The following is a 56717-nucleotide window of genomic DNA, read 5'->3' on the forward strand; positions in this document are numbered from 1 at the left end:
AGGTACTCTCTGTGTCCTCTCAACTCCACGGACACCACTTTGATAGTTTTTCCAGTTGTCTCTGGTTTCCATTTGCTTCCTCCCTCTAGCCTCTTGGCCATGTCCAATTTCACCACCAGGTTTCTGATCTTTTCTCATTTTGTTCACCATCTCCAGAACACCCCTGATTCTTTTACTTTTCAAAAAATTCAAACTTGAACTCTGCTCTTTCCCGCCCATCACCAACCTGAGCTCAGAGTTGCTGAGAAGGGAAAGCACCTTCACAAGGAAGCTCCTTCTTTCCTTACATCAATTAGACTTGAGCGGAGACAGCATTCCCATTTCCACACTGCTCTGGCCAGGTTGTGCCTCTGTCAATTACATAACTGTGTCTTAGTAGCCTTGGTAGGGCCCAAATCAGGATATTCTCTGCAAAGATTCACTTTGCACTGAGCCCAGCAAAATCTCACTGCATCTAAGAAAGTTCCAGGTCTGGCCGGGTACGGTGGCTCAAGCCTGTAATCCCAGCCCTTTGGGAGGCCGAGACGGGTGGATCACGAAGTCAGGAGATCGAGACCATCCTGGCTAACATGGTGAAATCCTGTCTCTACTAAAAAAAAAACAAAAAACTAGCCTGTAGTCCCAGCTACTCGGGAGGCTGAGGCAGGAGAATGGCGTAAACCCAGGAGGCGGAGCTTGCAGTGAGCCGAGATCACACCATGGCACTCCAGCTTGGGGGACAAAGCGAGACTCCATCTCAAAAAAAAAAAAAAAAAAAAAAAAAAAAAATAGAAAGTTCCAGGTCCACCCCTCCAAATCTCCATCATTGACCCCAACATGTGCCCCGTTTAACATGTGCTAAAATTTCTACTACTGCTGATTCTCAGATCAAATCGTTACCCAGATTTACATTGGTCCAAACTCAGACATCTGATCAGGGGCATGTCATTCTGGTTCAGTTTGTTAGCCCCAAGCAGGTGGGTCAATTTGCATCACCCTGAGTGCAGGTTGCCAGGGCAACCGTGAGGCTGCATAAAAAGAACCTATGACAGGATGCACATGAGACAGACAAATGTCTTCACATGGAAGAAGGGGAGGAGTGTGCCATTGTTTTCCATCCTACAGATTCACTGAGTAAGCTCCTACCTAAACTGTGCACCCTCCTTCTTTGAAACACTTTCCATCCTTAAGCCTTGGTAGGAAGGAGAACCATCTTCAAGCCCAGAATCCTGTGGAATGCGGAGTCTCCCTTCTCCTTACCACTTAGTGTTGGAATTCTCATTCTGCAGAGTCTTAGATTTGACCTTCCCTAATACTGACTGGAGAGAAGCATCGTCATATTCACAGGAATGAACCTTAGATAAGACTTTGCTCCTCTCATGGAGGCTCCAGAACACTGAAAAGCCAAGTTTGCTACCAATGCTTGCCCTTCCTTAAGTACATCAAATACATCCACAATAGTTGAAAAGATTCCTAAACAGCCAGGCCATTCTCCCTCCTTCTAACCCTCATCCCCTCGGCCTAAGAAAGTCCAGTTGTACGATCAAGGGCTTGGCTTCCCCTGTCTTTCCCATCCCAGCATCCTTCCAGGAAACAGCCAGTCTCCCTCTCTGCTCTCAGAAGGCAAGTTTCCTTATCACCTGTGAATCACAAACTCACAGAGTGGCCAAACATAGCTGAGTTGATGCAAGACCCTGGGAAGGAAAAAGCTGCAGGCTTGTTTGTGCTGAGAGGAGCGGTGACCCTCACCTCACAGAGACCTCCTCTCCCGATCCTCGGGAGGTATAAAGATGGGTCCTCCACCACCAGTCAGGCACAGTCTACCAACATGAATCTACTCCTGATCCTTACCTTTGTGGGAGCTGCTGGTGAGTATCATACCTCGCCTCAGGCCCCACCCACCCCCTTCCTGGCAGACACATGCCCTTCCATTCCTGCAGCATCTCCTCATTTGACTGTGCTATGATATTCTATTTCCTCCAACTGGTATCTCTACTTCCCATCCTCCTTGGGCTCTCTTTAAGCCTCACTTGTTTCAACTTCTGCCTGTTTTCACTCCAACCACTGTCATTCATCCATATCTGAGCTGTGGTTGGAGAAGCTGAGAAGGGAGGCCATGGGGTGCTGGCCCATGAAGTGAAGCAGCAGGCTTTAGGCTTGTCTTTGACAGCACCAAAATAGCACCACTATAGCTGCTCTTAACCTCGAATGCACCTGGGGAGGTGGAAAAATTACTCATGCCAGAGACTCAGCTCTAGAAATTCTCACTTCATTGTCTGGGGTGCAGCCTATGTTCTGGGCTTTTAAGCTTCTCAGGTGATTTTTTACATTTCAAGGCATGCAGCCAAGGTTAAGAATTGCTGTCCTATTGGCCAACAACATCTACCTTTCTTCTGCAAATTGAGCCTGGGGGCTGCCCTCAACTCTGCCCTGATTACACAGTTCTGAGCTGTGGGGGAGGCTGGTCATGGCCAGGTCTCTGCAGCCAAGGGATTTTCCTAGCTTGGCCAAAGTATCCTGACAATCCAGGGCTCAAATAGCCAGGGGACATACAAAGGTGATGAATAAAAGATAGAAGCACTCAGTGGGTGAGACAACCACATCCCAACTCCTATCCCACTGAAAGCATTGTGAGGACATTCCTTGCGAGCTCAGCCTGGTGACCCCAGGAGAGATCTGCACCCCCACAGGGGACCTAGCTACGTGCCCTGGAGACACAGAGACTTGGGAGACACATCCCGTGATGCTCACAGGGGTGGCAGCGCTCCCTCCCTTCCTAGCCTCACTGTGCTTCTTAAGGATTTCTAATGAGCAGGAACAAACCACAGGCTGGGAGCGCCATCCCTAACATGTTACTGACTTGCCTTTTCCCTTCCCATCTCCACTCCAGTTGCTGCACCCTTTGATGATGATGACAAGAGCAATGGCTGCTACACCTGTGAGGAGAATTCCGTCCCCTGCCAGGTGTCCCTGAATTCTGGCTACCATTTCTGTAGTGGCTCCCTCATCAGTGAACAGTGGGTGGTATCAGCAGCTCACTGCTACAAGTCGTAAGTGTGGGACCCCTGACTGCAAAGCTCCCAGCCAGGTTGCCTGGGAGAGCTTGGCTTCAGCCCAGGGAACTACTGAGTTTGGGTAAGATGAATGGGAGAGGTGGTGGAGAAGAAAACTTGTTGGCAGCAGCTGACTCTCCAAAGCAGAGAGTGAGCACAAGAGAGGAACCTCTCATACCCAGGCAAATCCAAGAAACAGCAAGGATTGTGGTCATAAAAGCAAGCAGGGATTATCTTGGAGTGGACTGAGCTAGTGAGAAAAGCAGTCAAGTACTTTTGCTGGTTAGCTACACATTAAAGCCACCTAAGAAAGAGTTTTATAAAATACTGATACCTGTGTCCTATCCCAGGACACTTAACTCAAAATTTTCAGGTAGAGTGTGTGAATATCAGTGAGTATTTCACACTTTACCTCTGGTAACTGTAGAGTGTATAGACACAGCTGAGAACCGCTGCCTACACCAAGAACTCTCAAACCTGAGTATGCATCAGAAAGACCTGTAGGCTTGTTAAGGCACAAATCACTGGGTCCCATACCCAAGGTTCTGATCAATAGATGGGGATAAGGACCAAGAATTTACATTTCTAACAAGTTCCCAGGAGATGCGAATACTATGGCTAGCTTTGGATTAGATTACACAGAAGGGTGGTGCTCACCAGGCCAAGAAGGGAGGGAGGAACAGGCACTGTGCACAATTAGCAAAGGCCTAGGATGAAGGATACTGGGAAATCTTCAAGGATCTCCTTGTGCCCATGGTGCTAGTGACTGTGGAGATTGTGGGAAAGAGACTGTGAAGGTGGGTTGAGAACCAGCCTCCACTGGGATCCCTTTGACTCTGCCCCACCCCACTAACACCAACCTCTGAAGCAGAAGGATCCTGGGTCTCACACCTGCACTGACCCACATCCCTCTTCTGCCCATGTGATAGGGCCACACACCCCACCCTATGACTCCAGAGCTGTCCATGAGCAGAGAGTTTGAGAACCCTGGGGAAAGTGGGATGGGTAACCCAGGTGTGAGAGAAGATCTTCACCATGCCTTCCATGCCCATCAGCCACATCCAGGTGAGACTGGGAGAGCACAACATGGAAGTCCTAGAGGGGATTGAGCAGTTCATCAATGGAGCCAAGATCATCTGCCACCCCAAATACAACCCAACAACTCTGGACAATGACATCATGCTGATCAAGCTCTCCTCACCTGCCATCATCAATGACCATGTGTCCACCATCTCTCTGCCCACCGCCCCTCCAGCTCCTGGCACCGAGTGCCTCATCTCCGGCTGGAGCAACACTCTGTACTGTGGTGGTGAGTGGGACCCTTTGTCATTGTACTTGCCTCCATCCTCCCAATCTCCAGAATGAACCATGCCCCTGAACTTGAATTCTCTCCTCCAGGCTTAAGACACATTTCTAGTGCCCATTGGCTCTGCACTGGGTACCAAAGAGATGCAAAATCTCAAGGACTGGGCACTTAAAATCAAAACGCAGGACAAATGGAGAATGTGCTATGATCACGTCTTGGGAGGGGTTCAACCATGATCATTCTGGGATTGAAAAGCCAGAGTCACTTGCCAGGACTTATGTTTTGGAGTCCTCTCCAGGGCTGTGTTCCTATTCAATGTTCCATCCTAGATTATTGTCTCCTTCTCTGGCCTGACCCACATTTCTACTTTCTTTGTTCTCTTCCTGATTCTCACAACCGACTACCCAGATGAACTGCTGTGCATGGACGTTCCTGTGCTGACCCAAGCTGAGTGTGAAGCTTCCCACCCTGGAGAGATTACCATCAACCTGTTCTCTGTGGACTTCCTTGAGGGAGGCAAGGATTCCTGCCAGGTGATTTGGAAAACCCTTCCCATGCTGAGGCTCCCACCGATACCCAGGCCCCACCTAGGAAAAAGATTTGAACTCCCAAGGTGGCAGGGCTAAGGAGACTTCCTGCAGTGTCCCCATGGAGAAGTGAGGAAGGCTCCCTTGGGCTGCATGCTGTCTGCTTAGGAAGAACAGAGAAAGGGCCACCATCAGAAGGACATAGAGCCACAGAGCTGGCTGGAAAGGGGTCTTTTAAGGTTCAGAGTAAATGTAGCTATAATCCTCCTCCATCTCTCTCTTCATACAACTTGTCCTTTCTTCTCCCAACTTGACAATGGTGGCCCTGTGGTCTGCAATGGACAGCTCCAAGGAGTTGTCTCCTGGGGCTATGGCTGTGCCCAGAAGAACAGGCCTGGAGTCTACGCCAAGGTCTACAACAATGTGGACTGGATTAGGGACACCATAGCTGACAACAGCTAAAACCCTCACTCCCTCTGCAGTCTCTTCACCAAAGAAGTGACCCTGCTCTCACTCTCTGTGTCTGTGCCTGCTCCCTCGCACTCCTTCACACTGGAAAGCATCCTCCAATCTCATGTCAGATTGGGCTGTCCCCCTTAAAGACAAGCAGAGCCCCCAGCTCCCAGAATGTGTTCCATGGTACACTAGATTAGCACATACAAAGAGATGGAATCCAAAAATAAGAAGAAGTTTGGGAGAAAGGGGGACACTGTTTTCCAGAGAAAAGTATGTTTCAGAATGGTGGTCTTTGGGAGGGTGGTGTTTATTTTTACTTGAGCTTCTCACAGTACTAAGAGCTACTCTACCTTCAGAAAAATCATAGCACAGAGAATGTGCCTGCATCTTCGAGGTGACCAAAATATCTGAGCAACTGAATCTTCTTCCTAAAACACAACAGTAATGACAACTGCTGATGGTGATGACATGCCTCTCCCAGGAATGTGTCAGCATCAAACCCTCAACCAAGCCCTCCCTTCTCATTCACCTGGAAAATCAGACTCAAGTAAATCTCCCTGGCCCCTAACTCTTGCCTCAATTCCCTAGCTCCATCTCTGTGAGCAGCTAGAGAGATGTCCCGCCTACCATAGCGGGAGCCTGACTGCGACTTGGGAATCAAGCCCAGTTCTGCATGCATTATTTTCATCTTCTTTGCCTTTGGGGTAGGACACCGCAGTGAATCCCACAGCTACCAACAGCTCCCCACTCCGACCAGGGAAAGAAACTAGAGAGGGTCAGGATTCACCCGTTTGATCAATTAGCTGAGGAAGAATTCATTTTCATAAAAGTTGCTTACCTTTGAGACACTTCAAGTGAGTTATTTGGGAAAGACATCTTACGGCTGTGACATCCAGTGACTCTGGCCTCACGTTGGCTGACTTGCACCCACTGGACGCAGCAGAGGGAGGCAGGCCCCGTGGCACCTGTGGCACCTGCCAAAGCCTCCTCCTGGCAATTCTGAGAGGGCCCATGTTGGGGCCGTAGCTCATCCAAGCTTGTCCCTGAAGATCTAAGCAAGTTTCTCTTTGAAATTCCACCTTCATCTTCTGTCCCACGTGGTTGTGGACACCCCTGGGAGGTGCTACCAAGGGCCAGGAGTAGCCAAGGGAGACAGACAAGCTCAGAGCACATTTCCAGTTACAGGGAACACAGCACAGACCTCCAAGTGTCCACGGAGCAGCGTGCAAATTGCAGTGATGAGTAGAGTAAAACCTCCACATGGAGCACAGCATTTCTGGCAAACACAGGGCACTGCAGTCCACATGCTGTGGAATACACCCAATTGTGCATCAGACACTTGTTTGGTAAACAGCAAATGTGTAAGATCAATTACCTTGAGATGGCCATCTGTGCTCCAGATGTGTGGTTCGTGTGAGGAGATGGCTACCACTCACTATATTCAGAGGAAAACAGGGCTCAGGGCTCACACACAATGGACAGATATACACGGGTCACCAAGAAAGTCTCTACATACAAACATCACTTTATTCAACAAGGATTTTGTTTTTATAGAGTCCAAAGACAGACCCTAGTTCACCTTACAGTCTTGGGTTTGTCTGCTTTTGGAGATATATATCCAGTAGTTAGATAGACAGACAAGACAGATACACTTTTTCCATTTCTTACCATAATGTCAATGTCTCGTCTGAATAGTATCATCACTCAAGAGTCAAGAGAAGAACCAAATGCTTCATAGAAACAGGGCTGGGTGGGGAGTGTTAGCCACTGTTTTCTGTCTCTATTCAGATCATTCCTATCAAAGCCCAATTGGTTACCTGAAGCCAAGAGACAGACATAAGGATCCTAATGGCCTCCAGACAGCTGCTTCCACCTCCTACCTGCGCCACGTAGACTCTTTACACAGAAAAGTGAGTCACCTCAATCAGAAGGGTTGCCAGCAGAAACAGGGCATGAAAATCACAGACAACCATGGGATTTCTTCCAAGTGGTTAGTGTAAAATAAACCACCACTACCACCAACAAAAACACAAAACAAGCAAAAAAATGCTTATTCAAAATCCAAGACAAAATACTGTGGGAGAGCCAGGCCATGGGGTTGCCTTTTCTCAGGCCACACAGCTTTCCAAGTCCATTTGCTCACATGGAACCGTGAGATGTGAAGGTCTCCAGAGCGTGTGGTTGGGATGGAGGCTAGTACTGTTCACCTGTGGGTCCAGACAATAGGGCAAAGTAGCAGAAAGCTGCAACTCTGTCCACCACCATGGCTTATGCCCTCCTTCCCACAGAGGCTCTGAAGAGCCCCCACCTCAGCCTTCACACAAAACATCTCCTTCTGAATCAAACACAGCCAGGCTGGAGTGCCGTGGCACGATCTCTGCTCACTACAGCCTTTGCCTCCCGGGTTCAAGTGACTCAGCCCCCAAGTCCCTGGATTACAGGCATCCACCATCATATCCAACTAATTTTTTTTTTTTTTTTTTTTTTTTTTTTTTTTTTTTTTTTTTTTTGGTATTCTTGGTAGAGACAGGGTTTCACCATGTTGACCAGGCTGGTTTTGAACTCCTGACCTCAGGTGATCCAAAGTGCTGGGATTACAGGTGTGAGCCATCGCTTTGGGCCCAGGGCCCATTTTTGAAAAAATAATTTCAACTTGTATTTTAGATTCAGGGGCTATATGTGCAGGTTTGTTACATGGGCATATTGTGTGATGCTGAGCTTTGGGGTACAAATGATCTCATCGCTCAGGCAGTGAGCATAGTACCCAATAGGTAGTTTTTCAGCCCTTTCCACCCTCCTTCCCTCTTCCCTCTAGTAGTTGCAGTGCCTACGGTTCCCATCTTTATATCCATGTGTACACAATTCTCAGTTCCCACTTATACATGAGAATGTGATATTTGGTCTTCTATTCCTATGTTAATTTCCTTAGGATTATGGTCTCCGAGTCGATCCATGTTGCTGCAAAGACATGATTTCATTCTTCTCATGGCTGCATAGTATTCCACAGTGTGTGTACCACATTTCCTTTATCCAGTCTGCCACTGATGGCCACCTAGGTTGATTCCATGGCTTTGCTACTGTGTATAGTGTTGTGACGGACGTGCAAGAGTATCTGTCCTTTTGGCAGAACAATTATTTTCCTTTGGGTAAATGCCCAGTAAAGGAATTGCTGGGTGGAATATTAGTTCTGTTTTAAATTATTTCAGAAATCTCCAAACTGCTTTCTGCATTAATTTTTCCATGAACTAATTTACACTCGGACCAATAGTGTATAAGCCTTCCCTTTCCTCTGCAGCCTCACCAGCATCTTCTGTTTTTTTGACATTTTAATAATAGCCACTCTGCTGCCGAGTTCTTTCAAGGCCAATGTGGGGAAGAGCCACAGACATCCCGTTTCCAGAAGAGAATTATTGCCTGCCCACTGGTAGAATGCTTGTTTTCATCTGTCTTTTGTTGTTTGTTTTTCAAAGAAAAACCAAAGGTAAAGTAGTATGACCTTCCACACCTGAACCGGTTTGTAGCCGCCAGAGCCTCTGGGAAGGGACTCCCCAAGGATGCATTGATCTTGTCACCTGGAATTTGAGAGATCAACAAGCCCCATAGCATCCGGCCATACACCTGCCCATCAGCATCCATCCTTTCAAGGGATTTGCTCAATTCTGGCTCTGCAGATACTGGCAGCCACACATCACAAACCCTGGGTCTCTGTGGGCTTCCCTCCTCACCCAGGACCACAATGGACTGCCTGTCCTGGGCAGAGACACAGCAACATTCTCTTAAACTGAAATTAAGTATAAATCCACTTCACCAATAAACATCTGAGGGCACAGTCCCTGCCTCCGTCCTTGGGGATTTGAAAACACACATCTCTCTGACCAAACAGGTAGGTGAGATCTGACTTTAAATGGGGGAATATCGGGTTGAATTGGGGTATGAGGAATGAATCCCCAAGTGTTTTTTGTTGGGACAGGCATCCACATCCCGAACTGTACATGGAGATGGAGAAAAATGCAGGAGAGAAGAGAAATAAATGGGGGACAAAGTGATTGAAAGCTTCTCTTGTGGTTCTTTCCGGCTCTGGTTGTTTTGCCAAGGTCTTGAGTGCAGGGAGGGCTGGCTCTGGCTGGGAGCTGCTGCTTTGGGAGATGGAAGCATCACTTTAGCTCCAGAAAACTCATTCGATCATCTGTAAAATGATCATTCAATCATCTGTAAAATGTAAAATCCCAAGGTGGTTGTGATGATAAAATGAAAAAAACATTATTAACTTACATGAGTTACATGTTGTATAGTAAGTTACGTGGTATATAGTAAGCACACAGAAATGATTCACTGTTATCATAATTGAAAGACAGTGGTTTGGTGTGCTAAGCACTAAACACAAGACGGAAAGGTATCTTCGAAAAGTAGACAAAGAAATCCATAGTTCAGAATGAACAGTACCAACAATGGCATGTCCTCCAAATGGAGCCTGGGCAACTGTATCTCAACCTGTCCTACACATCTGAATCTACAGAATGAGGTAACAGCTCATACTGTAACACATACAGCTATGTCTCTGCCTGTAAGGTCATTCCTTTTTGAAGAAAGATGACCTCAGATTATACTGTGATCATTTAAGGAAGAGCACAAAATACTGGAGAAGGCTTGTATTCAAGCTCTAGATACAGAAAATCCTCATATTCTTGGGTGTTACTTTTCAGACACAGAGTCAGAGCCACAAGCACTGATCCAAAAATCCCGTTTTCCAATAATTTTTTCCATCTTCTACCGAGGTTCACCTCCCTGTTTAGTGCACACTGGTGTCTATAGTTGCTAGAGGAAGAGTCTCTCCCTATCCTCCAAGGCAGGAGTTCTGCGAAGACCCCATGACAAGGGGACAAAATGAAACAACATGTTTAGGGACAACACAGGAAAAGCCCATATTATCAATCCTCCAAAAACTGGCTACCTCAGGCTTGGCCAGTTATTCGTGAGCAGAGAGGTGTGTCATCTACATGGCAGTCATGGCCTGGATGGGTCTGGAACTGTGGCAAGGTAAGACTCTGAGACAAGGTGTCGGGAGAAAGATGAATTCAATCATCTATTTCTGCCAGGAAGAAAAGCACCAGGAAGGAATCAGATGTACAGTTTGTCCTCTGGGGACCTCTGCCTTGACCCCCAATAAATATTTTAGATGCCATCTGCAGCAATTCTCACACTTCACAACGCTCTCCATGGCTTTTGTTGGCCTTATGATCAGCTCTGCCAATGTCTGTATTCTCAGGCAAGACAGAATCCTTCTGAGTCTCATTGTCTTCCACTATAAATGGAAATAATTTTGCTCTGCACAAATCACAATTAGCATATTTGTGGGAAGTTAAACTGTGAAACTCAACATAAATGAAAAGCAACATACCACTGCTGCTTACATGAAAACTCTTGTAAAGCAGTCAGGCACCATGCACCATCTAAGGATAGCAGTGTTAGGTATGAGCTCATCAGTGATTAGAAGGGGTGCAGGTAGAGAGGGGGTCTTTGAGCAGTGGGTCTCCTGGCTGTGGGGAAGCTGGCTTGGCGGCCATTCTAGGAGCCAAACCCGAAGGTTCTCTGTGGATCCTCTGAACTCCACAGGCCCCACTTTGGCATTTTCTCCAATTGTCTCTGGTTTCCATTTGCTTCCTCCCTCTAGCCCCCTGTCCATGTCCAATTGCACCACCAAATTTCTGAGCTTTTCTCATTTTGTTCACTGTCTCCAGAACATAACTGTTTCCTTTACCTTTCAAAGAATTCAAACTTGAACTCCGCTCACTCCTGCCCATCAACAACCTGAGCTCAGAGTTGCTGAGAAGGGAAAGCACCCTCATAAGGAAGCTCCTCCTTTCATCATTAGACCTGAGCGCAGATAGCATCTCCATCTCCACACTGCTCTGGTCATGTTATGCCTCAGTCAATTACACAACTGTGTCTTAGTAGTCTTGGTAGGGCCAAGATCAGGGTATCCTCTGAGAAGATTCACTTTGTACTGAGCCCAGCATAATCTCACTGCATCTAAAATAGAAAATTCTAGACCCACCCCTGCACATCTTCGTTACTGAACCCAATATGAGACCCAATTACCATGTGCTTAAATCTCTACCGACTGCTCATTCTCAGATCAGATCGTAACCCAGGTTTACCATGGTCCAAACTCTGACATCTGATTGGGGGCATGTCATTCTGGTTTAGACTGTCAGCCCCGAACAGGTGGGTCAATTTGCATCACCCTGAGTGCAGGTTGCCAGGGCAACCGTGAGGTTGCAGAAAAAGAACCTATGACAGGATGCACATGAGACAGACAAATGTCTTCACATTGAAAAAGGGGAGGAGTGCGCCATTGGTTTTCCATCCTACAGAAGCACTGAGTAAGCTACCTATAGTGCCCCCTCCTTCTTTGAAACACTTCCCATCCTTTAGCCTTGGTAGGAAGGAGAGCCATCTGGAAGCCCAGAATCCTATGGAATGCTGAGTCTCCCTTCTTCTTACCCCTTAGTGTTGGAATTCTCATTCCCCAAAGCCTTGGATTTGACCTTCCCGCACACTGACTGGAGAGAAGCGTCTTCATATTCACAGGAATGAGCCTTAGATAAGACTTTGCTCTTCTCACTGGGGCTTCAGGACACTGAAAAGCAAGCTTGTTACCAACACTTGCCCTTCCTTAAGTACATTAAATACATCCACAATACTTAAAAGGATTCTTAAACAGCCAGGCCATTCTCCCTCTTTCAAACCCTCATGTCCTCAGTCTAAGAATGGCCAGCTGTGTGATCCGGGGTTTGGCTTCCCCTGTCTTTCCCATCCCAGCATCCTTCCAGGAAACAGCCGGTCTCCCTCTGTGCTCTGAGAAGGCAAATTTCCTTATCACCTGTGAATCACAAACCCACAGAGTGGCCAAACATAGCCGAGCTGATGCAAGACCCCGGGAAGGGGAAAGCTGCAGGTGTGTTTGTACTGGTAGGAAAGGTGACCCTCACCTCACAGACACCTCCTCTTCCGATCCTCGGGAGGTATAAAGACGGGTCCTACACCACCAGTCAGGGACACTCTACCATCGTGAATCCACTCCTGATCCTTCTCTTTGTGGGAGCTACTGGTGAGTTTCATGCCCTGTCTCAGGCCCCACCCACCATCCTTCCTGGCAGAAACAGGCCCTGCCATTCTTGCTACCTCTCCTCTTTTGACTGTGCTCTGATATTCTATTTCCTCCATCTGGCATCTCTCCTTCTCTTCTTCCTTGGGATCTCTTTAAGCCTCACCTGTTTCACATTCTCCGTGACTTCACTCCCACCACTGTCATTCATCCATATCTGCACTGTGGTTGGTAAAACTGGGAGACCAGGTGGGGCTGGCCCATGAAATAAAGCAGCAGTCTTCAGGCTTGGCTCCGACAGCACCAGAATAGCACCGCTATAGCTGCTCTTAACCACAAATGCACCTGGGGAGGTTGAAAAATTATGATGCCACAGACTAACCTCGAGAAGTTCTAACTTCATGTTTCTGGGGTGCAGCCTGTGTACTGAGCTTTTAAGCTTCCTAGGTGATTTTTAACATTTCCAAGCATGCAGCCAAGGTTAAGAATTGCTGTTCTATTGGCCAATAACAACATCTACCTATGTTCTTCCGAAGTGAACCTGGGGGCTGCCGTCACCTCTGCCCTGACTGCACAGATCTGAGCTGAGGGGGAAGCTGCTCATGGCCAGGTCTACACATCCAAAGGGTGTTCCTAGCTTGGGGAAAGTATCCTGACAATCCAGGGCTCAAATTGCCAGAGGAAGTGCACAGGCGATCAATAAAAGAGAGAAGCACACAGCGGGTGACCAACCACATCCCAACTCCAATCCCACTGGAAGCATTGTGAGGACATCCCTTAGGACCTCAGCCTGGTGATCCTAGGAAAGATCTGAGCCCCCACTGGGCACCTAGCTACATACCCTGCAGACACAAAGACTTGGGAGCCACATCCAGTGATGCTCACCAGGGATGGCAGTGCTCCCTCCCTTGCATAGCCTCACTGTGCTTGTTAAGGATTTCTAATTAGCAGAAATCAACCGCAGGCAGGGAGTGCCACCCCTAATATGCTACTGAGGTGCCTTCTCCCTTCCCATCTCCATTCCAGTTGCTGTCCCCTTTGACGATGATGACAAGATCATTGGGGGCTACACCTGTGAAGAGAATTCTCTCCCCTACCAGGTGTCCCTGAATTCTGGCTCCCACTTCTGTGGTGGTTCCCTCATCAGCAAATAGTGGGTGGTATCAGCAGCTCACTGTTACAAGCCGTAAGTGTGCGGCCCCTGACTGCAAAGCTCTCAGCCAGGCTGCCTGGGAGAGCTTGGCTTCAGCCCAGGGAACTACTGAGGTTGGGTAAGATAGATGGGAGAGGTGGTGGAGAAGAAAACTTGTTGGCAGCAACTGACTCTCCAGAGCAGACAGTGAACATGAGACAGGAACCTCTCACACCCAGGCGAATCCAGGAAATAGAAAGGGTTGTGGTCATAAAAGCAGGCAAGAATGATCTTGGGGCGCTCAGAGCTAGTGACAAAAGCAGTCTAGTACCTCTTGCTGGATAGCCACATATTAAAACTACCTAAGACAGAGTTTTTAAAAATACTGATGCCTGTGTCCTATCCCAGGGCAATTAACTCAAAATTTTCAGGAAGAGGCTGTGAAAATCAGTGAATATTTAACACTCTACCTCAGGTAACTGTAGAGGTACAGATAGAGCTGAGTGTTGCCTACACCAAGAACTCTCAAACCTGAGTATGCCTCAGAGCCACCTGCAGGCTTGTTAAGGTACAAATCACTGAGTCCCATCCCCAAGGTTCTGATCAGTAGGTGGGGGTAAGAACCAAGAATTTACATTTCTAACAAGTTCCCTGGAGATGCTAATGCTATGGTGATGCTGAAGTTTGGGGCACAAATGATCTCATCACTCAGGCAGTGAGCATAGTACCCAATAGGTAGTTTTTCAGCTCTTTCCACCCTCCTTCTCTCTTCCCTCTAGTAGTTGCAGTGTCTACTCTTCCCATCTTTATATCCATGTGTACCCAATGCTCAGCTCCCACTTATACACGAGAATGTGATATTTGCTTTTCCGTTCCTATGTTAATTTGCTTAGGATTATGGTGTCCAGTTCTATCCATGTTGTTGCAAAAGACATGTTTTCATTCTTTTCATGGCTGTATAATATTCCATGGGGTATATGTACCACATTTCCTTTATCCAGTCTACCGCTGATGGCTACCTAGGTTGATTCCATGGCTTTGCTACTGTGAATAGTGCTGTGACGAATGTGCAAGCGCATCTGTCTTTTTGGCAGAACAATTATTTTCCTTTAGGTAAATGCCCAGTAAAGGAATTGCTGGGTTGAAAGGTAATTCTGTTTTAAACTATCTCAGAAATCTCAAAACTTCTCTCTGCTTTAAATTTTCCATGAACTAATTCATACTCTGGCCAACCGTGTATAAGCGTTCCCTTTCCTCTGCAGCCTCACCAGCATCTTCTGTTTTTGTTTGTTTGTTTGTTTGTTTGTTTGTTTGTTTTGACATTTTAATAATAGCCACTCTGCAGTCAAGCTCTTTCAAGACCAATGTGGGGAAGAGTCACGAATTTCTGTTTTCCAGAAGAGAATTCTTGCCTGTCCAGTGGTAGAATTCTTGTTTTCATCTGTCTTTCATTATTTGTTTTTCAAAGAAAAACCAAAGGTAAAGTGGTATGATCTTCCACACCTGAACCAGTTTGTAGCTGCCAGAGTCTGCTGGAAGGAGGCCCTGAAGGATGGATTGATCTTGTCACCTGGAATTTGAGAGATCAACAAGCCCCATAGCAACCGACCATACACCTGCCCATCAGCACCCATCCTTTCAAGGGATTAGCTCAATTCTGGCTCTGCAGACATTGGCAGCCACAGGTGACAAACACTGGACCTCTGTGGGCTTCCCTTGTCACCCAGGGCCACAATGGGCTGCCTGTCCTAGGCAGAGACACAGCAACATTCTCTCAAACTGGAATTAAGCATAAATCCTCTTCACCAATAACCCTCTGAAGGCACAGTCCCTGCCTCCTTCCTCTGGGATTTTAAAACACACATCTCTCTGACCCAACAGGTAGGTGAGTCTGACTTTAAAGGGGGGAAAATCGGGATGAACTGGGGTATCAGGAATGAATCCCAAGTGTTTTTGTGTGGGGACAGGCATCCACATCCTGAACTGTACCTGGAGATGGAGAAAAATGCAGCAAAAGAGAAAAAATGGGCAACAAAGTGGCTGAAAGTCACTGAAAGCTTGGTTCTTTCTGGCTCGGCGGCCATGGCAGGAGCTGAACCCGAAGGTACTCTGTGTGTCCTCTCAACTCCACAGGCCCCACTTTGGCATTTTTTCCAATTCTCTCTGGTTTCCATTTGCTTCCTCCCTCTACCCCCGGCCATATCCAATTTCACCACTAAGTTTCCGTCTTTTATCATTTTGTTCAGCATCTCCAGAGCATCCCTGGTTCTTTTACCTTTCAAAGATTTCAACCTTGAACACTGCTCACTCCTGCCTATCACCAACCTGAGCTCAGAGTTGCTGAGAGGGGAAAGCATCCTCATAAGGAAGCTCCTTCTTTCCTTACATCATTAGACTTGAGCGGAGACAGCATCCCCATCTCCACACTGCTCTGGCCAAGTTGTGCCTCAGTCAATTATACAACTGTGTCTTAGTAGCCTTGGTAAGGCCCAAATCAGGATATTTTCTGCAGAGATTCACTTTATACTGAGCCCAGCATAATCTCACTGCATCTAAGACAGAAAATTCTAGATCCACCCCTCCAAATCTCCGTCATTGAACCCAATATGTGACCCATTTAACATGTGCTAAAATATCTACCTACTGTAGATTCTCAGATCAAATCGTTACCTAGATTTACCATGGTCCAAACTGTGACATCTGATCAGGGACATGTCATTCTGGTTCAGGCTGTCAGCCCTGAGCAGGTGGGTCAGTTTGCATCACTCTGAGTGCAGGTTGCCAGGGCAACCATCAGGCTACATAAAAAGAACCTATGACTAGATGCACACGAGAGAGACAAATGTCTTCACAATGAAGAAGAGGAGGAGTGTGCAATTGGTTTTCCACCCTCCAATTGCACTGAATAAGCTCCTAGCTAACCTGTACCCCTCCTTCTTTGAAACACTTCCCATCCTTAAACCTTGGTAGGAAGGAGAGCCATCGTCAAGCCCAGAATCCTGTAGAATTTCCTTCTCCTTACTCCATAGTGTTGGAATTCTTGTTCTCCAAAGTCTTGGATTTGACCTTCCTGCACACTGACAGGAGAGAAGCATCTTCATTTTCACAGGAATGAGCCTTAGATAAGATTTTGTTCCTCTCATGGGGGATCCAGGAAACTGAAAGGCCAAGCTTCTTACCAACACTTGCCCTTCCTTAAGTACATTAAATACATCCCCAATAGTTGAAAAGACTCCTAAGCAGCCAGGCCATTCTCCCTCCTGCTAACCCTCATCTCCGGGGCCTAAGAAAGCCCAGCTGTGTGATCCAGGGCTTGACTTTCCCTGTCTTTCCCATCCCAGCATCCTCCCAGGAAACAGCCGGTCTCCCTCTCTGCTCTGAGAAGGCAAGTTTCCTTATCACCTGTGAATCACAAGCCCACAGAGTGGCCAAACATAGCTGAGCTGATGAAAGACCCTGGGAAGGGGAAAGCTGCAGGTTTGTTTCTGCTGAGAGGAGCAGTGACCCTCACCTCACAGACACTTCCTCTCCCGATCCTCGGGAGGTATAAAGACGGGTCCTCCACCACCAGTCAGGCACACTCTACCACCATGAATCCACTCCTGATCCTTACCTTTGCGGGAGCTGCTGGTGAGTATCATGCCCTGCCTCAGGCCCCACCCACACCCTTTGCTGGCAGACATATGCCCTTCCATTCTTGCCGCCTATTCTCTTTTGACTGTGCCCTGATATTCTATTTCCTCCATCTGGCATCTCTACTTCCCATCCTCCTTGGTCCCTCTTTAAGCCTCACTTGTTTCACTTTCTCCCTAATTTCACTACCACCACTGTCATTCATCCATATCCGAGCAGTGGTTGGAAAAGCTGGGAATGGAGGTCACTTGGGGCTGGCCCACAGAATGAAGCAGCAGGCTTCAGGCTTGGCTTCAACAGCACCAGAATAGTACCACTATAGCTGCTCTAAACCTTGAATGCACCTGGGGAGGTTAAAAAATTATTCATGCCAGAGACTGAGCTCTAGAAATTCTAACTTCATTTGTCTGGGGTGTGGCCTATGTTCTGGGTTTTTAAGCTTCCCAGGAGATTTGTAACATTTTCGGGCATGCAGCCACGGTTAAGAATTGCTGTCCTATTGGCCAATAACAACATCTACCCCTGTTCTGCCAAAGTGAGCCTGGGGGCTGCCCTCAACTCTGCCCTGGCTACACAGAATTGAGCTATGGGGGAAACTGGTCATGGCCAGCTCTATGCAGCCAGGGGGTTTTCCTAGTTTAGCCAAAGTCTCCTGACAATCCAGGGCTCAAAAAGCCAGGGGAAGTACACAGGTAATGAATAAAAGAGAGAAGCACTAAGGGGGTGAGGCAACCACATCCCAACACCTATCCCACTGGAAGCATTGTGAAGACATTCATTGCAACTTCAGCCTGGTGACCCCAGGAGAGATCTGAACTCCTGAAGGGTACCTAGCTACGTGCCCTGCAGACAGAGACTTGGGAGCCACATCCAGTGATACTGACCAGGGGTGGCAGCGCTCCCTCCCTTCCTAGCCTCACTGTGCTTCTTAAGGATTTCTAATTAGCAGGAACTAACCACAGGCCGGGAGCACCACCCCTAACATGCTACTGTGGTGCCTTCTCCCTTCCTGTCTCCACTCCAGTTGCTGTCCCCTTTGATGATGATGACAGGATCGTTGGGGGCTACAACCACTTGGGACAGAGGGTGAAGCCCTCAGCTCCCAGAGTGTGTTCCATGGTACACTAGATTAGCACATACAAAGAGATGGAATCCAAAACTAATAAGAAGCTTGGGAGAAAGGGGGGCACTGTTACTAGAAAAATGAATATGTTTCAGAAAGGTAGTCTTTGGGGGGGTATTGATTTTTATTTGGGCTTCTCACAGTGGTTAGAGCTACTCTGCCTTCAGAACAATCACAGCACAGAAAATTAGTCAGCATCTTCGAGGTGGCCCAAAAAATCTGACCAGCTGAATCTTATTGCTAACATACAACAATAGTGACAAATGCTGTTGGTGATGACGTGCCTCTCCAAGGAATGTATCGGCACTGAACCCTCGACCAAGTCCTCCCTTCTCATTCACCTAGAAAATCAGACTCAAGTAAATCTCCCTGACCCCTAACTCTTCCCTCAATTCCCTAGTTCCATCTCTGTGAGCAGCTAGAGAGATGTCCCGCCTACCATAGCGGGAGCCTGACTGTGACTTGGGAATCAAGCCCAGCTCTGCACACTGCATTTTCGTCTTCTTTGCCTTTGGGGTAGGATGCCACAGTGAATCCCTCAGCTAACACCAGCTCCACACTCTGACCAGGGAAAGAAACTAGAGAGGGTCAGGATTTACCCATTTGATCAATTTGCTCAAATTGATTCATTGAGAGAAAGGATTCATTTTCATAAACCTTGCTTGTCTTTAAGACACTTCAATTGAGTCATTTGGGACTCTTTAAAAAAATGTGGAAGGAAAGACATCTGAGGGCTGTGACACCATTCAGCCACTCTGGCCACATGTTGACTGGCTTGCACCCACTGGACGCAGCAGAGGGAGGCAGGCCCCGTGGCGCCTGTGGCACCTGCCAAAGCCTCCTCCTGGCAATTCTGAGAGGGCCCATGTTGGGACCATAACTCATCCAGCCTTGGCCCTGAAGATCCAAGCAAGCTTCTCTTTGAAATTCCACCTTCACCCTCTGTCCCAAGTGGTTGTGGACACCCCTGGAGCTGGTTTCAAGGGCCAGGAACAGCCAAGGGAGACAGACAAGTTCAGAGCACATTTCCAGTTACAGGGAACACAGCACAGGCCCCCATGTGTCCATGGAGCAGCGTGCAAATTGCAGTGATGAGTAGAGTAAAACCTCTACATGGAGCACAGCATTCTTGGCAAACACAGGGGACCGCAGTCCACATGCTGTGGAATACACCCAAGTAAGCATCAGATACTTGTTTGGTAAACACTAAATGTGTAAGATCAATTACCTTGAAAGGGCCATCTGTGCTCCTGATGGGCGGTTTGTGTGAGGCGATGGCTATCACTCACTATCGTCAGAGGAAAACAGGGCTCAGGGCTCACACACCATGGACAGATTGTGACACATGGGTTACCCAGAAAGTCACTGCATACAAACATCACTTTGTTCAACATGGATTTCGTTTTTATGGAGTACAAACACAGACCCTAGTTGACCTTACGGCCTTGGGTTTGTCTGCTTTTGGAGATATATATCCAGTAGATATATGTCTATATAGACAGACAAGACAGATACATTTTTTCCCGTTCTTACCATAATGTCAATGTCTAGGCTGAATATCATCATCACTCAAGAGTCAAGGGAAGAACCAAATGCTTTACATAAACAGGACTGAGCGGAGAGTGTTAGTTTCCCCTGTTTTCTGTCTCCATTCAGATCATTCCTATGAAAGCCCAGCTGGTTACCTGAAGCCAAGAGATAGACATAAGGACCCCATTGGCCTTCCAGATGGCTGCTTCCACCTCCTACCTGGGCCACTTAGACTCTACACAGAAAAGTGAGTCACCACACTCAGAAGGGTTGCCAGCAGAAACAGGGCATGAAAATCACAGATAACCGTGGCATTTCTTCCAAGTGGTCAGTGTAAAGTACACCAACATCACCACCACCAAAAACACAGAACAAGCAAAAAAATGCTTATTCAAAATCCAAGACAAAATACTGTGTGAGATTCAGGCCATGGGATTGCCTTTTCTCAGGCCACACAGCTTTCCCAGTCCATTTGCTCACACGCAACCGTGAGATTTGAAGGTCTGCAGAGCGTGTGCTCAGGATCAAGGCGGGTACTGTTCACCTGTGGGTCCAGACATAAGAGCAAAGAGGCAGAAAGCTGCAACTCTGTCCACCACTGTGACTTAGGGCCTCCTTCACACTGATGCTCCGAAGAGCCCCCACCTCAGCATTCACACAAAACATCTCCTTCTGGCTCAACTACATCCAGGCTGGAGTGCCGTGGCATGGCCTCTGCTCACTACAACCTTCACCTCCTGGGTTCAAGTGATTCAGTCTCCCAAACAGCTGGGATTACAGGCACGCACCACCATTCCCAGCTAATTTGTTTTTTTTTTTTTTTTTTGTATTGTATTGTTAGTAGAGATAGGGTTTCACCATGTTGGCCAGTCTGGTTTTGAACTCCTGACCTCAAGTAATCCAAAGTACTGGGATTACAGGTGTGAGCTACCACTTCTGGTGCAGGTTCCATTTAAAAAATATAATTTCAATTTTTATTTTAGATTCAGGGGGTACATGTGCAGGTTTGTTACATGGATATATTGTGTAATACTGAGGTTTGGGGCACAAATGATCTCATCACTCAGGCAGTGAGCGTAGTACCCAATAGGTAGTTTTTCACCCTCCTTCTCTCTTCCCTCTAGTAGTTGCAGTATCTACTGTTCCCATATTTATATCCATGTTTACCCAATGCTCAGCTCCCACTTATACATGAGAATGTGATATTTGGTTTTCTGTTCCTATGTTAATTTGCTTAGGATTATGGTCTCCAGCTCCATCCATGTTTCTGCAAAGGACCTGATTTCATTCTTCTCATGGCTGTATAATATTCCATGGTGTATGTACCACATTTCCTTCATTCAGTCTACCCTTGATGGCCACCTAGGTCGATTCCATGGCTTTGCTACTGTGAATAGTGCTGTGACAGACATGCAAGAGCATCTGTCTTTTTTGCAGAACAATTATTTTCCTTTGGGTAAATGCCCAGTAAAGGAATTGCTGGGTGGAATCGTAGTTCTGTTTTAAATTATTTCAGAAATCTCCAAAATGCTTTCTGCATTACTTTTTCTGTAAACTAATTTACACTCAGGCCAACAGTATATCAGCATTCCCTTTCCTCTGTAGCCTCACCAGCATCTTCCTTTTTTTTTTTTTTTTTTTTTTTTTTTACATTTTAATAATAGCCACTCTCCAGCCAAGCTCTTTCAAGGCCAACGGAGGGAAGAGCCACAAATATCCCTTTTCCCGAAGAGAATTCTTGCCTGCCCACTGGTAAAATGCTTGTTTTATCTGTCTTTTGTTGTTTGTCAAAGAAAAATCAAAGATAAAGTGGTATGATCTTCCACACCTGAACCAGTTTGCAGCCACCAGAGCCTCCTGGGCAGGGGACCCTCAAGCATGCGTTGATCTCGTCACCTGGAATTTGAGAGATCAACAAGCCCCATAGTAACCGACCATACAACTGCCCATCAGCGCCCATCCATTCATGGGATTAGCTCAATTCTGGCTCTGCAGACACTGGCAGCCACAGGTGACAAATCCTGGGCCACTGTGGGCTTCCCTCATCACCCAAGGCCACAATGGGCTACCTGTCCTAGGCAGAGACACAGCAACATTCTATTAAACTGAAAATAAGCTAAAATCCACTTCACTAATAATCATCTGAGGGCACAGTCCCTGCCCGCATCCTCGGGGATTTTAAAACACACATCTCTCTGACCCAAACAGGTAGGTGACTCTGACTTTAAAAGGGAGGGAAATCGGGATGAATTGGGGTATCAGGAATGAATCCCAAGTGTTTTTATGTAGGAATGGCATCCACGTCCCGAATTGTACCTGGAGATGGAAAAAAAGGCAGGAGAGAAGGAGAGAAAAAAAGGGGGACAAAGTGGCTAAAAGTAATTGAAAGCATCTCTTGTGGTTCTTTCCAGCTCTGGCTGCTTTGCCAAGATCATAGGTGAAGGCAGGGTCAGCTCTGGCTGACAGCTGCTGCTCTGGGAGATGGGAGAGTCATTCACCTCCAGAAAGCTCATTTGATCATCTGTAAAACAGGGAATCCCATAGTGGGTTGTGATGATAAAATGAAAAATACATTCTTAACATGTATGAGTTACATACTGTATAGTAAGGTACATGCTATATAGTAAGCACACAAAAATGATTCAGTGTTATCATAATTGAAGGACAGTGGTTTGGTGTGCTAACCACTAAATACAAACCAGAAAGATGTCTTAGAGAAGTAGACAAAGAAAACTGTAGCTCAGAATGAACAGCAGCAAGAATGGCATGTCCTCCAAATTGAGCTTGGGCAGCTGGATCCGAACCTGTCCTACACATATGAGTCTACGGTATGAAGTAACAGTCTCCACCTATAGCTGTCTTTGCTGCCTATAAGGTCATTCATTTTTGAACAAAGCTGACCTCAGACTATACTGTGATCATTTAAGGAAGAGTGCAAAATACTGGAGAGGGCTAGTCTTCAAGCTCTAGATACAGAAAATCCTCATATTCTTGGGTGTTCCCTTTCAGACAGAGAGTGAGAGTCACAAGCACTGATCCAAAAATCCCCTTTTCCAAAAGATTTTCCACCTTCTACTAAGGTTCATCTCCCTGTTTAGTGCACACTGGTGTCTACAATTGCTAGAGCAAGAGTCTCTCCTTATCCTCCAAGGCAGGAGTTCTGTGAAGACCCCAAGACAAGGGGGCAAAATGAAACATGTTTAGGGACAACAAATGAAAAACCCATATTATCGATGCCCCAAAATCTGGATACCTCAGGCTTGACCAGTTATTCGTGAGCAGAGAAGTGTGTCATCTACATGGCGGTCATGGCCTGGATGGGTCTGGAACTGTGGCAAGGTAAGGTTCTGAGACAAGGTGTCAGGAGAAAGATGAATTGAATCATCTATTTCTGCCAGGAAAAAAAGCACTAGGAAGGAATCAGATGTACAGTTTGTCCTCTGGGTACCTCTGCTTTGATCCTCAATAAATCTCCTGTTAGATGCCACCTGCAGCAATTCCCACACTTCACAGCACTCTCCATGGCTTCCGTTGGCCTTATGATCAGCTCTGCCAAGATCTGTATTCTTGGGAAAGACAGAATCTTTCTGAATCTCATTGTCTTCCTCTATAAATGGAAATAATTTTGTTCTGCACAAATCACAATTAGCATGTTTGTGGGAAGTTAAACTGTGAAACTCAGCATAAATGAAGAGCTATGCACCACTCTTGCTTACCTAAAAACTCGTATAAAGTTGTCAGGCAGCATACACCATCTAAGTACAGCAGTGTTAGGTTTGAGCCCAACAGTGATTAGAGGGGGTATGGGGTGGTGAGGGTGTCTCCAAGCAGTAGGTCTCCTGGCTGTGAAGAAGCTGACTTGGCAGCCATGCCAGGAATTGGGCCAGAAGGTAGTCTGTGTGTCCTCTCAACTCCTTGGGCCCCACTCTGGCATTTTTTCCAATTCCCTCTGGTTTCCATTTGCTTCCTCCCTCTAGCCCCTGGCCATGTCCAATTGCACCACCAAGTTTCTGAGCTTTGCTCATTTTGTTCACCATCTTCAGAACATTGCTGTTTCTTTTACCTTTCAAAGAATTCGAACTTGAACTCTGCTCACTCCTACCCATCACCAGCCTGAACTCAGAGTTGGTGAGAAGGGAAAGCACCCTCATAAGGAAGCTCCTCCTTTCTTTACATCACTAGACCTGAGCGCAGATAGCATCTCCATCTCCACACTGCTCTGGCCAGGTTATGCCTCAGTCAATTACACAACTGTATTTCAGTAGCATTGGTAGGGCGCAAATCAGGATATTATCTGGGAAGATTCACTTTGTACTGAACACATAACAATCTCACTGCATCTAAAATAGAAAATTCCAGACCCACCCCTCCACATCTTCGTTATTGAACCCAATATGTGACCCATTTACCATGTGCTAAAATCTCAGATCAGATCGTATCCCAGATTTACCATGGTCCACACTCTGACATCTGATCAGGGGCATATCATGCTAGTTCAGGCTGTCAGCCCTGAGCAAGTGGGTCAGTTTGCATCACCCTGAGTGCCAGTTGCCAGGGCATCCTTGAGGCTGCATAAAAAGAACCTATGATAAGATGCATATGAGGGAAACAAATGTCTTCACATTGAAGAAGGGGAGGAGTGCGCCATTGGTTTTCCATCCTCCAGATGCACTGAGTAAGCTCCTACCTAACCTGTGCCCCCTCCTTTGAAACACTTCCCATCCTTAAGCCTTGGTAGGAAGGAGAGCCATCTGGAAGCCCAGAATCCTGTGGAATGCTGCATTTCCCTTCTCCTTACCCCTTAATTTGGATTTCTTATTCCCTAAAGCCTTAGATTTAACCGTGCCACACGCTGACTGCAGAGAAGCATCTTCATATTCACAGGAACGAGCCTTAGATATGACTTTGCTCCTCTCATGGGGGCTTCAGGACACTGAAAAGCCAAGCTTGTTACCAACACTTGCCCTTCCTTAAGTACATTAAATACATCCACAATAGTTAAAAGGATTCCTAAACAGCCAGGCCATTCTCCCTCCTTCTAACCCTCATTTCCTCGGCCTAAGAAAGCCCAGCTGTGTGATCTGGGTCTTATCTTTCCTTGTCTTTCCCATCCCAGCATCCTTGCAAGAAACAGCCAGTCTCCCTCTCTGCTCTCAGAAGGCAAGTTCCCTTATCATCTGTGAATCACAAGCCCATAGAGTGGCCAAACATAGCTGGGCTGATGCAAGACCCTGGGAAGGGGAAAGCTGCAGGTGTGTTGGTGCTGGGAGGGGTGGTGACCTTCACCTCACAGACACCTCCTCTCCCCATCCTCGGGAGGTATAAAGACGGGTCCTCCACCACCAGTCAGGGACACTCTACCACCATGAATCCACTCCTGATCCTTGCCTTTGTGGGAGCTGCTGGTGAGTTTCATGCCCTGCCTCAGGCCCCACCCACCCCTTTCCTGGCAGACACATGCCCTGCCATTCTTGCTACTTCTCCTCTTTTGACTGTGCTCTGATGTTCTATTTCCTCCATCTGGCATCTCTACTTCCCATCCTCCCTGGGCTCTCTTTAAGCCTCACCTCTTTCACCTTCTCCCTGATTTCACTCCCACCACTGCAATTCATCCATATCCAAGCTGGGGATGGAGATGCTGGGAAGGGAGACAAGGTGAGGCGGGCCCACGAAATAAAGCAGCGGGCTTCAGGCTTGGCTCCCACAGCACCAGAATACCTCCACTATAGCTGCTCTTACCCTTGAATGCACCTGGGAGGTGGCAAAATTACTCATGCCAGAGACTCAACTCTAGAAATTCTCACTTCTTTTGTCTGGGGTGCAGCCTGTGTTCTGGGCTTTTAAGCTTCCCAGGTGATGTTTAACATTTCTAGGCATGCAGCCAAGGTTAAGAATTGCTGTTCTTTTGGCAAATAATAACGTCTACATTTGTTCTGCCAATATGAGCCTGGGGCTGCCCTCAACTCTGCCCTCACTACACAGTTCTGAGCTGAGGGGGAAGCTGGTCATGGCCAGGTCTACGCAGCCAGGGGGTTTTCCTAGCTTGGCTGAAGTATCCTGACCATCCAGGGCTTAAATAGCCAGGTGGAATACACAGGTGGTGAATGAAAGAGAGAAGCATTCAGTGGGTGAGACAACTCCATCCCAACTCCTATCCCACTGGAAGCATTGTGAGGACATTCCTTGCATCCTCAGCCTGGTGACCCCAGGAGAGAACTGAACACCCACAGGATACCTAGCTATGTGCCCTGCAGACACAGAGACTTGGGAGCCACATCCAGTGATGCTCACCAGGGGTAGCAGCGCTCACTCCCTTGCCTAGCCTCACTGTGCTGCTTAAGGATTTCTAATTCGCAGGAAGCAACTGCAGGCTGGGAGCACCACCCCTAACATGCAACTGACTTGCCTTCTCCCTTCCCGTCTCCACTCCAGTTGCTGTCCCCATTGACGATGATGACAAGATTGTTGGGGGCTACACCTGTGAGGAGAATTCTGTCCCCTACCAGGTGTCCCTGTATTCTGGCTACCACTTCTGTGGTGGCGCCCTCATCTGTAAACAGTGGGTGGTTTCAGCCTGTCACTGCTACAAGTCGTAAGTGTGGGGCCCCTGAATGCAAAAATCCAAGCCAGGCTGCCTGGGAGAGCTTGGCTTCAGCCCAGGGAACTACTGAGGTTGGGTAAGAGGGATGGGAGAGGTGGTGGAGAAGAAAACTTGTTGGCAGCAGCTGACTCTCCAGAACAGAGAGTGAACACAAGACAGGAACCTCTCACACCCAGGAAAATCCATGAAATAGCAAGGGTTGTGGTCATAAAAGCAGGCAAGGATGATCTTGGAGTGGACTGAGCTTGTGAGAAAAGCACGCAAGTACTTTGCTGGTTAGCTACACATTAAAGCCCTAGGAAAGAGTTTTTTAAAATACTGATGCCTGTGTCCTATCTCAGGGCAATTAACTCAAAATTTTCAGGAAGAGGCTGTGAATATCAGTAAGTATTTCACACTCTACGTCTGGTAACTGTAGAGTGTATAGACAGAACTCAGAACTGCTGCCTATACCAGGAACTCTCAAACCTGAGTATGCATCAGAAAAACCTATAGGCTCATTAAGGCACAAATCACTGGGTCCCATACCCAAGGTTCTGATCAATAGACAGGGCTAAGGACCAAGAATTTACATTTCTAACAAGTTCCCAGGAGATTCTAATACTATGGCTACCTTTGGATTAGATTACACAGAAGTATGATGCTCACCAGCCCAAGAAAGGAGAGAGGAACAGGCACTGTGCACAGTTAGCAAAGGCCTGGGATGGAGGATACTGGGAAATCTTCAAGGATCTCCTTGTGCCCACAGTGCTAGTGACTGTGGAGATTCTGGGAAAGAGGCTGTGAAGGTGGACTGAGAAGCAGCCTCCACTGGGATCCCTTTGACTCTGCCCTACCCCACTAACACCAACCTCTGAAGCAGAAAGATCCTGGGTCTCACACCTGCACTGACCCACATCCCTCTTCTATCCCTTCGATATGGCCACACACCCCACCCTATGACTCCAGAGCTGTCCATGAGCACAGAGCTTGAGGACCCTGGGGAAAATGGGATGGGTAACCCAGCTGTGAGAGAAGGTCTTTACCATGCCTGCCATGCCCATCAGCCGCATCCAGGTGAGACTGGGAGAGCACAACATCAACATCCTCGAGGGGACTGAGCAGTTCATCAACGCAGCCAAGATCATCTGCCACCCCGAATACAACGATGAGACTCTGGACAATGACATCATGCTGATCAAGCTCTCCACACCTGCCGTCATCAATGACTACGTGTCCATCATCCCTCTGCCCACCGTCCCTCCAGCTCCCTGCACTGACTGCCTCATCTCTGGTTGGGGCAACACTCTGAGCTCTGGCGGTGCGTGGCTCCCTTTGTCCTTCTACTTCCCTCAATCCTCACAATTTCCAGAACGAATCATGCCCCTTAACTTAAATCCACTTGCCTCCGGGCTTAAGACACATTTCCAGTGCCCATTACACACAGGCTCTGCACTGGGCACCAGAGGATGCAAAGTCTCAAGGACTTGGGCTCCTAAAATCAAGAGACAGGACAAATGGAGAATGTGCTGTGATTACATGTTGGGAGGGGTTCAACAATGATCATTCTGGGATTGAAAAGCCAGAGTCCCTTGCCAGGACTTATGTTTTGGAGTCCTTTCCAGGGGCAGTGTTCCTCTTCAATGTTCCATCCTAGATTATTGTCTCCTTCTCTGGCCTGACCCACATTTCTACTTTCTTTGTTCTCTTCCTGATTCTCACAGCTGACTACCCAGATGAGCTGCAGTGCCTGGATGCTCCTGTGCTGACCCAGGCTGAGTGTGAAGCCTGCTACCCAGGGGAGATTACCAGCAACATGTTCTGTATAGGCTTCCTTGAGGGAGGCAAGGATTCCTGCCAGGTGATTTGAACAACCCTTCCCATGCAGAGGTTCCCACTGATACCCAGGCCCCACCTGGGAAAAAGATTGGAACTCCCAAGGTGGCGGGGCTGAGGAGGCTCCCTGCAGTGTCCCCATGGAGAAGTGAGGAAGGCTCCCTTGGGCTGCATGCTGTCTGCTTAGGAAGAACAGAGAATGGGCCACACCATGAGAAGGACGTGGAGGCACAGAGCTGTCTGGAAAGGGGTCTTTAAGGTTCAGAGTCAATATAGCTATATTCCTCCTCCATCTGTCCATACAACTTGTCCCTTCTTCCACCCAGGGGGACTCTGGTGGCCCTGCGGTCTGCAACGGGGAGCTCCAAGGCATTGTCTCCTGGGGCTATGGCTGTGCCCAGGAAAACAAGCCTGGAGTCTACACCAAGGTCTACAACTATGTGGACTGGATTAAGGATACCATAGCTGCCAACAGCTAAAGCCACCGGTCCCTTTGCTGTCTCTATACCAATAAAGTGACCCTGTTCTCACTGTGTCTGTGCCTGCTCCCTCACACTCCTTCACCCTGGAAAGCATCCTCCAATTTCAGGTCAGACTCAACTTTCCCACTTAAAGGTAAACAGAGCCCCCAGCTCCCCGAATGTGTTCCGTGGTACACTAGATTAGCACATACAAGGAGATAGAATCCAAAACTAATAAGCTTGGGAGAAAGGGGGGCACTGTTTTCTAGAGAAACGTGAGTTTCAGAAAGGTGCTCTTGGATGGGGGGTATTAATTTTTATCTGGGTTCTCACAATGGTTAGGGCTACTCTGCCTTCAGAACAATCACAGCACAGAAAACGTGTAAGCATCTTCGAGGCAGCCCAAAAAATCTGACCAGCTGAATCTTATTGCTAACATACAACAATAATGACCAATGCTGTTGGTGATGACATGCCTCTCCCAGGAATGCATTGGCACCAAGCCCTGGACTAAGCCCTCCCATCTCATTCACCTGGAAAATCAGACTCAAGTAAATCTCCCTGGCCCCTAACTCTTCCTCAATTCCCTACTTCTCTCTCTCTGTGAGCTGCTAGAGAGATGTCCCGCCTACCATAGCAGAAGCCAGACTGCGACTTGGGAATCAAGCCCACCTCTGCATGCTGCATTTTTATCTTCTTTGCCTCTGGGATAGGACACCACAGTGAATCCCACAGCTACCACCACCTCCCCACTCCGACCAGGGAAAGAAACTAGAGAGAGTCAGGATTCACCCATTTGATCAATTAACTGAGGAAGGATTCATTTTCATAAAACTTGCTTTCCTTTGAGACACTTCAAGTGAGTTATTTGGGACTCTTTAAAAGTGGTGGAAGGAAGGACATCTGAGGACTGTGACACCATCCAGCCACTCTGGCCACACGTTGGCAGGCTTGCACCCACTGGAGGCAGCAGACAGAGGCAGGCCCCATGGCACCTGTGGCAGCTGCCAAATCCTCCTCCTGGCAAATCTGAGAGGGCCTATGTTAGGGCCACAACTCATCCAAGCTTGGCACCGAAGATCCAAGCAAGCTTCTCTTTGAAATTCCACCTTCACCTTCTGTCCCAAGTGGTTGTGGATATCCCTGGGAGCTGGTACCAAGGGCCAGGAGCAGCCAAGGGAGACAGACAGGTTCAGAGCACATTTCCTGTTACAGCGAACACAGTACAGGTCTCCAAGTGTCCACGGTGCAGCATACAAATTGCAGTGATGAGTAGAGTAAAATCTCTACATGGAGCACAGCATTCCTGGCCAACAAAGGGGACCGCAGTCCACATGCTGTGGAATACACCCAAGTAAGCATCAGACACTTGTTGGTAAATGGTAAATGTGTAAGATCAATTACCTTGAGAGGGCCATCTGGGCTCCAGATGTGTGATTCGTGTGAGGAGATGGCTACCACTCACTATCTTCAGAGGAAAACGGGGCTCAGGGCTTACACACAATGGACAGATACCCGTAGGTCCCCCAGAAAGTCACTGCATAGAAACATCACTTTGTTCAACATGAATTTTGTTTTTCTGGAGTCCAAAGTCATACCCTAGTTCACCGTACAGCCTTGGGTTTGTCTGCTTTAGGAGATATATGTCCAGTAGATAGATAGACAGACAAGACAGATACACTTTTTCCCTTTCTTACATAATGTCAATGCCTTGTCTGAATATAATCATCACTCAAGAGTCAAGGGGAGAACAAAACACTTCACATAAAGAGGGTTGGGCAGGGAGTGTTAGTTTCCACTGTTTTCTGTCTCCATTCAGATCATTCCCACCAAAGCCCAGCTGGTTACCTGAAGCCAAGAGACAGACGCAAGTATACCAATGGCCTTCCAGATGGCTGCTTCCACCTCCTACCTGGGCCACGTAGACTCTTTACACAGAGAAGTTAGTCACCCCACTCAGAAGGGTTGCCAGCAGAAACAGGGTATGTAAATCACAGATAACCATGAGATTTCTTCGAAGTGATCTGTATAAAATAAACTACCACCACCACCACCACCACCAAAAACACAAAACAAAAAATAAAATAAAATAAAATAAAATAAGGCTTATTCAAAATTCAAGACAAAATACTATGTGAGAGCCAGGCCATGGGGTTGCCTTTTCTCAGACCACACAGCTTTCCCAGTCCATTTGCTCACATGGAACTGTGAGATGTGAAGCTCTCCAGAGCGTGTGCTCAGGATTGAGGCTGGTGCTGTTCACCTGTGGGCAAAGAAGCAGAAAGCTAGACTAAAGGGCAAAGAAGCAGAAAGCTGCCACTGTGTCCACCACCATGGCTTAGGGCCTCCTTCTCACAGAGGCTCCGAAGAGCTCCACCTCAGCCTTCACACAAAATATCTCCTTCCGGCTGAACTACAGCCAGGCTAGAGTGCCGTGGCATCATCTCTGCTCACTATAACCTCCGCCTCCCAGGATGAAGTGACTCAGCCTCCCAAGTAGCTGGGGTTACAGGCACCCGCCACCATGCCCAGCTAATTTCTTTGTTGTTGTTGTTGTTGTTGTTGTTGTTGTTGTTGTTGTTTGTATTTTTAGTAGAGACAGGGTTTCATCATGCTGGACAGGCTGGTTTTGAACTCCTGACCTCAAGTGATAGAAAGTGCTGGGATTACAGGCATGAGCCTCTGCTTCTGGCCCAGGGCCCATTTTTGAAAAAATAATTTCAACTTTTATTTTAGATTCAGGGGCTACATGAGCAGGATCATTACCCGGGTATATTGTGTGATGCTGAGCTTTGGGGCACAAATTATCTCATCATGCAGACACCAAGCATAATACCCAATAGTTAGTTTTTCAGTCCTTTCCACCCTCCCTCTCTTCCCTCTAGTAGTTGCAGTGTCTACGTTTCCTATATTTATATCCATGTGTACCCAATGCTCAGCTCCCACTTATACATGAGAACATGATATTTGGTTTTCCGTTCCTATGTTGATTTCCTTAGGAGTATGGTCTCCAAGCAGATCCATGTTGCTGCAAAGGACATGATTTCATTCTTCTCATGGATGCATAGTATTCCACGGCATATATGTACCACATTTCCTTTATCCAGTCTACCGCTGATGGCCCCCTAGGTTCATTCCATGGCTTTGCTACTGTGAATAGTGCTGTGAAAGATGTTCAAGAGCATGTGTCTTTTTGGCAGAACAACTATTTTCCTTTGGGTAAATGCCCACTAAAGGAATTGCTGGGTGGAACTGTAGTTTTGTTTTAAATTATTTCAGAAATCTCCAAACTGCTTTCTGCATTAATTTTTCCATGAACTAATTTACACTCAGGTTAACAGTGTATAAGCATTCCCTTTCCTCTGCAGCCTCACCAGCATCTTCTAATTTTTTGACATTTTAATAATAGCCATTCTGCAGCCAAGTGCTTTCAAGGCCAACGTGGGGAAGAGCCACAGACATCCATTTCCAGAAGAGAATTCTTGCCTGCCCACTGGTAGAATTCTTGTTTTCATTGGTCTTTCATTGTTTAGTTTTCGAAGAAAAACCAAAGGTAAAGTGGTATGATCTTCCACACCTGAACCAGTTTGCAGCCACCAGAGCCTGCTGGGAAGGGGTCCGTCCAGCATGCATTGATCTTGTCACCTGGAATTTGAGAGATCAACAAGCCCCATAGCAACCGACCACACAAGTGCCCATCAGCACTTGTCCTTTCAAGGGATTAGCTCAATTCTGGCTCTGCAGACACTGGCAGACACAGGACACAAACCCTGGGCCTCTGTGGGCTTCCCTCATCACCCAGGGCCACAGTGGGCTGTCTGTCCTGGGCAGAGACACAGCAACATTCTCTTAAACTGAAATGAAGCATAAATCCACTTCACCAATAATCATCTCAGGGCACAGTCCCTGCCGCCTTCCTCGGGGATTTTAAATACACATGTCTCTGACCCAAACAGGTAGGTAAGATCTAACTTGAAAGGGGGGAAATCGGGATGAATTGGGGTATCAGGAAAGGATCCCCAAGTGCTTTTGTATTGGAATAGGCGTCTACATCCCGAACTGTACCTGGAGATGGAGAAAAATGCAGGAGATGAGAAGAGAAAAAATGGGCGACAAAGTGGCTGGAAGTGATTGAAAGCTTCTCTCATGGTTCTTTCTTTTTTTTTTTTTTTTTTTTTTTTTTTTACATTTACAGTACTGTATTGTATATCATAAGTTTACATAGTCTGTTTATAAGATGTATTGACTGAAATGGCAGCAGGACCTCAGTTTATGGTACATATCAAGCAATTCAACGTGTTCTCGTAATGTCATGACTTTCCTTTGCTTCTTAGGAGCACTTCCAGCATCTCTAGTGGTACTTCTTATGGGTCCCGTGGTGTTATTCAAGGTTTAGGATATTTTTTTTTTATTTATTTATTATTATTATACTTTAAGTTGTAGGGTACATGTGCATAACGTGCAGGTTTGTTACATATGTATACTTGTGCCATGTTGGTGTGCTGCACCCATCAACTCGTCATTTACATCAGGTATAACTCCCAATGCAATCCCTCCCCCCTCCCCCCTCCCCATGATAGGCCCCGGTGTGTGATGTTCCCCTTCCCGAGTCCAAGTGATCTCATTGTTCATCATGGTTCTTTCTGGCTCTGGTTGCTTTGTCAAGGTCTTAGGTGCAGGCAGGGCTGGCTGTGGCTTGTAGCTGCTGCAATGGGAGGTGGAAGCCTCACTTTACCTCCAGAAAACTCATTTGATCATCTATAAAATGATCATTTGATCATCCATAAAATGTAAAATCCCAAAGTGGTTGTCATGATAAAATGAAAAAAACATTCTTAACTTATATGAGTTACATGTTATATAGTAAGCTACGTGGTATATAGTAAGCACACAGAAATGATTCACTGTTATCATAATTGAAGGACAGTGGTTTGGTGTGCTAAGCACGAAACACAAACCAGAAAGATATCTCAGAGAAGTAGACAAAGAAATCTATAGTTCAGAATGAACAGTACCAAGAATGGCTTGTCCTCCAAATTCAGCTTGGGCAGCTAGATCTGAGCCTATCCTACACATCTGAGTCTACGGTATGAGGTAACAATCTCCACCTATAGCTGTCTTCTCTGCCTGTAAGGTCATTCCTTTTTGAAGAAAACTGACCTCAGACTATACTGTGATCATTTAAGGAAGAGCACAAAATACTGGAGAAGGCTAGCCTTCAAGCTCTAGATACAAAAATCCTTGTGTTCTTGGGTGTTGCCTTTCAGACAGAGTCAGAGCCACAAGCACTGATCCAAAACTCCCCTTTTCCAAAGAAATTTCCATCTTCTACCAAGGGTCACATCCCTGTTTGGGGCACACTGGTGTCTACGGTTGCTAGAGGAAGAGTCTCTCCTTATTCTCTAAGGCAGGAGTTCTGCAAAAACGCCATGACACAGGGACAAAATGAAACAACATGTTTAGGGACAGCACAGGAAAAGCCCATATTATCAATGCTCCAAAACCTGACTACCTCAGCCTTGGCCAGTTATTCATGAACAGGGAGGTATGTCATCTAAACGGTAGTCATGGCCTGGATGGGTCTGGAACTGTGGCAAGGTAAGGCTCTGAGACAAGGTGCCAGGAGAAAGAGGAATTTAATCATCTATTTCTGCCAGGAAGAAAAGTACCAGGAAGGAATCAGATGTACAGTTTGTCCTCTGGGTACCTCTGCTTTGATCCTCAATAAATCTCCTTTTAGATGCCACCTGCAGCAATTCCCACACTTCACAATGCTCTCCATGGCTTCCATTAGCCTTATGGTCAGCTCTGCCAAGATCTGTATTCTTGGGAAAGACAGAATCCTTCTGAATCGCATTGTCTTCCTCTACAAATAATTTTGCTCTGCACAAATCATAATTAGCATGTTTGTGGGAAGTTAAACTGCGAAACTCAGCATAAATGAAAAGCAATGTACCACTGTTGCTTTTGTGAAAACTCTCGTAAAACTGTCAGACACCATGCACCATCTAAATACAGCAGTGTTAGGTATGAGCCTATCAGTGATTAGAGGGGTATGGGGTGGAGAGGGTGTCTCCGAGTAGTGGGTCTCCTGGCTGAGGGGAAGCTGGCTCGGCGGCCATGCCAGGAGTTGAACTCGAAGGATCTCTGTGTGTCCTCTCAACTCCACCTCCCCCACTTTGGCATTTTTTCCGATTCCCTCTGGTTTCCATTTGCTTCCTCCCTCTAGCCCCCTGGCATGTCCAATTTCACTACCAAGTTTCTGAGCTTTGCTCATTTGGTTTACTGTCTCCAGAATATCCCTGCTTCTTTTACCTTTCAAAGAATTCAAACTTGAACTCTGCTCACTCCTGCCCATCACCAACCTGAGCTCTGAGTTGCTGAGAACAGAAAGCACCCTCATAAGGAAGCTCCTTTTTTCCTTACATCATTAGACTTGAGGAGAGACAGCATCTCCATCTCCACACTGCTCTGGCCAAGTTGTGCCTCAGTCAATTACACAACTGTGTCTTAGTAGCCTTGGTAGGGCCCACATCAGGATATTGTCTGGGAAGATCACTTTGTACTGAGTCCAGCATAATCTCACTGCATCTAAGATAGAAAATTCTAGACACACACCTCCACATCTTCGTTATTGATCCCAGTATGTGACCTATTTACCACGTGCTCAAATCTCTACCTACTGCTGATTCTCAGATCAGATCATAACCCAGATTTACCATGGTCTAAAGTCTTGGATTTGACATACCCGCACACTGACTGGAGAGAAGCATCTTCATTTTCACAGGAACGAGCCTTAGATAAGACTTTCCTCCTCTTTTGGGGCTCCAGGATACTGAAAAGTTCATACTCTGACATCTGATCAGGGGCCATGTCATTCTGGTTCACACTGTCAACCCCGAGCAGGTGGGTCAGTTTGCATCACCCTGAGTGCAGGTTGCCAGGGCAACCGTGAGGCTGCATGAAGAGAACCTATGACAAGATACACATGAGACAGACAAATGTCTTCACATTGAAGAAGGGGAGGAGTGTGCCATTCGTTTTCCATCCTCCAGATGCACTGAGTAAGTTCCTAACTAACCTGTGCCCCTCCTTCTTTGCAGCACTTCCCATCCTTAAGCCTTGGTAGGAAGGAGAACCATCTGGAAGCCCAGAATTCTATGGAATGTGAGTCTCCCTTCTCCTTATCCATTAGTGTTGGTATTCTTGTTCCCAGAGTCTTGGATTTGACATGCCCGCACACCGACTGGAGAGAAGCATCTTCATTTTCAGAGGAATGAGCCTTAGATAAGACTTTCCTCCTCTCTTGGGAGCTCCAGGACACTGAAAAGCCAAGCTTGTTACCAACGCTTGTCCTTCCTTAAGTACATTAAATACATCCCCAATAGTTAAAAGGATTCCTAAACAGCCAGGCCATTCTCCCTTCTTCTAACCTTCATCTCTTAGGCCTAAGAAAGCCCAGCTGTTTCTTGCCTTCTGCCAGCTTTTGAATGTGTTTTCTCTTGCTTCTCTAGTTCTTTTAATTGTGATGTTAGAGTGTCAATTTTGGATTTTTCCAGCTTTCTCTTGTGGGCATTTAGTGCTATAAATTTCCCTCTACACACTGCTTTAAATGTGTCCCAGAGATTCTGGTATGTTGTATCCTTGTTCTCATTGGTTTCAAAGAGCATCTTTATTTCTGCCTTCATTTCATTATGTACCCAGTAGTCATTCAGGAGAAGGTTGTTCAGTTTCCATGTAGTTGAGCAGTTTTGATTGAGTTTCTTAGTCCTGAGTTCTAGTTTGATTGCTGTGGTCTGAGAGGCAGTTTGTTATAATTTCTGTTCTTGTACATTTGCTGAGGAGCGCTTTACTTCCAATTATGTGGATAATTTTGGAATAACTGTGATGTGGTGCTGAGAAGAATGTATATCTGTTGATTTGGGATGGAGAGTTCTGTAGATGTCTACATCTACAGATGTAGATGTAGATGTGGGGGACACTGACCGCTATAACTAAGATCAAAGCAGAACTGAAGGAGATAGAGACACAAAAAACCCTCCAAAAAATCAATGAATCCAGGAGTTGGTTTTTTGAAAAGATCAACAAAATTGATAGACCACTAGCAAGACTAATAAAGAAGAAAATAGAGAAGAATCAAACAGACACAATAAAAAATGATAAAGGGGATATCACCACTGACCCCACAGAAACACAAACTACCATCAGAGAATACTATAAATACCTCTATGCAAATAAACTAGAAAATCTAGAAGAAATGGATAATTTCCTGGACACTTACACTCTCCCAAGACTAAACCAGGAAGAAGTTGAATCCCTGAATAGACCAATAGCAGGCTCTGAAATTGAGGCAATAATTAAGAGCCTACCAACCAAAAAAAAAGTCCAGGACCAGATGGATTCACAGCTGAATTCTACCAGAGGTACAAGGAGGAGCTGGTACCATTGCTTCTGAAACTATTCCAATCAATAGAAAAAGAGGGAATCCTCCCTAACTCATTTTATGAGGCCAACATCATCCTGATACCAAAGCCTGGCAGAGACACAACAAACAAAGAGAATTTTAGACCAATATCCCTGATGAATATTGATACAAAAATCCTCAATAAAATACTGGCAAACTGAATCCAGCAGCACATCAAAAAGCTTATCCACCATGGTCAAGTGGGCTTCATCCCTGGGATGCAAGGCTGGTTCAACATATGCAAATCAATAAACGTAATCCAGCATATAAACAGAACCAAAGAGAAAAACCACATGATTATCTCAATAGATGCAGAAAAGGCCTTTGACAAAATTCAACACCCCTTCATGCTAAAAACTCTCAATAAACTAGGTATTAATGGAACATATCTCAAAATAATAAGAGCTATTTATAACAAACCCACAGCCAATATCATACTGAATGGGCAAAAACTGGAAGCATTCCCTTTGAAAACTGGCAAAAGACAGGGATGCCCTCTCTCACCACTCCTATTCAACATAGTGTTGCAAGTTCTGACTACAGCAATCAGGCAAGAGAAAGAAAAAAAGGGTATTCAGTTAAGAAAAGAAGTCAAATTGTCCCTGTTTGCAGATGACATGATTGTATATTTAGAAAAGCCCATCGTCTCAGCCCAAAATCTCCTGAAGCTGATAAGCAACTTCAGCAAAGTCTCAGGATACAAAATCAATGTGCAAAAATCACAAGCATTCTTATACACCAGTAACAAATAGAGAGCCAAATCATGAATGAACTTCATTCGCAATTGCTTCAAAGAGAATAAAATACCTAGGAATCCAACTTACAAGGGATGCAAAGGACCTCTTCAAGGAGAACTACAAACCACTGCTCAGTGAAATAAAAGAGGACACAAACAAATGGAAGAACATACCATGCTCATGGATAGGAAGAATCAATATCGTGAAAATGGCCATACTGCCCAAGGTAATTTGTAGATTCAATGTCATTCCTATCAAGCTACCAATGAGTTTCTTCACAGAATTGGAAAAAACTGCTTTAAAGTTCATATAGAACCAAAAAGAGCCTGCATTGCCAAGACAATCCTAAGTCAAAAGAACAAAGCTGGAGACATCACGCTACCTGACTTCAAACTATACGACAAGGCTACAGTAACCAAAACAGCATGGTACTGGTACCAAAACAGAGAGATAGACCAATGGAACAGAACAGGGTCTTCAGAAATAATACCACACATCTACAGCCATCTGATCTTTGACAAACCTGACAAAAACAAGAAATGGGGAAAGGATTCCCTATTTAATAAATGGTGCTGGGAAAATTGGCTAGCCATAAGTAGAAAGCTGAAACTGGATCCTTTCCTTACTCCTTATATGTAAATTAATTCAAGATGGATTAGAGACTTAAATGTTAGACCTAATACCCTAAAAACCCTAGAAGAAAACCTAGGTAATACCATTCAGGACATAGGCATGGGCAAGCACTTCATGTCTAAAACACCAAAAGCAATGGCAACAAAAGCCAAATTTGACAAATGGGATCTAATTAAACTAAAGAGCTTCTGCACAGCAAAAGAAACTACCTTCAGAGTGAACAGGCAACCTACAGAATGGGAGAAAATTTTTGCAATCTACTCATCTGACAAAGGGCTAATATCCAGAACCTACAAATAACTCAAACAAATTTACGAGAAAAAAACAAACAACCCCATCAAAAAGTGGGCAAAGGATATGAACAGACATTTCTCAAAAGAAGACATTCATACAGCCAACAGACACATGAAAAAAATGCTCGTCATCACTGGCCATCAGAGAGATGCAAATCAAAACCACAATGAGGTACCATCTCACACCAGTTAGAATGGCAATCATTAAAAAGTCAGGAAACAATAGGTGCTGGAGAGGATGTGGAGAAATAGGAACACTTTTACACTGTTGGTGGGATTGTAAACTAGTTCAACCATTATAGAAAACAGTATGGCGATTCCTCAAGGATCTAGAACTAGAAGTACCATATGACCCAACCATCCCATTACTGGGTATATACCCAGAGGATTATAAATCATGCTGCTATAAAGACACATGCACATGTATGTTCATTGCGGCACTATTCACAATAGCAAAGACTTGGAATCAACCCAAAAGTCCATCAGTGAAAGACAGGATTAAGAAAATGTGGCACATATACACCATGGAATACTATGCAGCCATAAAAAAAAGGATGAGTTTGCGTCCTTTGTAGGGACACGGATGCAGCTGGAAACCATCATTCTCAGCAAACCATCGCAAGAACAGAAAACCAAACACCGCATGTTCTCACTTGTAGGTGGGAATTGAACAATGAGATCACTTGGACTCGGGAAGTGGAACATCACACACCGGGGCCTATTATGGGGAGGGGGGAGCGGGGAGGGATTGCACTGGGAGTTATACCTGATGTAAATGACAAGTTAATGGGTGCTGACGAGTTGATGGGTGCAGCACACCAACATGGCACAAGTATATATATGTAACAAACCTGCACGTTATGCACATGTACCCTAGAACTTAAAGTATAATAATAAAAATAAAAATAAAAAAATAAAGAAAGTCCAGCTGTGTGATCCGGGGCTTGGTTTTCCCTGTCTTCCCCATCCCAGCATCCTTCCAGGAAACAGCCAGTTTCCCTCTCTCCTCTCAGAAGGCAAGTTTCCTTATCACCTGTGAATCACAAACCCACAGAGTGGTCAAACATAGCTGAGCTGATGCAAGACCCTGGGAAGGGGAAAGCTGCAGGTTTGTTTGTGTTGGGAGGCGTGGTGACCCTCACCTCACAGACACCTCCTCTCCCAATCCTCAGGAGGTATAAAGATGGGTCCTCCACCACCAGTCAGGCACACTCTACCACCATGAATCCACTCCTGATCCTTGCCTTTGTGGCAGCTGCTGGTGAGTATCATGCCCTGCCTCAGGCCCCACCCACACCCTTTCCTGGCAGACACATGCCCTTCCATTCTTGCTACTTCTCCTCTTTTGACTGTGCTCTGATATTCTATTTCCTCCAGCTGGCATCTCTACTTCCCGTCCTCCTTGGGCTCTCTCTAAGCCTCACCTGTTTCAACTTCTCCCTGATTTCACTGCCACCACTGTCATACATCCATATCCCAGTTGTGGTTGCCAAAGCTTGGAAGGGAGACCAGTTGGGTTGGCCCATGAAATGAAGCAGTAGGCTTCAGGCTTCTCTCTGACTGCACCAGAATAGCAACATTATAGCTACTCTGAACCTCAGATGCAACTGAGGAGGGTGAAAAATTACTCATGCCAGAGACTCAACTCTAGACATTCTAACTTCATTCGACTGGGGTGCAGCCTGTGTCCTGGGCTTTTAAGCTTCCCAGGTAATTTTTAACATTTCCAGGCATGCAGCCAAAGGTTAAAAATTGCTATTATATTGGCCAATGATAACATCTACCTCTGTTTTGCCGATGTGAGCCTGGGGCTGCCCTCAACTCTGCCCTCACTGCACAGACCTGGGCTGAGGGGGAAGCTGGTCATGGCCAGGTTTACACAGACAGGGGGTTTTCCTAGCTTGGCCAAAGTATCCTGACCATCCAGGGCTTAAATAGCCAGGTGGACTACACAGGTGGTGAACGAAAGAGAGAAGCATTCAGTGGGTGAGACAGACACATCCCCACTCCTATCCCACTGGAAGTATTGTGAGGACATTTCTTGCTTCCTTAGCCTGGTGACCCCAGGAGAGATCTGAACCCCTGCAGAGTACCTAGCTACGTGCCCTGCAGACACAGAGACTTGGGATCCACATCCACTGATGCTCACCAGGGGTGACAGCGCTCTCTCCATTGCCTAGCCTCACTGTGCTTCTTAAGGATTTCTAATTAGCAGGAAGGAACCGCAGCTTGGGAGCACCACCCCTAACGTGCTGATGACTTGCCTTCTCCCTTCCCATCTCCACTGCAGTTGCTGTCCCCTTTGATGATGATGACAAGATCGTTGGGGGCTACACCTGTGAGGAGAATTCTGTCCCCTACCAGGTGTCCCTGAATTCTGGCTACCACTTCTGTGGTGGCTCCCTCATCAGGGAGCAGTGGGTGGTGTCAGCAGGTCACTGCTGGAAGCTGTAAGTGTGGGGCCCCTGACTGCAAAACTCCCAGCCAGGCTGCCTGGGAGAGCTTTCAGCCCTGAGAAATACTGAGGTTGGGTAAGATGGATGGGATAGGTGGTGGAGCTATCCTTTTGCTGGATAGCTACACATTAAAGTCACCTAAGAAAGAGTTTTTAAAAATATTGATGCCTGTGTCCTATCCCAGGGCAATTAACTCAAAGTTTTCAGGAAGAGGGTGTGAATATCAGTGAGTATATAACACTCTACTTCTGGTAACTGTAGAGTGCATAGACAGAGTTGAGACCGCTGCTTCCTTCAAGAACTCTCAAACCTGAGTAGGCGCCAGAACCACCTGCAGGCTTGTTAAGTCACAAATCACTGGGTCCCATCCCAGGGTTCTGATCAGTAGATGGGGGTAACGACCAAGAATTTCCATTTCTAACAAGTTCCCAAGAGATACTAATGCTATGGCTACCCTTGGATTAGATTACACAGAAGGGTGGTGCTCACCAGGCCAAGAAGGGAGGGAGGAACAGGCACTGTGCACAGTTAGCAAAGACCTGGGGTGAAGAATGCTGGGAAAACCACAAGGAGCTTCTTGTGCCCACAGTGCTAGTGACTGTGGAGATTGTGGGACAGAGGTTGTGAAGGTGGGTTGAGGGGAAGCCTCTGGTGGGATCTCTTTGACTCTCCCCCAACCCACTACCACCAACCTCTGAAGCAGAAAGGTCCTGGGTCTCACACCTACACTGACCCACATCCCTCTCCTGCCCATGAGATATGGCCACACACCCCACCCCATGCCTCCAGAGCTGTCCATGAGCAGGGAGCTTAAGGACCCTAGGGAAGGTGGGATGAGTGCCCCAACTGTGGGAGAAGGTCTTCACCATGCCTGTCCTGCCCAGCGGACGCATCCAGGTGAGACTGGGAGAACACAACATCGAAGTCCTGGAGGGGAATGAGCAGTTCATCAATGCAGCCAAGAAAATTCGCCACCCCAAATACAACTCGAGGACTCTGGACAATGACATCCTGCTGATCAAGCTCTCCTCACCTGCCGTCATCAATGACCACGTGTCCACCATCCCTCTGCCCACTGCCCCTGCAGCTGCTGGCGCCAAGTGCCTCATCTCCGGCTGGGGCAACACTCTGAGCTCTGGTGGTGAGTGGGACCCTTTGTCCTTCTACTTCCCTCTATCCTCACAATTTCCCGAATGAAGCATGCCCCTTAAGTTGAATCCTCTCGCCTCCAGGCTTAATACTCATTTCTAGTGACCATAGGCTCTGTACTGGGCACCAGAGAGATGCAAAATCTCAAGGAATGGGCTCCTAACATCAAAAGACAGGACAAATGGAGAACTTGCTATGATCACGTCTTGGGAGGCGTTGAACAATGATCATTTTGGGAACTAAAAGCCAGAGTCCCTTGCTAAGACTTAAGTTTTGGAGTCCTTTCCAGGGGCAGTGTTCCTATTCAGTGTTCCATCCTATGTTATTGTCTCTTTCTCTGGCCTGACCCACATTTCTACTTTCTTTCTTCTCCTCCTGATCCTCACAGCCGACTATCCAGATGAGCTCCAGTGCCTGGATGCTCCTGTGCTGTCCCAGGCTGAGTGTGAAGCCTCCTACCCAGGGGAGATTACCAGCAACATGTTCTGTGTGGGCTTCCTTGAGGGAGGCAAGGATTCTTGCCAGGTGATTTGGACAACCCTTCCCATGCAGAGGCTCCCACTGATACCCAGGCCCCACCCAGGAAAAAGATTGGAACTCCCAAAGTGGCGGGGCTGAGGAGGCTCCCTGTAGTGCCCCCATGGAGAATTGAGGAAGGCTCCCTTGGGCTACATGCTGTCTGCTTAGGAAGAACAGAGAACGGGCCACCGTGAGAAGAATGTGGAGCCACAGAGCTGCCTAGAAAGGGGGTCTTTTAAGATTCAGAGTAAATGTAGCTATTTTTCTCCTCTATCTATCTCCTCATACAACTTCTCCCTTCTCCTCAGGGTGACTCTGGTGGCCCTGTGGTCTCCAACGGAGAGCTCCAAGGAATTGTCTCCTGGGGCTATGGCTGTGCCCAGAAGAACAAGCCTGGAGTCTACACCAAGGTCTACAACTATGTGGACTGGATTGAAGACACCATAGCTGCCAACAGCTAAAGCCCCCAGTCCCTCTGCTGTCTCCATACCACTAAAGTGACACTGCTCTCACTGTCTTTGTCTGTGCCTGCTCCCTCACACTCACACTGGAAACGATCCTCCAATCTCCAGTCAGACACAACTATCGCCCTTGAAGATAAGCAGAGCACCCAGCTCCCAAAATGTGTTGCATGGTACACTAGATTAGCACATACAAAGAGATGGAATCCAAAACTAATAAGAAGCTTGGGAGAAAGGGGGGCAGTGTTTTCTAGAGAAACATGTGTTTCGGAAAGGTGGTCTTGGGGGAGGTACTGATTTTTATTTGGGCTTCTTACAGTGGTTAGAGCTAATCTACCTTCAGAACAATCACAGCACACAAAATGTGTCAGCATTATCAAGGTGGCCCAAAAAATCTGACCAGCTGAATCTTATTGCTAAAATACAACAATAATGACAAATGCTGTTGGTGATGGTGTGCCTCTCCCGGAATGTTTAGGCACCAAACCCTGGACCAAGCCCTCCCTTCTCATTCACCTGGAAAATCAGACTCAAGTAAATCTCCCTGGCCCCCTAACTCTTGCCTCCATTCCCTAGTTCCATCTCTGTGAGCAGCTAGAGAGACGTCCCGCCTACCATAGCGGGAGCCTGACTTCTACTTGGGAATCAAGCCCAGCTCTGCACGCTGCATTTTTGTCTTCTTTGCCTTTGGGGTAGGATGCCACAGTGAATCCAACAGCTACCACCAGCTCCCCACTCCGACCAGGGAAAGAAACTAGAGAGGGTCAGGATTCATTCATTTGATTAATTAACTGAGGAACGATTCATTTTCATAAAACTTGCTCGCCTTTAACACACTTCAAGTGAGTTATTTGGGATTCTTTAAAAAAAAAGGTGGAAGGAAAGACATCTGAGGGCTGTGACACCATGCAGACACTCTGGTCACATGTTGGCTGGCTTGCACCCATGGGACGCAGCAGAGGGAGACAGGCCTCATGGCACTTCTGGCACCTGCCAAAGCCTCCTCTTGGCAATTCTGAGAGGGCCCATGTTGGGATCGTAACTTATCCAAGCTTGTCACCGAAGATCCAATCAATCTTCTCTTCGAAATTCCACCTTCACCTTCTGTCCCAAGTGCTTGTGGACACCGCTGGGAGCTGGTACCAAAGGCCAGGAGCAGCCAAGGGAGACAGACAAGTTCAGAGCACATTTCCTGTTACAGGGAACACAGCACAGGCCTCCAGGTGTCCATGGACCAGCATGCAAATTGCAATGATAAGTAGAGTAAAACCAACATGGAGCACAGCATTCCTGGCCAACACAGGGGACCGCAGTCCACATGCTGTGGAATACACCCAAGTGTGCAGCAGATACTTGTTTGGTAAACAGTAGATGTGTAAGATCAATTACCTTGAGAGGGCCATCTGTGCTCCAGATGTGTGGTTCGTGTGAGATGGCTACCACTCATCACCTTCCGAGGAAAACAGGGCTCAGCGCTCACACACAATGGACAGATACACACAGGTCACCAAGAAAGTCACTGCATAGAAACATCAGTTTGTTCAACATGGATTTTGTTTTTATGGAGTCCAAACGCAGACCCTAGTTCATCTTACAGCCTTGGGTTTGTCTGCTTTTGGAGATATATATCCAGTAGATAGACAGACAGATGAGATAGATACATTTTGTCCCTTTCTTACCGTAATATCAATGCCTCGTCTGAATATCATAACTCAAGAGTCAAGGGAAGAACCAAATGCTTCACAGAAACAGGGCTGGGCAGGGAGTGTTAGTTTCCACAGTTTCCTGTCTCCATTCAGATATTTCCTGTCAAAGCCCAGCTGGTTACCTGAAGCCAAGAGGCAGACCTAAGGATCCCAGTGGCCTTGCAGACGGCTGCTTCCACCTCCTACCTGGGCCATTTAGAATCTTTACACAGGAAAGTGAGTCACCCCACTCAGAAGGGTTGTCAGCAGAAACAGGGCATGAAAATCACAGTAAACCATGGCATTTCTTCCAAGTGGTCAGTGTAAACTGAACCAACACTACCACCACCAAAAACACAAAACAAGCCAAAAAAATGCTTATTCAAAATCCAAGACAAAAGGCAGAGGGGATATTGGGATGAACTGGGGTATCAGGAATGAATCCCAAGTGTTTTTGTATGGGGACAGGCATCCACATCCCGAAATGAACCTGGAGATGGAGAAAAATGCAGGAGAGGAGTAGAGAAAAAAAGGGGGACAAAGTGGCTGAAAATCATTGCTTCTCTCATGTTTCTTTCCAGCTCTGGTTGCTTTGCCAAGGTCTTGAGTGCAGGCAAGGCTGGCTCTGACTGGGAGCTGCTCTCTGGGAGATGGAAGAGTCACTTCACCTCCAGAAAGCTCATTTGATCATTTGTAAAATGGGCAATCCCATAGGTAGTTGTGATGATAAAATGAAAAAAACATTCTTAACTCATATGAGTTACACGCCCTATAGTAAGTTACGTGGTATATAGTAAGCACACAGAAATGATTCACTGTTATCATAATTGAAGGACAGTGGTTTGGTGTGCTAAGCACTAAACATAAGTCAGAAAGAGGTCTTAGAGAAGTAGACAAAGAAATCTCTAGTTCAGAATGAACAGTACCAAGAATGCCATGTAATCCAATTTGAGCTTGGGCAGCTGGATCTGATCCTATCCTACACATCTGAGTCTATAGTGTGAGGTAATAGTCTCCATCTATAGCTATGTTCTCTGCCAGTAAGATCCATCTTTTTGAAGAAAGCTGACCTCAGACTATACTGTGGTCATTTAAGGAAGAGTGCAAAATACTGGAGAAGGCTAGTCTTCAAGCTCTAGATACAGAAATCCTCATATTCTTGGGTGTTCCCTTTCAGACAGAGAATCAGAGTCACAAGCACCAATCCAAAAATTCCTATTTCCAAACAAATTTTCCATCTTCTACCAAGGTTCACATCCCTGTTTAGTACACACTGGTGTCTACACTCGCTAGAGCAAGAGTCTCTTCTTATCCAGTAAGGCAGGAGTTCTGTGAAGACCCCATGACAAGGGGCAAAATGAAACAACATGTTTGGGGACAACACAGTAAAAGCCCATATTATCAATGCTCCAAAACCTGACTACCTCAGACTTGGCCAGTTATTCGTGAGCAGAAAGGTGTGTCATCTACATGGTAGTCATGGCCTGGATGGGTCTGGAACTGTGGCAAGGTAAGGCTCTGAGACATGGTGCCAGGAGGAAGATGAATTCAATCGTCTCTGTCTGCCAGGAAGAAAGGCACCAGGAAGGAATCAGATGTACAGTTTGTCCTCTGGGGCCCTCTATCTTGATCCTCAATAAATCTCCTTTTAGATGCCACCTGCAGCAATACCCACACTTCACAATGCACTCCATGGCTTGTCGGCCTTATGATCAGCTCTGCCAAGATCTGTATTCTTGGGAAAGACAGAATCATTCTATATCTCAGTCTCTTCCTTTATAAATGGAAATACTTTTGCTCGGCACAAATCATAATTTGCATGTTTGTGGGAAGTTAAACTGTGAAACTCACCAAAAATGAAAACAATGCACGACTGTTGCTTCTGTGAAAATTTTTGTAAAACTGTCAGGCACCACGCACCATCTAAATATAGCAGTGTTAGGTATGAGCCCATCAGTGATTAGAGCTCATCAGTGATTAAGGTGGAGAGGGGGTCTCTGAGCAGTGGGTCTCCTGAATGTAGGGAAGCTGGCTCGGCGGCCACGCCAGGAGTTGAACCCGAAGGTAGTCTGTGTGTTCTCTCAACTCCATGGGCCCCACTTTGGCATTTTTTCCAATCCCTTCTGGTTTCCATTTGCTTCCTCCCTCTATCCCCCTGGCATGTCCAATTTCACCAACAAGTTGCTGAGCTTTGCTCATTTTATTTATCATCTCCAGAACATCCCTGCTTCTTCTACCTTTCAAATAATTCAAACTTGAACTCTGCTCACTCCAGCCCATCACAAACCTGAGCTCTGAGTTGCTGAGAAGGAAAACCACTCTCATAAGGAAACTCCTTCTTTCCTTATATCATTAGACTTGAGTGGAGACAGCATCTCCCACTCCACACTGCTCTGGCCAAGTTGTGCCTCAGCCAATTACACAACTGTGTCTCAGTAGCCTTGGTAGGGCCCAAATCAGGATATTGTCTGGGAAGATTCACTTTGTACTGAGCCCAGCATAATCTCACTGCATCTAAGACATTCTAGACCCAGCCCTCCACATCTTCGTTGTTGAACCCAGTATGTGACCCATTTACCACGTGCTCATATCCCTACCTACTGCTCATTTTCAGTTCAGATTGTAACCCAGATTTACCATGGTCTAAACTCTGACATCTGACTGGGGGCCATGTCATTGTGGTTCACGCTGTCAGCCCCGAGCAAGTGGGTCATCTTGCATCAACCTGAGTGCAGGTTACCAGGGCAACAGTAAGGTTGCATGAAAAGATCCTATGACAGGATGCACATGAGAGACAAATGTCTTCACATTGAAGAAGGGGAAGAGTGCACTATTGGTTTTCCATCCTCCAGATGAACTGAGTAAGTTCCTACATAATCTGTGCCCCCTCCTTCTTTGCAACACTTCCCATCCTTAAGCCTTGGTAGGAAGGAGAGCCATCTGGAAGCCCTGAATCCTGTGGAATGCGAGTCTCCCTTCTCCTTATCCCTTAGTGTTGGTATTCTTGTTCCCAAAATCTTGAATTTGACATGCCCGCACACTGAATGGAGAGAAGCATCTTCATTTTCACAGGAATGAGCCTTAGATAAGACCTTCCTCCTCTCTTCGGGGATCTAGGACACTGAAGAGCCAAGCTTGTTACCAGTGCTTGCCCTTCCTTAAGTACATTAAATACATCCACAATAGTTAAAAGGATTCTTAAATAGCCAGGCCATTCTTCCTCCTTCTAACCCTCATCTCCAGGGCCTAAGAAAGCCCAGCTGTGTGATCCAGGGCTTCGCTTTCCCTGTCTTCCCCATTCCAGCATCCTTGCAGGAAACAGCCGGTCTCCCTCTCTCCTCTCAGAAGACAAGTTTCCTTATCACCTGTGAATCACAAACCCACAGAGTGGCCAAACATAGCCGAGCTGATGCAAGACCCTGGGAAGGGGAAAGCTGCAGGTGTGTTTGTACTGGGAGGAGTGGTGAGCCTCACCTCACAGACACCTCCTCTCCCAATCCTCAGGGAGGTATAAAGATGGGTCCTCCACCACCAGTCAGGCACTTTCTACTGCCATGAATCCACTCCTGATCCTTACCTTTGTGGGAGCTGCTGGTGAGTATCATGCCCTGCCTCAGGTTCCACCCACACCCTTTCCTGGCAGACACAAGTCCTTCCATTCTTGCTACCTCTCCTCTTTTGACTGTGCTCTGATATTCTATTTCCTCCATCTGGCATCTCTACTTCCCATCCTCTTTGGGCTCTCTTTAAGCCTCACCTGTTTCAGCTTCTCCCTGATTTCACTCCCACCACTGTCGTTCATCTATACCCGAGCTGTGGTTGGAGAAACTGGGAAGGGAGGTCATGTGGGACTGGAGCAAGCAATGAAGCAGCAGGCTTCAGGCTTGGCTCCAAAAGCACCCCAATAGCACCACTAGAGTTGTTCTTAACCTCAGATGCACCTGGGGAGGTTGAAAAATTACTCATGCCAGAGACTCAGCTCTAGACATTCTAACTTTATTGTCTGGGGTGCAGCTTGTGTTCTGGGCTTTTAAGCATCCAGGTGATTCTTAACATTTCCAGGCATACAGCCAAAGTTAAGAACTGCTGTACTATTGGCAAGTAACAACGTCTACATTTGTTCTGTCGAAGTCAGCCTGGGGTCTGCCCTCAACTCTGCCCTGACTCCACAGATCTGAGCTATGGGGAAAGCTGGTCATGCCAAGTTCTATGCAATCATGGGATTTTCCTAGCTTGGTCAAAGTATCCTGACAATCCAGGACTCAAATAGCCAGGAGAAGTACAGAGCTGGTGAATAAAAGAGAGAAGCACCCAGTGGGTGAGATAATCACATCCCAACTCCTATCCCACTGAAAGCATTGTGAGGACATTCATTGCGACCTCAGCCTGGTGACCCCAGGAGAGATCTAAGCCCCAACCAGGTACCTAGCTACGTGCCCTGGAGACACAGACTTGGGAGACACATCCAGTGATGCTCACCAGGAGTGCCAGCGCTCCCTCCCTTGCCTAGCCTCACTGTGCTTGTTATCCATTTCTAATTAGAAGAAAGCAACTCCAGACTGGGAGCACCACCCCTAACATGCTACTGACTTGCCTTCTCCCTTACCCTTCCAACACTAGTTGCTGTCCCCTTTGACGAGGATGACAAGATCACTGGAGACTACACCTGTGAGAAGAATTCTCTCCCCTACCAGGTGTCCCTGCATTCTGGCTCCCACTTCTGCGATGGCTCCCTCATTAGCAAACAGTGGGTCATGTCAGCAGGTCACTGCTACAAGCCATAAGTGTGGGGCCCCTGACTGCAAAGCTCCAAGCCATGCTGCCTCGGAGAGCATGGCTTCAGTCCAGGGAAGTACTGAGGCTGGGTGAGACGGATGGGAGAGGTGGTGGAGAAGAAAACTTGTAGGCAGCAGTTGACTCTCCAGAGCAGAGAGTGAACACAAGACAGGAACCTCTCACACCCAGGCAAATCCATGAAACAGCAAGGGTTGTGGTCATAAAAGCAGGCAGGGATGATCTTGGGGTGGTCAGAGCTAGTGGGAAAAGCAGGCAAGTACCTTTTGCTGGTTAACTACACATTAAAGCCACCTAAGAAAGAGTTTTTAAAAATACTGTTGCCTGTGTCCCATCCAGGGCAATTAACTCAAAATTTTCAGGAAGAGGGGGTGAATATCAGGGAGTATATGACACTCTATTTCTGATAACTGTAGAGTGCATAGACACAGCTGAGAACTGCTGCCTATACCAAGAACTCTCAAACCCGAGTATGTACCAGAACCACCTGCAGGCTTGTTAAGGCACAAATCACTGGGTCCCATCCCCAAGGTTCTGATCAGTAGGTGGGGTAAGGCCCAAGAATTTACATTTCTAACAAGTTCCCAGGAGATGCTAATGCTGTGGCTACCCTTGGATTAGATTACACAAAAGGGTGATGCTCACCAGGACAAGAAGGGAGGGAGGAACAGGCACTGTGCGCAGTTAGCAAAGACCTGGGGTAAAGAATGCTGGGGAAACTTCAAGGAGCTCCTTGTGTCCACAGTGCTAGTGACTGTGGAGACTGTGGGAAAGAGGCTGGGAAGGCAGGTTGAGGAGCAACCTCCTGTGGGATCCCTTTGACTCTTCCCCACCTCACTGCCACCAGCCTCTAAAGCAGCAAGGTCCTGGGTCTCACACATGCACTGACTCACATCCCTCTCCTGCCCATGTGATATGGTCACACACCCCACCCCATGCCTCCAGATCTGTCCATGAGCAGGGAACGTGAGGACCCTGGGGAAGGTGGGATGGGTGCCCCGGCTGCGAGAGGTGTTCACCATGCCTGCCCTGCCTATCAGCCGCATCCAGGTGATACTGGGGGAGCACAACATCAAAGTCCCAGAGGGGACTGAGCAGTTCATCAATGCAGCCAAGATCATCCGCCACCCCAAATACAACAGGAATACTCTGAGCAATGACATCCTGTTGATCAAGCTCTCCTCACCTGCCATCATCAATGACCATGTGTCCACCATCTCTCTGCCCACCGCCCCTCCAGCCGCAGGCACCAAGTGCCTCATCTCCGGCTGGGGCAACACTCTGAGCTGTGGCAGTGAGTGGCAACCTTTGCCCTTCTACTTCCCTCCATCCTCACAATTTCCAGAATGAAGCATGCCCCTTAACTTAAATCCTCTCGCCTCCAGGGTTAAGACGCATTTCTAGTGCCCATCACACACAGGCTCTGCACTAGGCATCAGAGGATGCAAAGTCTCCAGGAGTTGGCTCCTAAAATCAAGAGACCAGACAAATGGAGAACTTGGTATGATCACGTCTTGGGAGGGTTTCAACAGTGATCATTCTGGGAACTAAAAGCCAGAGCCTCTTGCCAGGACGCATGTTTTAGAGCCCTCTCCAGGGTCAGTGTTACTCTTCAATGTTCCATCCTAGATTATTGTCTCCTTCTCTGAGCTGACATACATTTCGACTTTCTTTGATCTCTTCCTGATCCTCACAGCTGACTACCCAGATGAGCTGCAGTGCCTGTACACTCCTGTGATGACCCAGGCTGAGTGTGAAGCCTCCTACACTAGAAGGATTACCAGCAACATATTCTGTGTGGGCTTCCTTGAGGGAGGCAAGGATTCTTGCCAGTTGATTTGGACAACCCTTCCCATGCTGAGGCTCCCACTGACAGCCAGAGCCCACCCGAGAAAAAGATTTGAACTCCCAAGGTGGCAGGGCTAAGGAGGCTCCCTGCAGTGCCCCCAGTGAGAAGTGAGGAAGGCTCCCTTGGGCTGCATGCTGTCTGCTTAGGAAGAACAGAGAATGGGCCACCGTGAGAAGGACGTGGAGCCACAGAGCTGCCTGGAAAGGGGTCTTTTAAGGTTCAGAGTAAATATAGCTATATTCCTCCTCCATCTCTCCATACAACTTGTCCCTTTTTCCCCCCAGGGTGACTCTGGTGGCCCTGTGATCTCCAACAGACAGCTCCAAGGAATTGTCTCCTGGGGTTATGGCTGTGCCCAGAAAAACAAGCCTGGAGTCTACACCAAGGTCTACAACTATTTGGCCTAGATTCAGGACACCATAGCTGCCAACGGCTAAAGCCCCAGTCTCTCTGCAGTCTCTATACCAATAAAATGACCCTGTTCTCACTGTGTCTGTGCCTGCTCCCTCACACTCCTTCACATTGGAAAGCATCCTCCAATCTCAGGTCAGACACGACAGTCCCCCTTAAAGGTAAGGAGAGCCCGCAACTCCCAATATGTGTTCCATGGTACACTAGATTAGCACATACAAAGAGATGGAATCCAAAACTAATAAGAAGCTTGGGAGAAAGGGGGCACTGTTTCCTAGAGAAAAGTATGTTTCAGAAAGGTGGTCTCGGGGGAGGTATTGATTTTTATTTGGGTTCTAACAGTGGTTAGAGCTATTCTGCCTTCAGAACAATCACAGCAGAGAAAATGTGTCAGCATTTTCGAGGTGGCCCAAAAAATCTGACCAGCTGAATCTTATTGCTAACATACAATGACAAATGCTATTGGTGATGACGTGCCTCTCCCAGGAATGTGTTGGCACCAAGCCCTCCCTTCTCATTCACCTGGAAAATCAGACTCAAATAAATCTCCCTGGCCCCTAACTCTTCCCTCAATTCCCTAGTTCCATCTCTGTGAGCAGCTAGAGATGTCCGGTCTACCATAGCGGGAGTCTGACTGCGACTTGGGAATCAAGTCCAGCTCTGCAAGTTTCATTTTTGTCTTCTCTCCCTTTGGGATAGGATGCTGCAGTGAATTGCACAGCTACCACCAGCTCCCCACGCCGATCAGGGAAAGAAACTGGAGAGGGTCAGGGTTCACCCATTTGATCAATTAACTGAGGAAGGATTCATTTTCATAAAACTTTCTTACCTTTGAGACACTTCAACTGAGTTACTTGGGACTCTTTAAAAAAGGTGGAAGTAAAGACATCTCAGGGCTGTGACACCATCCAGCCACTCTGGTCACATGTTGGCTGGCTTGCACCCACTGGACGCAGCAGATGGAGACAGGTTACCTGTGGCACCTGTGGCACCTGCCAAAGCCTCCTCCTGGCAATTCTGAGAGGGCCCATGTTGGGTCCATAGCTCGTCCAAGCTCGTCGCCGAAGATCCAAGCAAGCTTCTCTTTGAAATTCCACCTTCACCTTCTGTCCCAAGTGGTTGTGGACACCCCTGGGAGCTGGTACCAAGGGCCAGGAGCAGCCAAAGGAGACAGACAAGTTCAGAGCACACTTCCAGTTACAGGGAACAGAGCACAGGACTCCAAGTGTCCACGAAGCAGCATGCAAATTGCAGTGATGAGTAGAGTAAAACCTCTACATGAAGCACAGCATTCCTGGCCAACACAGGGGACCGCAGTCCACATGCTGTGGAATACACCCAAGTAAGCATCAGACACTTGTTTGGTAAAAGTAGATGTGTAAGATCAATTACCTTGAGAGTACCATCTGTGCTCCAGATGTGTGGTTCATGTGAGGAGACGGCTACCACTCACTATCTTCAGAGGAAAACAGGGCTCAGGGCTCGCACATAATGGACAGATACACACGGATCACCCAGAAAGTCACTGCATACAAACATCCCTTTGTTCAACATGGATTTGGTTTTTATGGAGTCGAATCACAGACCCTAGTTCACCGTACAGCCTTGGGTTTGTCTGCTTCGGGAGATATATATCCAGTAGATAGACAGACAGACAAGACAGATACACTTTTTTCATTTCTTACTATAATGTCAATGCCTGGTCTGAATATCATCATCACTCAAGTGTAAAAGGAAGAACCAAATGCTTCATAGAAACAGGGATGGGTGGGGAGTGTTAGTTTCCACTGTTTTCTGTCTCCATTCATATCATTCCTATCAAAGCCCAGCTGGTTACCTGAAGCCAAGACACAGATACAAGCATCCCAATGGCACGACATTCCAGACAGCTGCTTCCATCTCCTACCTGGGCCACGTAGACTCTTTACACAGAAAAGTGAGTCACCCCACTCAGATGTGTTGCCAGCAGAAAAAACAGGGCATGAAAATGACAGATAACGATGGGATTTCTTCTAAGTGGTCTGTGTAAAATAAATCACCACCATCACCACCATGAAAAACATAAAACAAGATTAAAAAAAAGGCTTATTCAAAATTCAAGACAAAATACTGTGTGAGAGCCAGCCCAGGGGTTGCCTTTTCTCAGACCATACAGCTTTCCCTGTCCATTTGCTCACATGGAACCATGAGATGTGAAGGTCTGTAGAAAGTGTGCTTGGGATCGAGGGTGGTACAGTTCACCTGTGGGTCCAGACCAAACCGCAAAGAGGCAGAAAGCTGCAACTCTGTCCACTGCCACGACTTAGGGCCTCCTTCTCACAGAGTCGTCGAAGAGACCCCACCTCAAACTTCACACAAAACATCTCTTTCTGGATGAACTATAGCCAGGCTGGAGTGCCATGTCATGATCTCTGTTCACAGCAACCTCCGGCTTCCTGGTTGAAGTGATTCAGTCTCCCAAGTAGCTGGGGTTACAGGCACCCGCCACCATGCCCAGCTAATGTCTTCCTTCCTTCCGTCCTTCTTCCTTCCTTCCTTCCTTCTTCCTTCCTTCCTTCCTTCCTTCCTTCCTTCCTTCCTTCCTTCCTTCCTTCCTTCCTTCCTTTCTTTTCTTTCTTTCTTTTTCTTTTTTTGTATTTTTACTAGAGACAGGGTTTCACTATGTTGGCCAGGCTGGTTTTGAACTCCTGACCTCAAGTGATCCAAAGTGCTGGGAGGACAGGCGTGAGCCACCACTCCTTGCCCAGGTTCCATTTAAAAATTTCAACTTTTATTTTAGATTCAGCGGGTACGTGTGCAGGTTTGTTACATGGGTATGTTCTGTGATGCTGAGGTTTGGGGCACAAATGATCTCATTACTAAGGCAGTGAGCATAGTACCCAATAGGTAGTTTTTCAGCTCTTTCCACCCTCCTTCTCTCTTCCCTCTAGTAGTTGCAGTGTCTACTCTTCCCATCTTTATGTCCATGTGTACCCAATGCTCAGCTCTCACTTATAGATGAGTACGTGATATTTGGTTTTCTGTTCCTATGTTAATTTGCTTATGATTATGGTCTCCACCTCCATCCATGTTGTTGTAAGGGACATGTTTTCATTCTTTTCATGGCTGCATAGTATTCCATGGTGTATATGTACCACCTTTCCTTAATCCAGTTTACCACTGATGGCCACCTAGGTTGATTTCATGGCTTTGCTACTGTGAATAGTGCTGTTAAGGACTTTCTAGAGCATGTGTCTTTAAATGTCCAGTAAAGGAATTGCTTGGTAGAAAGGTAGTTCTGTTTTAAATTATTTCAGAAATCTCCAAAATGCTTTCTGCATTAATTTTTCCATGAACTAATTTATACTCTGGCCAACCATGTATAAGCGTTCCCTTTCCTCTGCAGCCTAACCAGCCCCTTCTGTTTTTTTGACGTTTTATTAATAGCCACTCTGCAGCCAAGCTCTTTCAAGGACAATATGGGGAAGAGCCACAAACATCCCTTTTCCAGAAGAGAGTTATTGCCTGCCCACTGGTAGAACCCTTGTTTTCATCTGTCTTTCATTGTCTGTTTTTCAAAGAAAACCCAAAGGTAAAGTGGCAGGATCTTCGACACTAGAAAAAGTTTGCAGCCACCAGAGCCTGCTGGGAAGGGGTCCGTCAAGCATGCATTGATCTTGCCACCTGGAATTTGAGAGATCAAGAAGCCCCATAGCAACTTACCATACAACTGCCCATCAGCTCCCATCCTTTCAAGCTCAATTCTGGCTCTGCAGACACTGGCAGCCAGCAGGTGACTAACCCTGGGTCTCTGTGGACTTCCCTCGTCACCCACGGACACAATGGGCTACCTGTCCTAGGCAGAGACATAGCAACATTCTCTTAAACTGAAATTAAGCATAAATTCTCTTCACCAATAATCATCTGAGGGCACAGCCCCTGCCTCCTTCCTCAGGGATTTTAAGACTCACATCTCTCTGACCCAAACAGGTAGGTGAGATCTGACTTGAAAGGGGAGAAAATCTGGAAGTATTGGGGTATCAGGAATGAATCCCCAAATGTTTTTGTGTTGGGACAGGTATCCACATCCCGAACTGTACCTGGAGATGGAGAAAAATGCAGGAGAGGAGAGGAGAAAAAAAGGGGAACAAGTGGCTGAAGGTCACGGAAAGCTTCTCTCGTGGTTCTTTCTGACTCTGGTTGCTTTGCCAAGGTCTTGAGTACTGGGAGGGTGGGCTCTGGCCGGGAGCTGCTGCTCTGGGAGATGGAAGAGTCACTTCACCTCCAGAAAGCTCATTTGATCATCTGTAAAATGGGCAATCCCATAGGTGTTTGTGATGATAAAATGAAAAAATCATTCTTAACTGAGTTACATGCTGTATAGTAAGTTATGTGCTATATAGTAAGCACACAGATACGCTTCACTATTATAATTGAAGGACAGTGGTTTGGTGGGCTAAGCACTAACCACAATCCAGAAAGATGTCTTAAAGAAGTAGACAAAGAAACCTGTAGTTCAGAATGAACAGTACCAAGAATGGTATGTCCTCCAAATGGAGCTTG

General features: G+C 46.8%; 3 protein-coding genes across 9 annotated transcripts; all 3 read left to right on the plus strand.

Annotated features, from left to right (window-relative positions):
• Positions 1-1504: 1504 nt before the first annotated feature.
• On the plus strand, positions 1505-5985 carry LOC140709709 (trypsin-2-like). Of its 3 annotated transcripts, XM_073009428.1 has the most exons (6): positions 1505-1847; positions 2870-3029; positions 3383-3424; positions 4088-4341; positions 4735-4872; positions 5176-5985. In XM_073009428.1, the coding sequence occupies exons 1-6, from the start codon at positions 1664-1666 to the stop codon at positions 5325-5327; spliced, it is 930 nt and encodes a 309-aa protein (XP_072865529.1). In that variant the 5' UTR covers positions 1505-1663; the 3' UTR covers positions 5328-5985. The 3 variants fall into 3 exon arrangements, with proteins under 3 accessions (XP_072865529.1, XP_072865530.1, XP_072865531.1); XM_073009429.1 differs by lacking the exon at positions 3383-3424; XM_073009430.1 differs by lacking the exon at positions 3383-3424 and having other exon boundaries at positions 4735-4867; positions 5171-5985.
• An 18455-nt stretch (positions 5986-24440) lies between these two features.
• On the plus strand, positions 24441-28742 carry LOC119621607 (trypsin-2-like). 3 transcript variants are annotated; one of them, XM_073009436.1, is made up of 6 exons: positions 25213-25252; positions 26280-26439; positions 26790-26831; positions 27495-27748; positions 28152-28288; positions 28590-28742. In XM_073009436.1, the coding sequence occupies exons 1-6, from the start codon at positions 25213-25215 to the stop codon at positions 28740-28742; spliced, it is 786 nt and encodes a 261-aa protein (XP_072865537.1). The 3 variants fall into 3 exon arrangements, with proteins under 3 accessions (XP_072865536.1, XP_072865537.1, XP_072865538.1); XM_073009435.1 differs by lacking the exons at positions 25213-25252; positions 26790-26831 and adding an exon at positions 24441-24522; XM_073009437.1 differs by lacking the exon at positions 26790-26831.
• Positions 28743-39942: 11200 nt separating this feature from the next.
• On the plus strand, positions 39943-43874 carry LOC103227063 (trypsin-2-like). 3 transcript variants are annotated; one of them, XM_073009442.1, is made up of 6 exons: positions 39943-40112; positions 41142-41301; positions 41492-41533; positions 42192-42448; positions 42845-42981; positions 43284-43874. In XM_073009442.1, exons 1-6 carry the CDS (start codon positions 40073-40075, stop codon positions 43434-43436), a joined length of 789 nt encoding a protein of 262 aa, XP_072865543.1. In that variant the 5' UTR covers positions 39943-40072; the 3' UTR covers positions 43437-43874. The 3 variants fall into 3 exon arrangements, with proteins under 3 accessions (XP_072865543.1, XP_072865544.1, XP_072865545.1); XM_073009443.1 differs by lacking the exon at positions 41492-41533; XM_073009444.1 differs by lacking the exon at positions 41492-41533 and having other exon boundaries at positions 41142-41298.
• Positions 43875-56717: the final 12843 nt, after the last annotated feature.

Source organism: Chlorocebus sabaeus, chromosome 21 (assembly GCF_047675955.1).
Source record: "Chlorocebus sabaeus isolate Y175 chromosome 21, mChlSab1.0.hap1, whole genome shotgun sequence".
Lineage (NCBI taxonomy): Eukaryota > Metazoa > Chordata > Mammalia > Primates > Cercopithecidae > Chlorocebus > Chlorocebus sabaeus.

What these genes read in the sequence shown, in the direction of transcription:
- LOC140709709 (XM_073009428.1), top strand. Translation starts at nt 1,664, where the DNA reads ATGCAAGACCCTGGGAAGGAAAAAGCTGCAGGCTTGTTTGTGCTGAGA. An exon ending in TACCTTTGTGGGAGCTGCTG is followed by an intron (nt 1,848 to 2,869) that starts GTGAGTATCATA and finishes TCTCCACTCCAG; the next exon opens with TTGCTGCACCCTTTGATGAT. An exon ending in GCAGCTCACTGCTACAAGTC is followed by an intron (nt 3,030 to 3,382) that starts GTAAGTGTGGGA and finishes GTCCTATCCCAG; the next exon opens with GACACTTAACTCAAAATTTT.
- LOC119621607 (XM_073009435.1), top strand. Translation starts at nt 24,441, where the DNA reads ATGCATATGAGGGAAACAAATGTCTTCACATTGAAGAAGGGGAGGAGT. An exon ending in GCCTGTCACTGCTACAAGTC is followed by an intron (nt 26,440 to 27,494) that starts GTAAGTGTGGGG and finishes CATGCCCATCAG; the next exon opens with CCGCATCCAGGTGAGACTGG. An exon ending in GAGGCAAGGATTCCTGCCAG is followed by an intron (nt 28,289 to 28,589) that starts GTGATTTGAACA and finishes TCTTCCACCCAG; the next exon opens with GGGGACTCTGGTGGCCCTGC.
- LOC103227063 (XM_073009442.1), top strand. Translation starts at nt 40,073, where the DNA reads ATGAATCCACTCCTGATCCTTGCCTTTGTGGCAGCTGCTG. An exon ending in GCAGGTCACTGCTGGAAGCT is followed by an intron (nt 41,302 to 41,491) that starts GTAAGTGTGGGG and finishes GTCCTATCCCAG; the next exon opens with GGCAATTAACTCAAAGTTTT. An exon ending in GAGGCAAGGATTCTTGCCAG is followed by an intron (nt 42,982 to 43,283) that starts GTGATTTGGACA and finishes CCTTCTCCTCAG; the next exon opens with GGTGACTCTGGTGGCCCTGT.